Source organism: Rattus rattus, chromosome 13 (genome assembly GCF_011064425.1).
Source record: "Rattus rattus isolate New Zealand chromosome 13, Rrattus_CSIRO_v1, whole genome shotgun sequence".
Classification (NCBI taxonomy): domain Eukaryota; kingdom Metazoa; phylum Chordata; class Mammalia; order Rodentia; family Muridae; genus Rattus; species Rattus rattus.
The window spans coordinates 51,257,134-51,329,222 of record NC_046166.1 but is presented as its reverse complement, the minus strand read 5'-3'; the positions used below and the strand labels follow the sequence as shown (position 1 = coordinate 51,329,222).

The 72,089-nt window shown below is 43.4% G+C and overlaps 1 protein-coding gene and 1 pseudogene across 1 annotated transcript; one reads left to right on the top strand and one right to left on the bottom strand.

Annotated features, from left to right (window-relative positions):
- Window positions 1-22,411: 22,411 nt before the first annotated feature.
- Window positions 22,412-71,313, top strand: LOC116914610 (low-density lipoprotein receptor-related protein 1-like). The gene is made up of 33 exons (XM_032918973.1): window positions 22,412-22,546; window positions 25,616-25,729; window positions 28,127-28,246; window positions 28,841-29,080; window positions 29,925-30,038; window positions 31,867-31,986; window positions 34,152-34,277; window positions 34,832-35,035; window positions 36,118-36,286; window positions 36,582-36,750; window positions 37,622-37,847; window positions 39,003-39,128; window positions 41,288-41,512; window positions 46,350-46,661; window positions 48,000-48,210; window positions 49,973-50,157; window positions 50,632-50,847; window positions 53,303-53,541; window positions 56,544-56,673; window positions 56,855-57,042; window positions 57,816-58,002; window positions 58,878-59,096; window positions 59,507-59,690; window positions 61,048-61,249; window positions 61,337-61,501; window positions 61,814-62,014; window positions 63,189-63,738; window positions 64,080-64,205; window positions 66,129-66,239; window positions 68,321-68,557; window positions 68,896-69,373; window positions 70,732-70,831; window positions 71,219-71,313. Exons 1-33 carry the CDS (start codon window positions 22,468-22,470, stop codon window positions 71,246-71,248), a joined length of 6,303 nt encoding a protein of 2,100 aa, XP_032774864.1. The 5' UTR covers window positions 22,412-22,467; the 3' UTR covers window positions 71,249-71,313.
- LOC116914915 lies at window positions 54,747-56,435 on the bottom strand (annotated as a pseudogene).
- Window positions 71,314-72,089: the final 776 nt, after the last annotated feature.

Sequence of the window (72,089 nt, the reverse complement as noted above, 5' to 3'; positions counted from 1 at the left end):
ACAGAGACAGTTGAATATATGTAAATCAGTAAATGTTATAAATTATATAAATGGCTCAAGGACATGTCATACTGTGATCTCAAAAGATACAGAAAAGGCTTTTGACAGATTCTAGTATCCTTTCAAGATAATGGTCATAAAGAAACATTAAATAAATCAAAGGTGTTTTAGTTAGTTTTTTTTTTTTCTGTGAAAAACACCATGACCAAAGCAACTTGGGGAGGAAAAGGTTTAATTCACCTTACAGCTCATAGTCCATAATAAGGAGAAGTCAGGGCAGGAGCTCAAGGCAGGAGACTGGAGACAGGAATTGATGCAGAGGTCAGGGAAGAATGCTGCGACCCTCATGGCTTCTACAATCTAGCACCAGCTGCCCAGAGATGGCACTGCCACAGTGGGCTGGGCCCTCCCACACCAATCATCATTCAAGAAAATGTCCCATGGATTTGCTGATGAAGACAGTTCCTCAACTGAGGATTCCTCTTCTCAGATGACCTTAGCTTGTGTCAAGTTGACAAAAAGAAACCAGTACAGAAGGAATATCTCTCAATATAATAAAGACTCATATCTTAAAACTCATATGGAAGAACAAAAGACCCCAGGTAAACTAATGGCATCTTGTGCAAATGGAATCCACCATTATTTGACTTCCATGTATCCTACAAAACTGTAATAATAAAAACAGTATGGCATTGGCATGAAAACAGATGTGTAGAGCAGTGGACTAGAATAAGGTACACAGATAAAATCTCATGAAACAATAGCCACCTAATTCTTTAAAAAGATGCCCAAACCATACATTGCAGGGGAAAAACAGTATCTTTAACAAATGGTGCTGGGAAAACAGGATAATCAATATGTAGAAGAATGATAAACCAAGATATTTATCTCTCATCTCGGACATAAAACAAGTGCAAATTGACCAGTGACTTCAACATAAGGCCTGAAGGCCTGAATCTATATTGTAGCACACAGAGCTGGGTAAGACCACTGACCATTTCCCATCAGCTAGTGTAGTACCTCTTAGCACTAAGGATGCTGACCAGCATGAAGGAAGCATCCAGCTCAATTCTTGCTTGATTTCTCTAGGTGTGCAAACAATGATGTGGTGTCTTCAAGAAGAGTTTTATCATCTAGATTTAGTTGATAATCATAAGCAACAGATATTGTTTGGGAGTCTCTGAGGCCTTCCTGACCAATAATTATGGGGAGATTCCCCACACCTGTCACTAGGATTTTAATTGAATAACCTATAGCTCCTGGGAATGTACAGTAAGGCAAACACTTCGAGAGACAGGCATAGGCAAGGGCTTTTCTGGTTGCACAGAAAATGGTCAGTGTTTGAGAAACAGGAAGTACTAACCAAAGCTAAGGCTGCATGGGAAAGCCATGTGGACACCCACGTTTTTAAAAACTAATTTACAAAGAAGATTTTAAAATAGAGTTCAAATGGAGAACCAGAAGGTGCTATGCAGGCTGCTGGGGTATGCCCTCAATGATCTTATATCCATTAGAAAAACAGTTTCATGATCATTTTGGAGCAAAGGGGTTCAGAGAGAATAGAAAAGAGATGTGCACAGGTAATGGGCGGAATACGCTCAAATGCACTCATATCTGTGAATGAAATTGTCAGTTGATAAAAAACAAAACTACTGGAAAGCCGACCAGCCTTCACCACCTGACTTCATACAAGCCCTGAAAGGCTGCACATTGAGGCCACACAGCCAATAAGTGACAGAGCAAGACATAGAAATCAGGCCTCTAATTTGGTGCCATTCTGTGGGAAAGGATTAATAAAATAAGACAGTTATATTTGGTTGTTTATTTTTATATGTCTCAGAGTGTTGTTATTGTGCTGCTGCTGCTCTTGTGATAAAACGCTGACCAAAAATAACTTGGAGAAGAAAGGGTTTATTTCATCTTAAAGTTTCCAGTCCATTAGCAAGGGTGAGAAGCCAGAGGCAGGAACTGAAGCAGAGACCAAGTAGGGATGCTGTTCACTTGCTGGGCTGGGCCTCCCCATGTCAATGATTAGTCAGGAAAATGCCCCCAAATCTGGCCATAGGCCAGTCTGATGGAGGTAACTCAACTGGGGTTCCCTCTATCCATGTGATTCTAGTTCGTGTCAAGTTGACACTAACCAGCACAGACCATGATAGTACTGGATAGAGAAAGTGATTAGGGAACCAGATTCTCTCTTTGATGACATGGAAGGGACATGCCGGTACATGGAATGATGAAGAGGAATGAATTCTTCAACAACACTGGCACTGAGTTCAGTTCTGGGCCCTGTGAGAGGCCCTGAGGGTGGAGCTTGGGTTGGGTAAGTGACCATAAAGAAAATGTAAGAAAGAGATATGAGAACTGATGGAATTATTGTCCCACAGGGCTCTAGACCCAACCATCAATGCAGGGAGAGCACAGTGCAGAGACTGCTTGCTGGATGCTGGGATGGCTTGTTGGAACCCTACAGTGTGAACAGCTGCTGTTGCCAATGTCCCCAAACACGTGGCTGAGAGCTTTCCACATCTGTACCACTTGGGGCTCCCTTTTCCCAACAACTCCCTGCTGCAATAATTGTCCCCATATTCGTGCTTCCCAGGACTCATATGTGGACAACTAGTCACCAACATCAGCCATGAGCACGGAGCCATCGTCCATGGTGATGGTGACCATTGGCATCCAGTGTTTCAGTTTTTAACCCCACCCCCAGTGGTTTGCATCTTCTACTGCAAAAAGACATAACCTGGACTTGCCATCTGCAAACCAGGATGGATCTTCTAGATACCGAATCTTCTAGAGCTTCGATGGTGAACTTTCCAGGTTCCAGAACTGTGAACTGCTGCTCTGTGTAAGCTTCTCAGTTTATGGTCCCATCACTGCATCCCAGACCAATGGGTAGGATAGAATTTACCACCTCTGTTTGTAAACGAACCACCAGTAACTATTTTTTCCACTGTACAACTTCAAGATCTTTTCTCTGAAGTGCATGTTGTGTCTTCATTACACTCTCTATGGAAAAGCACAGGAAAAGGAGTTCATGAAGACAAACCTAAGAGTATGAGTAGTTAGCCCATTGGATTGGGTGACGCCATTTTGATGGCATGTTATAAGTGGAATGAGTAGCATTTTAAGTTGAAATATCCATGAGTGACATAGTTTGGATGAGGAATGTAAAAAACAAAGTGGTCATTGGTGTAGAAGTGGCTTGTAACTAAAATGGGCACAAACACAATGTAAGAGTACCCGGGTGTAAACACTGCATTATGCCAGCCACCTGTTAGCCATACAAATGCAATGGGGGCTACGAGATAATTCTCAAAATGTTGTATTGAAGCCAAGAGTGTTCCTGCAAAGTGACAGTTGGCCACATCATCCAACTAAGACTGAGAAAATTTACCCAGATTTGCCTCCTAAACAAGCCCCCATGTTGACTCTTTTCTTTATCAAATTTCTTCTTAAATTTCCTCTCTTTCTTTAAGTCTTTAAGACTTAAAGACTCATAGCTGTCAGTATCTCCTCCCCTTCGTTGTTTTTTTGTCACATTTGGAGACACCCACACAGTTCTCTCAAGAATCAACTCACTGATGGAGGTTCTCTCTGCTTAGTGAACAGAAATCAGCAAAGTTTACAGCTGAAAAATAACAATGAAAGTCAACTCAGTCGCTGTGGGAGCGACCACTTCTTTTTTTTTTTTTTCCGGAGCTGGGGACCGAACCCAGGGCCTTGCGCTTCCTAGGCAAGCGCTCTACCACTGAGCTAAATCCCCAACCCCGGGGAGCGACCACTTCTGTAAAGCGGTAGAGTTATCTGCCCCGGCATTTTTGTCATTAATCACCCAGAAATTGAAATTTCTGGCAGTAATTTCGAAACATCAAACTACATTCATAATGGTCATATTCATCAGATTTCAGTGACTTAAGCAAGTAATATGCAGAACACATGTCCCTCTTCTTGTGAGTCATTTTTTTTTAGCGCATAGTCCATTGATCTGTGTTTTTTCCTTTAAGTTTATGTTTATGTTTGAGTGAGATGTATTATTCCCCCATCAGGGATGCAATGTTGGCTTGTCATTTTAAAGTGGACCAATGTAGTATACCATATTAACTATTAGGACTAAATTCCACGATTAGCTTAGTAGATGCAGAAAAGGCATTACACAAAATTCAACGCCCTTTTATTATTAAAAAATAAAGACTAGGTAGAAATAGAAAGAACCTTCCTAACATGTATGGAGAAACCCACTATTGATACCTATATAATGTAGGAAGATGGACTACTTCCTCCCTAGATGGACTAGCTCTGTTCTTGGCTCAACATTTGAAGCCTTAGGGGAGACTAAACTGGCCAAGCTTCCATACATGATTGAATACTTCAATTGTGGGGAGCCAACAGGGTCTAGCTACTGGCATTACTGGAAGGCAGGTGCCAGGCACAGTAGCGAAATTCAGATGGTTTTGGGAAGAACACAGATTCTAAATGGTCAAAAGGCAGATTCCTAATGATCAAAAGGTCGGCTAAGTATAGACTTACAGTAAGACCTTCTTCCTCTAATGATCATTTTTCCACTGCTATACTTTTCAAAATGTAACTTTAATTATGCAAATACTTTTGTGTGTGTACACATGGTAGGGTATACATTTATGTGCATATGTGCACATGTGGGTATGGAGTCCAGAGATCAAATTCAGGTGTCTTCCTCAATCACTTCTCTACCTTACCTATGAGGCAAAGTTTCTGTGCAGAGAGCTCACCAAGTGTCCAGCCTGGCTGTCAGCAGGCCCCAGCAATCTTCTCGTCCCCACCTTCCCCGCACTGAGATTAGAGGTGTGCAGCCCAATGCCCAGCACTTTTACCCATGTGCAAGAAATCTGAACTTGGGTGCACATGTTTGCCCAGCAGGCACTTTCCCTCCTGTGCCATTTCCTCCGGTCTCAGATAATGTTAAAGCTCTTAATTATGAACATTAATGTTATTAAAGATCTGTGATTAATGTGGTTTGAAATAGAGGTGGTTGCCTAGAGTAACTCCCAGATTCTTGCTTTCCTGGTGGATCATGTGCATGGTGACTCTGCCCTGCTGATGACAGTAGGAGGGAAGCCAGCAGGGAGCGTCAGGGTTCCTATTTTTGGTCGGTAAATACCGCCTCATCTGGTTAGAACTTACAGAATTACTGTTACTTACCTTTCTTGTCGACCTGGGTTTGTTTTGACTCAGCGTTTGAGGGTAGGGTCTATTATTTATGGTGGAGAAGGCATAGCGGTAGGAATGCGAGGTGAAGGTTCTATCATGCCTGTTCAGAAAGCAAAGAGAAATGTGTGCTGGTCCTCAACTGCTTTCTCCTTTCCCCTCTAAGTCAGCCTGGAATCTCAGGCCATAGGATAGTACCGCCCACATTCAGGCAGAATCTTCTCTTTTCCCTTCAGCATCTCTGGAAAGACACCCGTCCCCCGCCCCACCCCCACACAACCGTGTCTCCTAGGTGATTTAAAATCCAGCAAGGATGAAGAAGACTGTACTGTACTGCAGCCCTCCTCCCCGAGCTGGGCAGCTTCTGTACTTCCTGATGCTCATCCCTGGTTTGAACCTTTGTGCGCCTGCGTGGCCTAGAGCGCGATGCCTGGTCGTCGTCAGCGAAGCTGCTGCTGAGGTACTCTTTCCTTCTTAGCCGCTTCCCTGATTTCAGTCAGCTTCTCTTTCCCGGGTCGCCATGGTAAGGCTATGAATTCATTTTAGCAATATTTCCATATCATAATACTTTTTATTCTTACAAGTTTCTGAAGAGCAAATTATTTGAGATAAGAAATTCCATCCTTTTGTCGTTGTACTTTGAATCTTGACAGTGTTATTGAAAGTGTGCATTCAGACTGGGAGTGTGCCCCTTTATCTTCAGCCCTTGGGAGTCAGAAGCAGGCAGATCTTTGTGAGTTCAAGGCCAGCTTTGTCTACATAGTGACTTCCATTCCTGTCAGTGAGATCCTGTCTAAATTTAAAAAGAAGGAAAGAAAGAAGAAAGGTAGAGAAATGTCCATTCAATAAGGCCCCCTCTTTGTTAATGGTTTTTAACACGTTTTCCAGGAATTACCTTAATTCTCCAGGTAGTTCTCGCCCTGGGCCTCCTGTCTATACAGCTTCATATTTTACTCACACCCTGTAATAATCTTTCACTCAAGTGATTCTGCATAAACAGCCATTTTTAGATCCTTCATCTGTGCCTTCACATTTTCTATTCTTATCGACTGTAATGTTCTGTATATGGATCGCTTATCTATCCAATATTAACTCAGTATAATGTACTCTTTGAAGCTTTCCCAGAGCATGCCTCTCCCACTCCAATCCTTGTCTCCTCATGATTGCATCTTTGACACACCCTGCAGCTGCATTCCTGGACCACACTTATCACAGAGCTCATCTGCAAGCCTTGCTTGGCATGTCTGTTCCCTTTGCATGTCTTTGAAAATGATATTAGTCAGAGTTCTCCAAGTGGAATGATTTGTCAGATATGTAGATAGGAGTATAGACACATAGATAAACAGATAGACAGGTGGATGGATGGATGGATGAATGGATAGATAGATAGATAGATAATAGAAAGACAGACAGAGAGACGGTGTGTGTGATTGACTCTCATGATGGAGGCTGAGACACCTCACCATGAGCCATCTGCAGGCTGGAAGGCCGAGGAAAATGGCCTCTAGTTCAGATCTGAAACCCTGAAAACCAGGTACATCAATAATAGAAGTTCTGAGCTCGGAACAAAGGCCCAGGAAGCAGAGGGCTGATGACGTGAGGCCCTTCACTGAAGGCAAGGCTGTGGGAACCAAGACCACCACTCCGAGGGCAGGAAAAAATGGCTGAGCAGAGGGCTGCACGGCTCTGCTTCTGCCATCCTCAGGCCTTCTATAATTTGATGTAGCCATCTGCACTGATGAGGTTATTTTCTTCTCTTGGTCTCAGTACTTAAATACTAACCTCTCCTAGAACTGTCTTGACAGAAAAAAGTCCAGTTAACATCTGTGCAGCCCGGTGCCCAGTCACGTTGACACACAATTAACCATCGCAGACATGCATTTTAAACCCTTTTGGATCTCCAATGCTTGGTGTTATGTAAAATTACAAAAATTCCTCTGGCCCAGGGATTGGAACCAATTATCTTAATATATTTTAGTTTAAATTGACTAGATCTGAGTGTGCTTGTAGTTTTATTAATCTTGGTGGTAACGATGTCTTTGATATTGGAGTCAAATCAAAGGGACCATTTATACTGGATAACAATTCTTCCTAGAGGTAATTAAAAGGCCAACAAATTAAAATTTAAAAATCAGAACTAAGGTGGAAAACAACCTTGAAAGATATAATTTATTTTTAGTTGTGTGTGTGTGTATGGCTATGTGGCCAAGAAGGCCAGGGGAAGGTGTCTGAATCTATGGAACTACAGTTCTCAGAGGTGGTGAACCTTCCAACATGGATGCTGGGAAGTGAACCCGGGTCCTCTGGAAGAGCAGCAAGTGCTCTGAGCCATCTCTGTAGGCCCCAAAGTAGAATGTTTAATAGCAGTTCGGCTTGATATTTCTTACACATCTCTAAGCAAGATTCTAATAACTAAGATGTTGGTTCACTTTCAACCAAATATTGAATTTTGTGGAAGTACAAACTTTATTATGAAAATATTTTAATTTTCTGCATAAATAGATCTTAACTCTAAGTCTATAATCATAAATGCCAAATCTTCTACTAGAATATGTACAAAAAAAATGGAAAACTATGAGATAAAAAATTTCCAGGAGGGCTGGAGAGCTGGCTCAGCGGTTAAGAGCACTGACTGCTCTTCCAGAGGTCCTGAGTTCAATTCCCAGCAACCACATGGTGGCTCACAACCATCTGTAATGAGATCTGATGCCCTCTTCTGGTGTGTCTGAAGACAGCTACAGTGTACTTATATAAATAAAAATTAATAAATTTAAAAAAAAAATTTCCAGGAAGAATCTTAATCGTACACAAATATTACCTAATTTGAATTCTAGATGTCCAGGGTTGGAAATCTAGATTTTATTTTACATGTAGTTCAGACCCAGTAGGAATCCATTCATTTCATGACACTATTTCAGGCAGCTGCATGAAAAATTGTCAATGGTCAAACTACCCTGAACATACATGACCTCACACAGTCTCGGAAGCAAAGCGGAGTTAGGCCTGGTTAGTTTTGAATGGCAGAAAAAGACACCTCAAGATATGCCATGCTGAGACACAGCAAATGTCAATGAAACATTTACACAGCCAGGAGCTTCTGTACCCATTACAGAAGGAAACTGGCCTTAGCCAGCTGTAGAATGGTCTACTCATGCGACCATTTTGATTTTTTCTTTTATATTATAAAAATGTGCAGAGATGGCTGTGCCACTGAAGTGCTTTGCCACAAAAGCATGAAGATATGAGTTAAGACCTCCAGTTAAAAACAAGGTACGTGTATTGTCAAAGCGACAGAGAAGCAGAGACCGGAGGCTCTCTGGGGCTTGCTGGCTGGCCAGTCTAACCGAGCGGTGAACCCCAGGTTCAGTTGTAGACTCTGCGTCAAAACGTAAGATGGAGAGAGATGGAGGAAGGACTCTTGACATCCATCTCTGGCCTCCACACACATGCACACCCCCACACAAGTGCACCTACATGATCATACACATGAAGTTTGTTAGATATTGGGGCTCAAAAGTGGTTAGGACAAGGTCATTGTCTTACAGAACCAAAACTCTGGGAGACGTTCAGTTGATGAGTGCCTGCCGTGCAAGCATGGAGACCTGAGCTCAGAATCCAGGACCCACATGGAAACAGAAGCTCGATATCCTGGCCTAGGTCTGTAACCACAGCACTGGGGCAAGCTGATGCTTGAAGCTCTTTGGCTCGCGAACCTCGCCAAACCAATGAGCTCCAGGGTGAGTGAGACCCTTGCTAAACAATACGTAGACAGTGATAGAGGAAGACACTCATTTTGACCTCTGCCCTCCATACACATGCACACACAGGTGCATATCTACTCATGTCCACAGACATGTTCATACACCATCCATATGCCTATAGACACAACTTTAAAAAGTACCTTCCAAGGACACTAGAGATGCAGAGACAGAGTTCAGAGCTGTGCCGTACTACACTATGGTGACTGGCATTGTGTCTTTTCTAAATACTGTTAATTGCGGTAGGAAAACCATCCTAAGTATGGGATCTGGGCCGAACAGAAGAGAGAGAGAGTCAGATGGACATTTGCTGTCCTTGGCTTCCCAACTGTGAATGCAAATGACCAGCACCTTGCCACCAGGACCCACTCACTGGGATAGACTGTGCCCTTGAGCTGGGAGCTAAAGAAGGCTCTTAGCTGCTCAAGGCACTTGGTCAGGGTACTGTACCATGGCAACAGTAAGTAAAGTAACTGGTGGTCAGCAACTTGTCAGCAAAGTCAACGATTTTTAGTATATTGCTCTTCAGATAATTAGAAAATGTTTATTTTATGCTTTAAATGATTTTTAAGGATTAAGGCTTTTATGTCTGGAATAAAGTATATATTCCTCATTTTACTGTTATTTATTTATTACTTGGAGAACTGGGTAATGATCCCCAGGCTGTCCTTGAACTCACTGTGTAGGTGAGGATGACTTTGTGCTTCTGATCTCTCTGTTGCCACTTCTCACGAGCACACAGTTTTTAATTCTGCTCAGGTTTTATAATTTTACTTTATGTATTTTGATATGCTTAATTTTAATGTTTAAATGGTGTTTTAATTACTACTCACACATGTATAATACACACACACACTTACACACACACACACACATATATATATATATATATATATATATATATGGTCAACATCTTTCCAGATTTTATTCATAGACTGAAATCAAAATATCATTTCCTAACAGACTGAGTTAGAAAGCTCATATGAGAATTCAGCTGTCCTCTGTGAAGGGCAGAGAAAAGATTTTTGACAAATGTTTTCATTTGTCAAGTGAGCTGTGTAGCGGTGCTCATTGGTTTAATCTAGAAAAAAATTTCACAAATATGTTATTTTCATTAATATGTGACAGGCCTATCATGTCATCAACTACATCTTTAATTTAGGATGTGGAAAATGTTGCTAGATACAGGTAAAACTGCTTAAAGTTTCCTAAGGAGGAGAGATCTTTATAGTTTTCAAGCCTTTGCTTTAGGAATAGCAACCTGGGTATTCAGTAACCTCTCTGAAACGCAAATGTGTCTAAACCCTGTTGTATTAGCCACTTTCTCCTACCTGGGGACACAACATCCAACAGAAACAACTTAATGGGAAAGATTTACTGCAGCTCATGCTTTCTGATGGGTCAGCCCATGCTGGCAGGAAGGACATGGTGAACGTCATGACAACATTCAGACCAGGAAGCCAGAAGAAGGGAATGCCAACACTTTTGGATTTCTCCTTCTCCCCCTTAATTCTGTCCAGGTCTGCCATCCATAGGCTGGTGCCACACACCCTCACGGTGGGTCTTTCCCCATTCAGTTAATTTCTTCTGGAAATATTCTTGCTAACATACCCAGTCCTCACAGACACAGCCAGAAGTGTGCCTTAAACTCTAAGAGGATCCTGAATCCAATGGACTTGGAGATGAAGACTAACAATTATCAACTCCAGGGACCGTCTGGTTCATGGCTTTGTAGTAGTTATATTTTGTCTGGCTCTGTAGACTCCCACCCTAGAAATGGGTAGTTTAGGACTAAGGGAAGGACTCCAGTGAACCCCAATGTCGATTTTGCCAACCATTTTTTCTGGGTAGCTCCCTGCTTGCTAGCTGTCTACTCTTCACGATCTGGCTGCCCCAGGCTGTCTCTTCAGATCTGTGTCCCCATCTGCTTCCAGCATTGGTAAGTGACTGGATAGAAAGTCTAGAGACTGCAGGGTTGCTTTGCACTTCCTTCACAGGGATTATGCTCTTGTGTTGTCTTTGCCAGGTTCCTGGAAACATTTGCCTCATACAGCTTCCTCAGATTTTTAGTTACATAAATTGGAAAGGCACTCAGTACCTGTGTTGGACAAGGTTTTATCAACTGAACACGAGCTACTTTCCCTTGGAAGAAGAACCTCCACTGAGAAAACGCCCTCATCGGCTTGTCCTGTGGGCATGCTCCTGACTAATGATTGATGTAGTCAGACTCAGAACACTGTGGGAAGTGCCACCCCTGGGCTGCTGATTCTGAGTAGTTTAAAAAAGAAGGATGAGCAAGGCAGGAGATGGAAGGAAGCCAGTGAACTGCCCTCCTCCATGACCTCTGCTTCAGTTCTTGCCTCCAGGTTCCTGTGTTGATTTACTTCCATGAAGGACTGGGGTATAAAAATAAGCCAACTAAACCCTTTCCTCTCCAGATTGCTTTTGATCATGGTGTCTATCACAGCAGCCAAAACTTCAACCAAGCTCCATATTGGCTGCTCCCTCAAGTTGTATATGAAGACATGGCTTAAGTCATATTTCCAAAACTTGAAATTTAATTTAATTGTGCTCAGACTATACATTTAATTACAAACAAACACACTCACCAACATCAAAATCACTTTACACAGAGCTTTCATTGCATTGAATATATTAGTCCAATGCACCTTAGATCAAGTTTTCAAGAACCACCTCTGTGTAGTGAATAAACTTCCCCCTAAGAAAGTACCTCATGGGGGTTGGGGATTTAGCTCAGTGGTAGAGCACTTGCCTAGCAAGTGCAAGGCCCTGAGTTCGGTCCTCAGCTCTGAAAAAAGAAAAAACAAAGTACCTCATGATGCATAAGAATGTATGAGAGTGGATGGTTTCTTACTCGTAGTCTCCTTGAAGGAGACTCTGAGGTGAAGATTTTAACGGAAGTGGCTTATTTTGGAACATGATTGCCAGAAAGATGTAGGTGGGAGCGAGTGAGAAAATGTGACAGAGAAGAAAATGGAGCCTAAATGTCACCTCGCTGCTACTGTGGCCAGCTGCAGGATGAGCAGATAGCCTGCTCGCCAGTCATTCTACTCACCGTGGGCATCAGGGTATTCAGCTAACAGGTTCTGCCAGGCATGGGTTGACGGAAGTTGTGATGAGTGTGAATTCCAGGATCTCACCCGAGAAGGGGCAGAAGGATGTGGAGACCAGAAAATGCACTTAGAGAATGGGAGTTGGCGGCTGGAAGTGTGTGCAGATGTGGTAATGGACAAGGTGGCTGGACAGGGCAACAGAGGCTTCTGCTACAGACAGAGGTTCAGCTGTGGAATGGTCTTACACCTCCACTAAGAACCAACCAACAGTGCTGACAAGAAAGCTAAGTGGACTCAATCGGTTACATATACATGCGCACACACGCATACACAGACATGTACACATGAATATGTGTATACATATAACAATAATTAAATCAAAGATTTTGAGTTTGGAAGGGAGTGTAGTAGGAGTTGGGGGAGCGGGGAGGAGTGACAGAGGTTGGGCATTCATATATGAAGTTTCCCCCGAAAAATTGTTAGAAAAAAAGAATTAAATTTTCATCTCCCTGAGAGCATATGAACTTGAAGTTCATCAATAGTGTAAACATAAAACATGTTACAGGCATTAAAACAGACACACAGATAAGTAAAGAGAAGACAAGGGCAGAAGCAGAGGAAGCAGGAGGAAGAGGAAGAGGAAGAGGAAGAGGAAGAGGAAGAGGAGGAGGAGGAAGAGAAGAGGGAAAGCAGTGTGTCAGGCACTGCCACCTGAATTCTTGAGTTGAAAAGGCCTGTGTCAGCCACTTGGACATCACATAACTTTTACAGTTAGTTTATTTCTTCTTTATTTCTAGCTTGTATACTAAAGATGTGTCATTGTTCTCTCATCCTTGACTCCTTTAGTCAACACTAAAGCCAAGATCATCATCACAGCACTCTGTTCATTTCCAGAACCTTCCAGTGAAGTTCATCAGAACTTTCTGCGGGGATGGAAATATCCTCTCCGTGCCTTCTCTGTGCAACCGTCAGCTGCCCACTGTGTGAACATTGAGCACACATAGTTAGGGCTGACATTCTGGGTGGCACATCCCAGTGTCCTCCCAGAGCACTGGCCTGTAAAAGCAGTCTTTACAGTGTCTGACACCACCTGTGCTGGCTAGGATTGTCCCAATTTGACACAAGTCAGGCTCATTTGGGAAGAAGGAACTTCATGTCCTCTAGTCAGCCTGGTCTGTAGGCAACTCTGTAGGGCATTTTCTTGATTAGTAGCTGATGTAGGAGAGCCTGGACCAACATGGTTGGCGACACCCCTGGCAGGTGGTCCTGAGTGGTAAGAGAAAGCAAGATGGACAAGACACAGAGAGCATGCTAGCAAGCAGCATCCTTCCCTGGCCTGTTTCAGTTCCTGCCTACAGGTTCCTGCCTTGCCTTCCCTGAATGATGGACTATAAATTGTTAGTTGAAATAAACTCTTTCTTCCCCTCCTGAGCTGCTTTTGGTCATGGTCTTTATCACACCAATAGACAGCTGATACACATCCCCTTCCAGGACAAGCTCCCTGTCTACACCTCTGGCCTCACTTCCTCCCCTAACCACTCACTCTGTATCTTCATGGTCTTCTTTGCTTGGCATTGTAGCTCCCACATGCTTCTTGTATTCTGTGCATTCAGTGTTCTTTCCTTAAATATCTCCGTGGCTTGGTTCCTCCCTTGCTTTAATTGTAGAGTGTAGAACATTTACATTTTGTGTGCTTATTGATTGAAATCTATGCATTGCCACCTCCCATGTACTGTTTGTTTTATATGTAGACCATCTGTCCCTTTCTTCTTTTTGGGCACCCTATTTTCTCCTGCCTTTTTGGATCCTGCTTACTAGCATGCTCTCCCCTTTGATAACCTTCTCTCCGATGGCTCGTTGACCTCTGTGTTTTCCCTTCTCAGTGATGTTTAGGGTCGATAATAGTCATCCTAAACTGATAGCATTCCAGTTTCAGCTCACACAGTCACCTCCTCACTGTCATGGCGCTGCATGTAGATGCTTCTTCCTGCCCCATGAGTCACTGTTGTCACCTATTTCTTTCCTGTATATGTCATATATGCCAAGAGTTGCAATCATTATTCTTGCTTTAAATAGTTAGCTACATTTCAGAGAAAATAAAAAAAATGAGATGTTTAACATTCTGTTGGTTTTTTCCTTCTGTAAATTAAAGCTTTTGTTTTTTAGTTGTTACAGATTTTTTTTTTAAAATCTGGTGTCATTTATCCTCCACTGGAACAAATTTCTTAATCATTTCTCTCTGTCTAAAATTACTTTATTTACTTTTATTTTGTGTGTATGGATGGTTTGACTGCATGTATGTGTGTCCACCATGTATGACTGGTGCTCAGGAGGCTGGGAGAAGGCATCAGATCCCCCACACCCCAGAACCGGAATTACAGACAAGTGTGAGCTTCCATGTGGGTGCTGGGAACCAAACCCCGGTTCTCTGGAAAAGCAGCTGTGCTCTTAACCACGGAGCCATCTGCCCAAGGACCTCCTTTGATACTTTTTAATAATTCAGGCTTACAGTTGAAAATATCATTCAGCTTTCATTCATCTGATAACTTTATTTTACACTTCCCTTCACTCTGTCTTTCCTGTTCAGGCTTTTTGCTTGTTCGTTTGTTTTGTTTTTCACATATATAATTTAAGTTGACATTTGTTCCTTGCTTTTTAGCTGTTAGCACTTTAAAGATGTTGCGCTGTGGTTTCCTGGTTTCCTGGGTATCTCCGGTTGTTCCTGTCTTTGTTTCATTGCACACAAAACCTTTTACTCTGTGACCTTTTAATATTTTATCTTCATCACTAGCTTTTCAATTTTTATTTTTCAAAGGAGATTTATCATGTGTGTGTGTGTTTGTGTGTTTGTGTGTTTGTGTGTATGAACCCATGCATATGTAAGACATATACATGTGTCCATGTGGGTACCCAAAAAGTCTGGAGGGTGTCAGATTCCTTGGAGCTGGAGTTTCGGGTGATTGTGAACCACTCGATGTATGGGCTGAGAACCAAACTTGAGTCCCCTGCAAGAGCAGAGAGTACCCTCAATTGCTATGTCATCTTAGCTAGCCCTATCATTGGCTTTTATTATTTGTTTATGAAGCATCTTCATATAGACACTTTGTATGTACTCTGCTTGAGTTGTTGAGATGCCTGGATGTGTGGGTTAAGATATCTAACTAGTAACAGGCTCTTTAAAGCTTTTTCTACTTAAAAGTCCCATTTGATCAAAGAAATTTTAAGGTGGCCGTGGATAAATAAGTATACAGAATAGATACACCACAGCAAATATTTACTGAAAATAAATTGTAATGAAATTTATCTTAAAACAACTCTTTGATATACATATAATTTTACTATATGTTAAAGTAAAAAAGAAAACAAGTTCAGATATTGAGAGAAATGTGTTTATTTTTCTATATTAGATCTTAGCTGAATATTTGATGCCATTAGGTATGGAATGTTTTCAATCTCCTTTTAGAATTGACTGATACTTTGAGTAAGTCATCATTACTGACATCATTGTGTCACATAAAGGTGAGGTATAGGGCCATTCCAGAAGCTGTCAGAAATTCTGTCCTAGTCCCAAGCCAAACTTCATTGAACAAATTTGTAAACACCCCAAATCAACTAAAACATCAAATTTTAAAACTAAACATTCTAGCATAATGCAGTCAAAGCTATAGCAATTTGATATTTACACCCTGAGTTATAAATGTGGTAAAATATGAAATATTTTAGTAATTAAACCATCAAAGTTCTATAGAATAGAAAACTTTACGTGACATTAAAAATGTAGCTCATAATATACAATTTGTCTCCACTCCCAGCTGAGGTATTTGGGGCAGCATTTGTCGGTCCTGTGTCCTGATGTCCTGTGTGTATGTCATAAGTTCAGAAGCAAGGACGAAGTGAAGCTGAACGGTCTACAGTGGACAAGCCCTGCCAGAAATATCTTGGGCACGCCACATATCTGAGTTTAAATTAAGCTTTGATCATTGAATATTAAGAATCCGTTTACAATTGCCAGCATTTTCCTGGCCCCCAGAGTTATATGACTCCATTGGAGGTCATGACCCACAGCTTAGGGACTGAGACCTAGAACATTTTTCAGCTATCATTTCTTCAAGTGTTTGTCTGTGTCATTTTTTTATGACTCTCACTGCTCGAATGCTGCAGTTTTATATTATCCAACATGTCCCCAAGGACTCTCATTTGCTTTTCTTCTCCTTGTGGTTCATTTTAGCTGTATTCTGTTGTTATGCCTTCAAGTTGACACATCTTTTCTCATTGGTTATGATTCACATCTATTACTTTTCCATATCACAAATCCCGCTTGGTCCTTTACTCCGTGCTTTGGTATCTTTTACGTCTTGGACGTACAGAACGTACTTACATTTTAGAATTCTTATCGCCCAGTTTTGTTATCTCTGTCATTCCTATCGAATGCTTTTGCTTTTTATTATGAATCTTCCTCCTGCTTCTTTTGCAGCCAATGATCGTATCAGACATTAGATACTCCGTGATTCACAGAGTTGGGTCTCTCCTTGCAGTATATTCCTATACAGAGAACTTGACTTTATGGTGGGCCCAGTCACTTGGGAGTTACCTTCATCCTGTTGAATTGGTTTAAGCTCCTTTAGGGAAGGTCATACATTTTCCCAACGACATTTCCCTATGACATTGTAACATGATGTTGTCACCTACAAAATTCATACCAAAGAGCTAGATAAGAGGGTATTAAACATTTTGTAATCCTTTAAGTAAATTTACAATTTTGTGTTGAGCCACATTTGCAGTTATCCTTGTCCATAGGTTGGACACAGGCAATAGAGTATCATATATTCTGAGAAACTATTTTTTCTTTTCTTTTCTTTTCCTTCCTTCTCTCCTTCCTTCCTCTCTCTCTCTCTCTCTCTCTCTCTCTCTCTTTCTTTCCTTCTTTCTTTCTTTCTTTTTTTTTTGAGACAGCATCTTACTGTGTAGTCTTGGCTGTCCAGGAGCTCACTGTGTAGACCAGGCTGGCCTCCCTTAAACTTACAGAAATCCTCCTACATTTGCTTCTCCGGAGTTGGGATTAAAGTCACATGCTACCGTGCCCAGTCAGGTTATTTATTATCTTACTTTTACATCCTGGGTCTCTGAAGTCTCTACCATTTCTTTCATGCTTGCTGAAGAATTTTCAGTCTTGCTGGAGAAGACTCAACTCCCTGTCGGAAAATTTTGGAATTGCTTACAGTAAGATGTCCTTTCGTTCATTCATTTTACACACTTATGTGTATGTGCGTGAGCCTGCGTGGGTATAAGTGTACCATGTTCAGACAGGGGACCATGGTGTTCAAAAGAAGGCACAAGATCCCCTGGAGAGAACTCAGGTCCTTACGAGAGCAGTAAGTGCTCTTAACCACCAAGCCATCTCTTCAGCCCCTGCAGTAAATTTTCTTTCTCCTCTTGTTCTTGTCCTTGCCCACTTTCACGGAGTCTTACACTATGTATATGCAAACTGGTTCAGCATCCTCACAAAGGGTACCACGCGAAGACTTCTAAAACTTTCTTCGTATAGATTCCTTCTTCCGTGGAAACTTAAGGGCTCTTTGGAAAGTTGGTTGGATGGTGTTTTGCTGGGGCAAACACGTAAAGGGATGTTTGGTAAAAGTGGACACAGCTGTGAAAGGCTGAGGCCGACTCGTGAAGGGATGTATTGTTGAAGCAGACACAGGAGAGGGGATGTTTTGCTAAAGCAAGCACATGAAGGGACACATGATGAAGGATTCTTTACTAAGTATATATGCATGTATTGGTCTGCTGTACATTGTGTAGTTGAGCTGCATTTGTTGATTCTCCATAGAGAAACACACCAAAATCTCATGGTGGTATGCTGAAGTTTCTTGCTGCTTCCAAGGACTCAGGCTGATTGGATGCATCTGCTGAGGCAAGACCTGTGCTGAGGCAAGGCACATGGAGGACATGTGATGTTTGGAGGGTATAGAGTGACAGAGAGAGAGCTTAGCTTGCTGATACAGCTAGCTATGCAATGCTTGTGGGTCCTGCGCTGTCACTGATCTTCGCTTCCCTGAGAGAGGCACAGCTGAGAACTTCTCCTGGTGTTCCTGCTGGTCCCTTCTGCTGACTCGAACCGAGGCTGAGGTCTGTCAGTCTCTGCTACGTAATGCCACCGCTGCTGTTGCTAATTCGACTTTATGGAACTGGACTGCTGGTGTATCCGTGAAGTATTTACAAGTGGATGGAGCCGCCACTGCTAACCTGGGAACTGAACTGCCAAATTCTAGACAACACGGATGGGAGCTGCTCCAAAGAACCTTTCTAAAGGTCCACTTCCCCATATCCTTTCTTTCCCAGTACCTCTGGTGGGTGGTGGGCTACAAGGGAGGTTAAACTGTTGAAAAAGAATCATTAAAACTAGGATTTGAAAAAGAATTAAATTTACATCCTTGCCTTTGAACTCTGTCCTGAAATTCTAGCCTTCTCAGTATTCCTGAACTCTCACCCTCTATGGTCCTAACATAACGAGGTCCCCAGATCTGTGTGCTCTTTTTCTGGGATCCAATCCAAAGCTCCCTCCAGGGGGAATGGTAGGCCAATTGTTGCCTCTTGGTGGTCAGCACTGGGAACTGTGTGCTGCTTCCTATTATTCCATCCAGTTTTCTTGGGGTGTGATGGGTGTTTCTCAGCCCTGTGTTCTCCCAAGGAGAAGTTTCCCATTGTCTTCCTTAGTCTTCGGCCACATGACACCTTCTCTGTAAATGTCTCACAGTAACATTCTTGAGGATTGGAACACTTCCCTCTCCTTCGCTAGCCTTCTCTAGTTCTCTTCCTTACTTTATTTTCTCCATAAGAGCGATTACCTCATAATAAACTATGACATAACACTAATTGATTTTGTTTATTGTTTATCTTTTCCTCCACCAACTCTCGCCAGCCATATTTACTACAATCAAATCTCAACAGGTAAATTGTTGTCTGTGTGCTCATCAGTGGGTCCCCAGGGTCTAGAACGGTGCTCAGAATATTAATCAATACTCTGATCAACGATAGTCTGTGATGTTAGTTTTAAAGGAAGCGTTCCCCAAATGCACATGTTTTGAACATGTGTTTCCAGTTAGTGATAGTGCTTTGCGAGTCTGTGAAACCTCTGAGGGCTGTGGCCCAGTTAGAGGTGTGGATCACTCAGGATGGGCTTTTCAAGGTGATGTCCAGGCCCAGCGCTGGCTGCTTTCTCTCTGCTTTCTGGTCAGGAGCCAGTCTAGCCTGTGTTTCACATGTTCTACCTTGCTATCATCACCTGGTGGCCTGGAAGCCTCTAAGCCCTGAGCCAAAATCAATCTTCCTTCCATTAAGTTGTTTCTGTCGGGGGGTCATGGTGAAACAGAATGCAAATCAATATAAGGCTGGTTGCCATTCTTGAGATTGGCACCAGGAACTGGGAATTAAACATCACGAAAAGAGAACATAAAAAACAAAACAATCAGACAACAAAAAACCAAAATCAAAAACTAAGAAATACACAGTTCAACATGGATTCTGAAGTCAAAAGGTCAGTTAAGGACCAGTGAGCTGGCTCAGCAGGCAAAGGTACCTGATGCCGAGAGTGAATATATGAGTTTAGTTCCAGTACCTATGTGGTGGAAGGAGAGAACCATCCCCTCCAAGTTGTCTCTTGACCTTCACATGGCCCATTCCTCTGTGCAAGAATAAATAAAATAAATGTAACCACATTTTAGATTAAGGTAAGAGGTCATATTAGATGAAAAGATTCTGAAGACAAATGGATTAGGTGCAGGGGTGCTGTGCAGGCATTCATTACCTGCTGAGAAGGTCTCCCTGGAGGAGGCGAGCTTGGAGGAGGCGAGCTTGGAGAGGCGCATGTTTTGAAAGGGCAGTGAGGTTTTGGAGCCAGGAAAGACATTCTGCAACACTTCCTTTCCATGGTCCCTAAGCACCTACACATCCTGATCTCTTGAGTCCATGACCGTCCCTTGGGTAATATCTTTTGGTTGGAGAACACATAGAACACATACAGACATACGGAACAGCCAGTGATGACTGCAGCGGAGGAAGAGTAACATTAAAGACAAGAATGAGCTCTCTGGGGACCCGCTGTAGTTTGTCAGCGCTGTGACAGACTCCTGTGAATGTTAGCAGTAAAGAACATTCGTGTGATGACACAGAACCAGTTCAGGGTAATCTCTCATTTTAGGCTCCGTAACATAAGCACATGTGGAAAGTGCTTTAGCCGTGTAAGCCATCATAGGCTCTGGGATCTAAGGTAGAGGCTATTTTTACGGGGTGGGAAACATTCTGGCTACCACAGACTCACAATAAGAGATGAAGTGTCATGCGTGGGGAGCAGGGAGAAAAAAGAGGACAACACATATGGCTGAAGAGAATGAGGTCCAAGAATAAGATGACTTAAAAACAAATGTAAATGTTACTTAAGTTATTTATGTATACACCATGTCCGTGGTTTCTCAGCTGCTAAGAGCTCTTAGGAGTCAGCGCTATCTATAATAAAAATAATAAAACTGCCATTCAGATGGTTACATCATGGGCTGAATGTTTGTGTCACCCGCAGTTCACATGGCAAAACTCTTGAGCAGGGGACTTGGTGAGGTAACTAGGTAATGAGGGTGGAGCTCCCATCGTGGGATTAGTGCCCTTATGAGGAGCATAAGAAAGAACTACCTTTGTTTCTCTCCACGTGAGGATTCAACAAGAATCCCGTCATCAGCAAAGTAGGAAGTGTCCCCTCAGCAAACTGAATTTGCCAACACCTTCATCTGGGACTTCCAACCTTTAGATGTATAAGAAAATGAATGTCTGTTGGTTAGGACCCTGTATCTATGGTAGCTTTTTGTCACAGGCCAAACTGGCCAAGACCACATATAATCCCATGTAATTATGGAAAGATCCTAGGTGTATGGGTTTCTGATACTTATCCTGTCAGCCTTGTGTGAAAACAAGTCTATATTCTCATAACTCTGCTGGCTTTTTTGCCACTGGACTTATTAAAGCATCAAAAACAGTCAGATTTCAGAACCTAGATATCTCAGAAGAAACCAATATAATATCTTAAGAAAATTTTTGTTGAAACCAGGCATTTAAAAAAAAAAGTTGGCTTATGCAATCAGAGCATACAACACATTCAAGGAAAACTTGAGAGCATATGGCATTGTGGTGTCTTCAGTTCTGTGTGATGGGCCCACCGTGAACATGAAGAGGAGGTACACGTTAACGCGAAGCTGTCAGACTGTGGACTACGGACTGTTGATGGGCGGGCGCTGCAAACGCAGTCTCAGGAGGCACTTCGCGACTTGTTTTTCTGTTTCTATTTTTTTCTAGTGCTTTATTGCTGTCTCTCATTTCCAGAGATTACAAATGCTCCTTGCCTGTTTAGCATAATACATTTTAACTCCATTATGTTCCTTCTAAGAAGCTGGTGTTCACCTCTGCTCGCCAGCTTGGGAGGAAGAATGTTGACCACACTAAGGCAGGAGGTGGGAGGTGCAAGGTGGGAGGAAGCTGTGAAAATCTGTCAGTCTTACCTTGACCTACTGCTTCATCTCCTTTCTGAACAGCAATGTGGGGTGTGTGAGGGGGCGGGGGGTGTTAGATGACCACCAGCTAAGTCCTTCCAACTGTCTTGGGTTTATGCTTGAATCTGCTCAAATTCGACTTGCACAGTTAGCCACAGGATTGAACCAGGAGTGTCCTTCTAGACTTCAGCTGTGAAAAAATGGTGTCTCCAGAACCTTCATCACCATCACTGAACCTGGGATGTTGAAAGGACTAATTTTGCCTATGTAGTCAGGGAAGAGGTCTGGGAGAGGAAGGAATAGAGGCAGGGCAGGATTCACCACAAACATGTGGGGATTGGGGTGGTGAGGACTACCGAGGTGAGGGAGGGAGGGAAGGAAGGAGGGAGAGAGGGAGGGAGGGAGGGAGGGAGGGAGGGAGGGACAGAGAGACAGTGAGACACAGCGTGAATTCTCTGCTTTGCAAAATAAGGTCAGAGCAGTAGGGACACTGCACCACCTGAATGACAGAAAAGTCCCAGGTCTGTAAAGGCAGAATGTCTGCATATTCTAGGTGACTCCTGTGCAGCTTATGTGTGACTGACTAACCTTTCCTGTGTCCCTAAGGGCCAGCTCCCGGGTAGGCAGCGTTCTGCTTCTAGCCCCATTAGGGATCAGTGGCACAACGTCCCCAGACACAATGCGAGGAGATCTTCCTGGACAGAGGCGGATCTTGCCCGGGATAGCGGGCGCCCAAGATTTGCACCAGCGAACTCCAGGCTCCAATTCAGCAGTCTGCAAAGAGGCGTGGGAACTGGCGCCCGCCCGCGTTCCGCGTCCCGCGCCCCTTGCCTCTCGCTCCTCCCTTCTGGGTTGTCCTCACTCAGGCGCCCAGCGGGAGCAAGATCCCACCGTCTGTTCCTCCCAGGCATGCGGTGCCGGATGCTCTTGCTCCTTTTCTCCTTGGTGCTGGTATTTTGGGGTGGCAGCGTCGGACGCTCAGGGGCAGGTGAGTGGGGCCTGTGATCAGGGGCACCCTCAGAAGGGTCGCAGCTCCGGTTTGCAGGGAGCAGGATGCGGGGTGCGGGGTAGCAGTCTTGTTAACTAGCAGCGCGCTGCAGGGACAGAAGGCGAACTTCGTTTGCCTTCCTGAGTGTGCCATCCTCAGCTGAGCCGTGGCAAGTAGGATGTAGAAGGGTGGGGCTGAGCATCCCGCAGGGACAGCCCTGGATGATCCAGGACTACCAGGCTCTTCGCAAACCTGTGGATAGGAGAGGTAAGATCAAGGACAAAGGTTTTCTCTCATGGAGTCACCCAGCAAGTGCCAAGGGAGCTCTCTCCATGGATGCTTCCTTCCTGGGAAATCCAGTCCTGGTGGGACTCAACTTCTAGCTCTGGTTTTCCACCAGTCACGGTCGAGAGCTGTAGTTCTAGACACCTAGTATAGCTAAGAGGTGCCATTCTCTAAAAACTGTCTCTGGGAAAGAGCGAGCAGTGGGAGCACTTCCTGCCACACCTGTTGATGCCACTTTCATAGACAGATCCAAAGGTGTCATGATCTGGGAGAGGAAGTACGTACGACGTAACCCAGGGTAGCGGAGACATGTACAGTTGTCAGTGGGTCAAGTTGCTGGCTGCTGACGTCGACAGAGGTTGTAGGCACCCAGCATTTGAGAAACACTTGCCTGGGGGTTAGCAATCCTATCACGCAGGTGGTCCTACCCCAACCAGGAAAGGAAGGCAAGTGTGACATCATTTTAATCTTTGCATCTTTGTTCATGGTTAAGCCGGTTTCAGTCACTTTGGAAGAGACATTCCAAGGCTCTGACCCTCAGGGTTAGTACCCAACCTAACCAGTATCTAGCCCATGGCTGGTCTTCCCACACTACGTCTGGAAAAGGATTTAAAGTTACTTGTTTGTTTTGGATTTTTTGTTTTTAACTAAGTAGCTATTTCACACCTTTCAGTATAAAGGTGTCTTTACATGTGTTTTAGGACATTTATCAGGGTACCTGACACCATGACTATAAGACAGTCACTGTGAATTTAATATCAATAAATGATAGTCAATGACATACATGTGCCTTTATAGTAAGCACCTGCCTATATTTAAAAATGATTGGAAACCGGTCCTCGGGTAGTGTCTACACTGCACATGCGTTTCTGGTTCGCAGGGAATCTCTGAGACAAAATAGCTTTCAGTTGTGACTCACCTAATGATCTGAGGTTTAGAGAGTTGACTGCAACCCAGAGAGACCCTTCTAGAAGGATCTGCTGCAGGGGTAGCAAAGGAGTTGCTGGTTGATGAGCATCGATTTAGCAGCTTCTGTGTCAAGCAGCTGCGTGCCCACTTCAGGCTTCAATCTCCTTTCAGGATCACTTACTGCCTAGACTGGTTGTGTATACAAGGAAACCAGCTCACATTATCAGAGGCAAGAGGGAGCATTGAAGGAACTGCTGACGCGATCCTCCACGAGTTGGTTAAGATTTCTGTTGTAGATAAGAGAGGGGGAGAGGATAAGGGGGAGGGAGAGAGAGGGGGAGAGAGAGGAGAGAGAGAGTCACCTGAAAGGGTCAGAGGAGAGAGAAAAAAATAGTACCCTGAACATAGCCAGTAGACTGGGCTTTGCTAGGGCTAGGAAATCAGCAGAGTGGGAGAAAATAGTGTTAGCAAGATATGAAGAGATAGGGAATAGGGCACAGTGGAAAAGGGTAAGAGGATATGTGGGTAGATGATGAAGTCGTGGAGAATGGTCAGTTATGAAAGGGGTGAGCAGCTGCGAGGAGAAAAGGGCTGGAAAACTGGTGTAGGGGCTTTGGAATGTATAACAGATATCTGTGGATGGGGACTAAGGGAGCCTAGAGGCCACTATAAGCTTTAATATGCAGCCACAGGCACATGTCAATGGAGCTGTGTAAGTCCCTTCTGCCACAGGTAAGGAAAGTGACCCCCTTTGGCAGACAGGAATCTGTGCTAGCTTCTATCTAACCACCAGGAATCCTCCAATGGTCCAGGTTGAGCTCATGTCTGGGTAGGTGGACAGCTTGAGACCCCCTAGTCAGCCAGTAAGTAGTCCAATGAAAACGCTCCAACCCAGGTGATCTGCTGACTGAGCCCGTTCCCATAGTAGCAGTTTCCAGACACGGAATGGTCTCCGCAGCTTTATTCACGTTGCACATTACAGCCTAAATGGAGTTCGAGGAGATGCTAAAGGTGGCGGCTAATCCAGGAATGAACAGTACTCTGCGGGAGGGGCGGTATTTTTAGCGCTTTTTGTGAGCCGGATTTGTTTTAAAGTCAGCTAAACTGATAACACCGTCTTAGAAGAATGCAAGTAGGATTGGGCTACAGTCCCCTGAGAAGAGCAGTCTGGTCATCAGTTTTCACGTCCACTCCCATCGCTTAGACACCCATAGCTGCTGCCGGGAGTAGACCTTGTTGGGTCTTCTACCCAGTGCGTACAGACCATATAGCTTATGTTTTCCAGGAACCAGCAGCTGGCCTTTCCTCTCTAAGAGTTAGCTCAGTGTTGTGAAGTAATAGTCGGGTCTTCCTGCAGCTTCCCTCTGCGGACAATCCCCTTCAAGTGTTTGATTAACCACCGAACCCAGAGCTTAATAAATAGATGTTCACGACTGGAATGGAACCAAACAGATTCAGTGTTTTGCAAGTGGCTGGAAGCTTCCAAATATTTATAGCATAGCTGTGAAAGAAACATTAAAAGGATGTTTTAAACTCGACTCTCATTAAACACGGGTCTGAATGCATGTCTAAGATTAAATGAGAGTACTCACAGCCTAGACCTGTAAGTGTTCACCTTCCATGGCCGTGTGGCCAAGTTAGAGCCGGAAGTACCACACGCATGCCCATTGGTGCACAACTGAGTCTCCCTCAATTAACAGGAGAACGGGCACATAGTCCAAGGAATTTCCTGGTGAGACCAAGGGAGTTGGGGGGAACTGAGTCTTCCTAAAGGAATGACATGGCACTCCATGGCCTCTTATCATGGCAAAGAATTGTAGTGTGATGGGGAAGCCGGAAATCTTCCTGACACTGCTTCTTGGTTGTCGACTGCAGGTGAACTAGAGTGTAACAGGACAAGGCAAGTGGCTTGTGGTGAGAAGTGCATCCCTATAGCCTGGCTCTGCAACGGGGAGCAAGAGTGCCCAGATGGGACCGATGAGCAGTGTGGTAAGCGCTTAGCGAGATGCTCTTAGGCGTCGGCCCTGGTTTCCACATGCAGGTTGAACATTCTTGATCTGAAAGTCTGAGATGCTCTGAAATCCAAAATGTTTTAGTACAAACATGATACCACAGTGGGACATTCCATACCTGACTTTATGTGATGGGTCTCAGCCAAAAGACAGGCTCTCTGAAAATATTACATAAAATTGTCATCAGGTTGTGTGTATGGAGTATATTTGAAACACAAACTACTTGGGAGGCTGAGACAGGAGGATCCCAAATCCAAGGACAGCCTAGGCTCTAGCCTGTGTTAAAAACCAGGACTTTGTCTCAGAAATGAAAAAAGGGGAGGGGTTAGCATATAGCATGTACAAGACCCTAGGCTGATCTCCAATATAGCAAAAAACTTAGAATTACTTAGAGTAGGGTCCCATCCTCATGCTACCTTAATGCAGTGGTTCTTAACCTTCCTAATTCTGTTATCCTTTAATACAGTTCTTCATGTTGTGGTGACCCAGAACCATAAAATTATCTTCATTGCTATTTTGTAACTTCACTTTTTCCGCTGTTATGAACCATAATGTAAATTGCATATGTTTTCTAATGGTCTTAGACAACCACTGTGAACGAGAACCGGGATCCCCAAAGGGGTTGCAACCCACAGGTTAAGAACTGCTGCCTTAGTGTGTGTGTGTGTGTGTGTGTGTGTGTGTGTGTGTGTGTGTGTGTGTGTACATATATGCAAAACTAAAATGAAAATCCTTGAGTTGCAATACTGTGTATTTGGTTGACAGTTTCCATTTTTTGCCCCCTTGAGGAGATATTCAAACATGGAGAGTGACCACAGACTATTAAAGATTAACCCACGAATCTTCAAGTATTAGTGGCACCACTGTAAAAGCAAAGTTTGCACCTTCGATTGTCGCTTAAACATTGGTAACTGCATTAGTTTAACTAGACCAATCCAGAGGCTCTTAGGGAAGCCTTACAGACTACAATAATTGAAAAGCTCTTTTGTGTGCAAGTTGACCAAAAAAAGTATAAAACTGTTAGAAGCCAAGTTAACTATTTAGGAAATATTTTGTTGCTATGAAGCCCCAGTTCTCAGTGCTTAGAATATTTGTAGCCACATGTGGGTCACCTGGATGCTAACACAGGCAGAAAGCTTCTTAGGTGAAGAGTCCTACCCTTGTGTCATGAGTATAAGACAGAGAATAAAGTCCTCGTGAACGGAGGAAAGTCCCAATGTAGTGGTGATTATGCCCTTTCTTTCTCTATTCCACGTGCTTCTTCCTGGACGATCACTTGCTGTCTCTCACCTCACATGAAATACCAAACACACTCGGGACTGAAGGTGCAGCTCCAGGGTAGAGGGTTTGCTTAACATGTGCAAGGCCCAGGTTAAATCAAATAATGAGCAAAAAGCAAAGAAGCAAATGAACACACAGAGGCTCGTGAATGCTCACAGGGTGGAACACACTTTCCCGCTTGCTTTGTTGCATGGCCTTCAGACATGTTGTGCAAGCTCTCCAAGTCTCCTTAATTTGAAGCAAAGTCTACTGGTTCTCAGGTTGTCTTATATCTGCATTTAGTCTCAAATAGCTAAGGAATCCAAAGAGGCGGACTGCCCTGCCTCCAGCCACCAATAGGGGTCAAAATGTCTCTCTGAATGGTTAAATGTAAATAAATGTCAAGTCTGTCATGCAAAACCCACCTTTCGTGTGTTCATCAGTCAGGTATGACCCGCTGCTGTTTTAGACAGAACATGTGCAAAGTACTTTTGTAGGATAACTGTTCTAAAAGATGGTAGGAAGAGTAAGCTTTGAGGGCTATTGGGTCCTTGCTCCCTGTTAAGGTAGATGTTGACTCTCAGCTAGACAGGATCTAGAATCATCTAACAGGCATATTTCTGAGTATCGTCTGCAATGGCATTTTCATAGTTTAACTGAGGAGCAAAGACTCGCCTTGAATGCGGGTGTTGTAGGTGGCGCTTTCCCAAATGCTAAGGCCCCAGACTGGATAAATAAAGTGGAAGAAGGAGAAAATGATCCGAGTGTGAACATTCCTCTCCCTCTGATTCTTTACTGAGGGTGCAATGACATCGCCCCGGCCACCATGCCTTCTCTGCCACGACAGACTGTATCTCTTATTAGACCACGAACCCAAATAATGCCTTCTTCCGTCAAATATTTTGTCACAGTGATGGGAGAAGGAAGTCATGTCATAGGTTATCCCTGGGCATATGGAAGGGACCAGAAGGTTCAAGGTTGTGATCAATGTCAAACTGAGAAGTAATTATTGCTTTGCTATCTAAAATGCATGGCCTGATATCCAGCCAACTGTTGAGCTCTGACAAACTCATCTTCCTACATGCCTGTTCTTGAATCCCGCTCTGGCCTGCAGAGCAAACATGTCTTGGACATGCGCAAGCCTGGCAGTGTGACAATGGGAAGTGTATTCCTGCTAGCTGGCTTTGCGACGGTGCCAGTGACTGTGTCGATGGCTCTGATGAGCTTAACTGTGGTAGGTACCTCTTACTTATAAAATTACATCTATTGACTTATGGGTGGGTGCATGTGCATGTGTGTGGCCCATGCACCATCACATGTGTGGAGAGGTTAGAGGACAACATGGGGTAGTCAGCTCTCTCCTACAATATGATTCCCAGTGATTGAACTCATGTCAATTGGCTTAGTGGCAAGGGCCATTACTGACTGGGCTGTCTCATCAGCCTGTAAAACTTGTTTCCAACAGTCTGTCATCTGTCTGCTTGATCACAGCATCAATATCATCAGTGCTAACTGGAAGTAAGCCATGAAACAGCCTTAGGCTGTGTGCGCTGAGCCAGATGCTGCATTGTCTCCGGTGTTATAGGAGACTCTTGGACCTACTTCTTTGTGTTTTCAAAATTTATTAATCTCATTGACTCTTTTAAAAACTTCTTTAGAGAGAAATTTCAGCACAGAAAGCCACACCCACATGACTAATGATGTCTAACCAGCATCTCTTAGTGTTTCTGTAGACAGACTCCAGACAGCCATAGCACTCACTTAGATAGTCATGTCCATCCTAGCCCATCAGTTCTCCTCCCCCAGCCATGTAATCCCTGCCTTTCAGAGAGCTTGACAGAATGTCCAGACTACAAAATCTACTGTCCAGGAAAGGCCCTGTGTCTGGATGCTGGGGAACATTGCGATGCCCATCAGAACTGTGAAGACGGGTCCCTAAAAGCACACTGTCCCCACGCCCGTTGCTTGCCTGGGCAATGGCAGTGCCGAAACAGGGCATGTGTCATGGACAGCTGGAGGTGTGATGGCATCGATCACTGTGGTGATGCCTCGGATGAGCAGGGCTGTGGTAAGTCTGGCTTCCCTACTGACGTTCCACGAGCAAGGTATAGTACACGGGCTGATTTACATAATCTGCATTTAATCCCCATGGTGGAGGCTCTCATCCCTTCTCTAAGAAGAGGATGCTTCCTAGCAATAGCCAATGTACCGTTATCCATGGAATCCCAGAGCTGCCTTGATAAAAACTCTTGTTGACATGCTGAATGAGCCCCGCCCAGAATGTTCCCAGCGATGAAGAGCAATTCATAGACAGCCTGGGCATCAATCTGTGAAGGAAGCAAAGCAGACAGCCCTGCTCTCACACACAGTGATGGGGAAAAGCTCCCCACTCAAAAGGACAAAACCAACCCCAAAGCATGGTGCTCACTTTAAGCCACTCCCCCCTCCCCCTCTCCTCCCCCTCCCCCACCCTCCACTGCCGCTGCCCAGGATAGGGGTGCCTCTCGTTTGTTGGTGAACCAGAATCCTGCTCAGTATTTCCTGGAGTTAAGGCCCTACACTAGCACACTCGGCTTCTAACATTTGTAAATTAGGTATTTCTTAAAGGAATACTCATTTCGGGTCAAGCTTCTGACTCTAGTACCATTTTAATTCCAACTATTTAAAGCCGGATCAGTCAAGTTTAGCACAGTCTCAATTGAGTGCCCAGATGTCTTGCTATTTTTGTGGTTGAGTCTAAAGCCCCGAATCCCTGAAGAAGAAAAAAGTTCAGAATGATAATCTCTACTTTCCTAACTCGAATTGCTACCGGCTAAGGAAATACTGCCACGTAACTTGCTGAGAGAGTTGTCTCTTTCTACACTCCTCCCCTACAAGTAGTAATGAAAGCGATTGATCAACTTTCCCTATAGCGTCCTGCCCAGAAGGTACGGTGAGCTGCGACGGTGGGAAATGCATCCCAGAGTCTCTGATGTGTGACGGGAGATCTGACTGTATGGATGGCGCTGATGAGCCCGAGACCTGTGGTAAGAAACTCCTTCCTCAGCTTAAAGCAGGAGGCCAGGGAAACGAGGTGACATAGCCTAATGCTTTAGTCACAGCATTAATTACTTTTCGCTTGGCTGTGACAAAGTATCTGGCAGAAGTAATTAAGGGAGCAGGGAATTATTTTGGTAGGCAGTCACAGGCCATGGCTGAGGCGTGCTGTCCAAGGCAGAAGGGGTGTGTGGTTGCTGCTTTGCTCCTCTCTGCAGAGTGGGGTGCAGAGGATTTCAGGCTGGAAATGGGGCTGAGGCTGAAACTCTAAGAGAATTACCCCCAATGACCTCCTTTTGCTAGCTACTTCCCATGTCCCAAAGGTCCCACGCTTCTTAATATAGCACCATTATCTGGGGAGCACATGTTCAAACACGAGAATCTGTAGGTGACATTTCGGATTTCAAACCTAACGGTTATCATCCGGGCCAACACCTTGAGAGAATGCTTGAAATGAAACACACACACACACACACACACACACACACACACACACACACACACACACAGAGTTATCTTGGTCTCTTATATTTAAGTACATTGCATTTTTGTTCACTACATTAAAGTTCTGGGCTTTGGTCTCATGACTTTAAGCAAAATCCCCTAACTTGCAAAGCTTCAAGGGTGATTCTGAGTTTGTAGCTTTAAGGAGATTAGTTAACTAAACACCTTTATACTGCACTGCTTCCGAATTCTGAATTAAAGCCAGGAACGCATCGTCCACGTTGGTAGCATCCACATCACAGGTCTCAACGAGGGCCAGACTCTTAGCCCAGGCTCAACCATCTGTAGCAACGCGTGGAGACTTTACCAGTGCAGAGTCCTCTCTACCAAGAGCCTGGCTGGCCTGGTGCACGCAGCTGCTTTTGTTCAGCTTTCAGCCTGGAGGTTTTCTATGACCCAACGTGACTTTGCAGATGCAGTACAAGAAAACTACAAAATCAATTAAAGCAATAGAAACCATTTGGCAAATGTCTGGGGGAGGAATGAATCAATTTGTTTAAGAAAAAATAGAATTCTCCGTGGATTTAATTGAGAAAGACCACAGAAAGCATGTTTTCTGGTGAGCAGGAGGGGTTGCTGAAAAGTAACTTTTTTTTTTAAAGACAGGGTTTCTCTGTGTAGCGCTGGCTGTAGACCAGGCTGGCCTCAAACTCAAGAGATCTGCCTGGCTCTGCCACCCACGTGCTGGGAATAAAGGCGTGTGCCACCACCTGGTTTAACTCCGGCTTTTTAACCTTCTGGTTTTCACAAGAAGAGTTACTGTTGGGTCTGCTAGAGAAGGGACAGTGGGCATCATCACCTCAAATGACCCCAAGTCATTTGGTCATCTGTTTCCTATCCTCCTTGCATAGGACTCCCCGAAAGGCTTTGAGGAAACTGTACTACAGGGGTGCAAGTGAGGGTTGTTAAATGCATTAATGACAAGGCCAAGTGTAGGGCTTGCGCCTGAAAGGTAACTCCCTGTATTCACAGATACAAAATACAGGACGAAGTGTCCTCATTATCATACACCCCGAAGGAAACACACAAGAGGGTCTTGGCCTCTTTGTAGAAGGAAAATAAATACACCGTCCATTGAAATTGCTCACATATTAACTTGGGAAGAAAAGCCTCTGCCCAGCTTCCCAGCTCCATATCTTGCCAGTGCCACAGTCTTTCCCTAGTCTCACACTCTCAGGCAAGAGACCAGGGTCAAAGGGTCTCTCAGTGGCCATCCGTCCTAGTCCAGTACAGGAGGTCCACGATACAACATGGCTTGTAAGGCATTAATCTCCACTGAGTTCAGTGGCTTTGACAGCTGTCCTGTCCCTACAGGCAAAAACTGCTCCCTGCTGAATGGGGGCTGTGAGGGCCCATGCAGTGATACCCACTGGGGTGTCCGATGTTCCTGCACCCCGGGATGGCGGTTACAACCCGATGGACGGAGGTGTGAAGGTCAGAACTCTTACTGTGGTGTAATGGTCACAGCATGAATCTTTAGCACCTTAGCCACTTTAAGTTCACTGTCGATTGGTGCTTAGATTTAGCACTACCTCACATTTATAGTTGTTTTCATCATTCCAAACAGGAATTCTCTTATCTAGGTAAAAATAGCCCCTTAGGCCCCTCATCCTTAGCCTCCAGTAACCTCTCCTGGCTTTCTGTCTTTGTGAATTTGTATATTCTATGTAGCACGTGAGTGGAGTCACACATGGTTTGTCCTCGTGTGCGCTCAACCCATTAGGGTTCAAGTGTCAGTCTTCCTCTCCTACTAAGGGCTGACCTCATCTTACCTGTTCAGCTATTGAGGGCGTGTCTGGGTTGTTTTTGTGATTGTAAACACCACCAGCAGAGCTGTGGTCTGCGTGCGCCATTGTATTCATTCCAGAGGTGGAATGGCTGGAGCTTGTGCATTTCCACCAAGAACGCAATTCTCATTTCCTTGCTAACTCTAGTTATTATTCTACCTTGTGAGACTTGCGAGTCAATTACTGACCAAAGACAAAGTACTAAACTGAGCATCTTACAGAGCTTTTGGGTTCTGTCCTTGAACAAATGCCCTTGTCACTTCACAGCCTCTGCCTAGGACTCTGCACCCAGTCTGGACAGATTCTGAACTTAAAGCCCATGTGTTTGCCCTTGCTTGATCCTTCTAGCTGGCCTCCAGGCTAGTTAGCCCTCAAGTCTCATAAAATGGGATTATAGAAATATTAGGGCTAAAATAAAATATACATATCATCATTATAATTAATAAAGTGAAAAACATATGGCTGGTAACTTACAACACTTATCTATAACAATTCAGGATGGCGGTTTGGTTAAAATGTAATACAAGAATAATGTGTTCATCCAAAGGACAGGTTGAACATCATCTGTGTGCTTAGTACTATCTTCATGATGGACCTGACGGCCTTCTTACCTGGGAAGGCTGTGCAGGAACTTTAAAATTATGCTGTACAATGGTTTTTATGTTAAGACTTCATCAAGAGATGTTATGAACCTACTTTGAAATTCATTACATATAATTAGGTTTTAATACATTTCAGTAATTAAATTTAAGTCGTCTTATTGTTTAAATTAAAGCAATACTTTACATTATTAAATTTATTATCTCTTCAGTCGAAGCTGATCATGGCCCTCAGAGTGGTCCGGGTGGAAATGGAGCCCAGATTTTGGTCTCACCCTTGGTAGGGCTTAGCTGGCCAATTGCTTGTCAAGTAGCCATGCACCAAGTAGTTTCCTGGGACAGAAGAGTATTGCTATACTCCAGGACTGTGTGGCTCAGGAAGAATAATGTTTTCTAAGAAATGCCCCCAAGGAACCATTTTCCTTCATATTACAAATGAATAAATCTCTCATAGCTTTGGCATTGATCTGATGGAGAGTCCTATTTGGTTTCTGTCATTGTTTGTCTGTGATATGGTCTCCTGTAGTGCAGGGTATCAGTGCTCTTGCTATGTAGCTGGGGATGAACTAGAACTCCTCACTTTCTTGTTGTCCATCTCCCCAGTAGTGGGTTAATGAGTGTGTGTCACCAGGCTTCGTTTGTGACCACAGGCTTTGTAAAGCAATTGTGCCTGTGTTATTCATGTGAACAGGACCTTTTCCATCAGTTTAGGTGATGTGTTCTGTGGCACAAATACCAACTCATATTGCCCTTTGGTGTGCCACATGCCTCTAGGGTTCATGTGTTACTAAAGGCTGAATAGAATTCTATTATATGTTTGTACCACATTTCACCTGTCTAGCAATTAATGATGCATTTGCATTTGGGTTGTTTCTGCTTTGTGTGTGTGTGTGTGTGTGTGTGTGTGTGTGTGTGTGTGTGTGTGTGATTATAAACAACACTTAGCATGATTGTAGTTTGAATCATTGTTTTCTAGGCCCAAACACTTGTCATTCTGAAATAGTCTTAGGTGTGACTAGCAAATGGTATAGCCCGAGAATATTGCTAGATTAACACAGATTGTAATTTATGCCACCCAAACAGCAGGGCTCCCTATACTAAAGTTCCTTCCCATTCACAAGAATGGGAACACCACGGTGACTCAGTAACTTTTACCAAAATGCTGGAGCTACAATTCCTGAGTCATCTCTGACTTACGACTCTCTGTCATCAGATGTAGATGAGTGCTCTCTGGCGTATGGTCCTTGTGGCCAGCTATGTCATAACACACCAGGCTCTTACTCCTGTGACTGTATTCAAGGTCACCAGCTCTACAATGGCACAGACTGTCGAGTTACAGGTGAGTTTTATAGGTAAGCAAGCCCAGCTTCTGCTCTATTCCTAACAGTAATTATAGAGAAAAGTGACATAGGCTATTTATTTTAAGGGCTAGTACTAGATACAATGATGCTTTTCTTTCCAAAGAAGATGCTATTGTGACAGGCATTGCCTAACCGCAGTGCCAGTTGCATTGAGTGTCTTTAAAATGACACAGTTACTCTGTATGCTATAGAAATAGGTGCTTGAGAGACTCAACCAATAGAGTTTTAACTTGGCCTGCACCTTTTTTGCCTCAGGGTCACTTACGTGTGGCTGCTATGTGACAAGTACAGATTAGAGTTCTGTCTAGATGAGAGAGAGCTGCTGAGTCTGAAATAAAATAAGGCAGTGATGTCCCAAAGATGAGCTTTAATGTGCTGGAACCTGGCGGGGTGGGGGGAGCTAAGATGGCTCAGTAGATCTCCTCAGGATAAGCAGACTTGGATATAGAAGAAGAAATAGCATCTTCAGTTAAAGGGAAAGGCACAAAAGAAAGCGTCAGAGTAATATGTTACTATTTTCCTCCTCCAACAGATGATGATGTTAAGATTCTTATAGCAACAGATAAAGAGCTTGGTATCCTGGACCGAAGAACAGGCATCCATGAGAAGCTGACCCCTGTAAAGTCAAGGCCCAGTTCTGTTGCTTATGACCTGAACAGAAACATGTACTTCTGGGTGGATAAAGTCTTGAATGTGTTTGTCTTTGGGAAACCAAACTCTGTTCCCCTCTACCCAGGTTTGTTTGGGAGCATTAAAATTTATTTTTTAAAAGGCTTCTTATGTCACTGATATAAAATTCCTGAGATTACCAATGTTAAACAAGGGGAAAGTATTGGGGGTTCAAAATTTAAGGGTTGTCAATTAGCAGCATATTATGGTGGAAGTGGGGTGGGGGTGAAGCTGCTTACTCCGTGACAAAGGGAGAGAAGACAAGATTGCCATCCTATAATTCCCTTCAAGGGAATACCCTTAAAGACCGTAAAACATTCCACTAGACCCCTCACTTAAAGGTTTTTACTACCCACTAATAATAATGCCACAGGGTGGAGACCAAGCTTTTAACCTATTGGCCTTTTGTGATATACCCAACATTCAATCTATAAGATTGCTTAAGCATACTGTAAGAAGTGTCTGTATTTATGTCTAATCTGTATCTACATATCTATATTTGTATCTATGTATGTCTCTCTATATATGGGCAAGCTTTGATAACTTTCTGTTTTGAAGAATTGGAGTATATAGAATTCCCATATGAGGCATGCATGTGGTAGGCTGGTTCAGTAAGACCATCACAGAACATTGTTTGCATAGAAGAAGGTACTTTTTAAGAAGAATAGAAATCTTAGGGTGTAGCTTTAAGCTACAGAGCTCGCTCTCCATCACTAGGTATATGAACTTGTGTCCTCAGTCCTTTGACCTACCACTCTAAGATGAGGGCTCTAGCCAAAATTTGTCTCACTACTTGAGGTCAGGGATTAATCAGACAGCATAGTAAAAAGGGACATGGCACAGTAGGCGTAGTGACAAACAGAGCTCACCACAACTCCCAGAGACATCTGTGGTGACCAGTGTCTGAGCTGAGGCCACACATCCTCATATTCTTTGGTTGTGTTTCTCCCTGGGTTGTGATTCACCTCATTCCCACATACCCATACATGTTGGAAACTCTATGCACTAACTCTGGCCATTATTCCTTGGGTCCTCTATGCCTCATGGTATAGATCCGAATCAGTTGTTGAAGTCTTGTCAAGTATTGTCTCCAACGTAAACATAGACATTAAAGACTACCTACAGTCAAACTTTCTCCTGTGTCAGCAGAACTTCCTCCTGTGAGCAGTATTTCTCTGGACTGGGTCACAGGACAGTTGTACTGGGCTAGCAGCTCTGCAAGAGTTATCTGTGCTGGCTTAAGTGACGGCAGAGGCTATGTCAAAATCTTGGAGAAGGATCTTGTGCCTGAGGAGATAGTGGTGTTTCCTGCAAAGAGGTAAGTAAGTAGTGTTTCTCTTGGGATGTATGCAAAAAAAAAAAACTTGGCATTTTAGATACTTAAGAGAGAGCATATCAGCTTTTAGATTTCCTTTGCTCCACAAATTCCATATTTGGAAATCCTAGATTGAATTCCATGTAGCCAAACCTTTCCATGTTTGATAAATACCGGAGCTGAGCTCTCCAGCTTTGGGTAGCAGTACAGAGACAATGCTCACAGGAGTTGTTGAGAATAATGTGTGCGCACAAGTGAAGCCATTTTTTTAAAAAATGTGTACTCCTGATGGTTGCAGGTATCTATATTGGGTAGATCGAGGTGAGAATGGGGTAAAAACTATTGAAGCTGCAGGAATGGATGGCTCTGACAGGAAGATGCTAGCCGTTGTGACCACAGAGGAGCCCCTAGGACTGACACTTGATCATGTGACTGGCAGACTCTACTGGATCAGTGGCTATAAAGAGGTACTGTAGATAAGCCCAGAGGGATGGGAACTCTCTTTCGCCAGGTACTTGGAATGGGTCAACCGGTGTGTACACTCTTCTCTTATGTCTAGCATTAACTGTGAAGTAACTTGTGGAGCAAAACAAGAAAAGCCAGGTTTAATTGCACAGCATCTTTGAGTAGAGCAGACTGTACCAACAGCTTGGGAGACTTGTTGTGCTGTTGTTGTTGTTGTTGCTTTAACAGACTCTACCGTCCAACCATGCTACATTTTTGCAAGAATAAAGGCCATGGTTTATGTTGTACCCACGACACAAGATGTTTTAAAGATTTCTGGGAACTTCCATGATACTTTAGAGTTCTGCACTCAGATTCCCAAGGCTTAATGATGCAGTATATAGAGTCATGGAGGGCCTAAAGATGCCATTTATAATATCCCAATATGGGAAACGACAAACTAAAAGGTCGTTATGACATAGTGACTAAAAGCAGAAGCTCATAGCTGGATGAGTCACAATCTCAAGTCTCCCATTCCCTAAGCTGTGATATCGGCTGATTAGGATGCTCTGGTGAGAGAATTATTCTGAGATTAGAGCTCCCTGCTCTCTCTGAGAATACGTAGAATGCCTATCTTCTAAGGCCATCATAGAATACAGTGAACAGCATTAGTACCATGTCTGGATGTAGAGCAGATGCTATGGTAACCAAAATCTGAATAAGGACCACTCAGTACGATGACTTTACCAGAGGCCTCTATAATCTTAGATGAATTCCTCCCTGTGGACTTGATGTCACAGTGATATTTAACCAGCATCCAGAAGTCTCTGGTGACTGTAACATCAGTCACACTTGCTGAGGCTACTTCTATCCCATGAGTCTCTAATCCTTCAGTCCATAGAGACAGTGAACGTGGATGGCCGTGGCAGACACACCTTTCCTCGGGTATTTTTCCAAGACGAAGACCCTGTTGGCTTGGCTGTATTTGAAAATGCTTTCTTCTGGGCAAATCAAACTCAACTGATTCGTACCTCACCCAGAAGCCCAAAGGAGAGAGAGGTGCTGCTCCAAGCATCCATATCCGCTTTCTTAGTCCTCCACAAGACCCAGCAACCCAAAAGTAAGTGAGTCACTTGCTTCTGAACTGCTGAGATGGAAACCATCCAAGATGTGACCTCAGCCTGTGGTCGAAACTTGCTGTTTTGAAGCAGGGGCGTGTTGTAGTCACTGCTCTTTCCAGTCTCCCATAGGACTTCTGAGTAAGCTGAGCAGGTCAAAAGCATCACAGAGGAGCTCATTCTGAGTCCTGTGCCTTGTGCCCTGTGCCTGGCTAAAACGTCAGCTGGAGTTTTAGGGTCTGGAGTATCCAGGCTGGAGGGTTGGCTTAGCAGCTAAGAGCAGTAACTGCTCTTCCAGAGAAACCAAGTTCAATCCTTATCACCTGGTTTGTGGCTCACAACTGTCTGTAACTCAAATCCCAGGCGGTTCAATGCCCTCTTCTGGCTTTCTGGGGCACCAGGAAGGTACATGCTGCACATGCATACATGCAGAGGAAATACTTAGACACAAAAAGTAATAAAATAAGAAAACCTTAAACATTAATTAAGAGAAAGAAAGCAAGCTGTCCACAGAAAGTTCAGATCATGTTCACTGATGTATGGGCTATGATCTGAAAATGGAACAGAGTTTGGTACCCACTTCTAGATGGAAATCAGAAGGGAGGAATTAAGAGTATTTATTAATACCAACTGTACATCAGATTCAACTCAGATGCTTCTGTTAAATGTGTTCTTTTGTATGTATTTACGTATGTATTATTTATGTATTTATTTTGGTTTTTGAGATAGGGTCTCTCTATGTAGTCATGGAACTTGCTCTATAGACCAGGCTGTCTACAAACTTACAGAGATCCTCCCACCTCTGTGTCCCAAGTGCAGGAATCAGAGTCATGGGTCACCACTAGTGTATCTTAAAAACTAACCATGGTGGAGAATGCAGACCCCTCTTAAAGGACGTCTCCTAGCAAACCAATGAAATACCCATATTGTCTTAACTCCAAGGGAGAAGATGCAATTGGTTGAAGTTTGTTGGCCCTAGCATAAGACAGACAGACACTTGTCTGACAGCCAGTCCGCCTAATTCAAAGGTCAGCACACCCACTAGAAGATGACAAGTATATTTGGATTCCTCTGAATGTAGACCATCTTGTTTCTTCTTCAGTTCTGAGTTTTGGACAGGGAACCTAAAACTATGTCTACTGTTTCTGTTTAAACAGGCAGACACTCAGCATGTGTTCCAGGTTCTTGCAGCCACCTATGCCTCCTGTCCCCCATCCATCCCAAGGGGTACAAGTGTGTCTGTCCAGAGGGACTGTTTCTTTTGCCTTCTGGTACCTGCAGTGGTAAGTTCTCTGGTGAAATGGGTACAGTCCTAGAAGGCTTACCTCAGGTTAGTCTGGAAATAAGGCAGATTCTTCAGAATCAATCACTTCTGTTCCAACAAACTCCTTTGATGACCAGTTTGTTGTCAACACAACTTGATACCATTTTCGTTTGATTTTTTTGAGATTTGGCTCTTACTGGGTTGCTCTGGAAGGCAAGGGACTCGTTATATAGACTAGACTGGCCTTGAAATCACAAAGTTCTTCCTGCCTCTGCCTCATGAGTGTTGGAGTCAACTCCCAGTCTCCTTGATTTAGTTTTATAATAGTGCTAAAGTGACCTAACAAAAACTTACGACTTAGCCATTTTTAATTGTATGGTGACATGAGAAGCATTCATGTTTTTGGGCAATCATCACCAAGAGCTATCTCCAGAACTTCTTCATCTTCCCAAATGATGCTCTTCACCTCTTAGCCATCAGTACTACTGCCTTTGCCTGTAGTTCCTGGCAACCATCATTCTACTTTCTGTTTGTGCCTATTCTAGCTACCATATTTGGTGAAATTGTGGGTTCTGTGGCTCTGTTGTATTTCACTTAGAATAATATCTTTAATGTTATATCTCTATGTCATAGAATATGATAGAAACAAACACACACACACACAAACACACACACACACACACACACACACACACACACACACACTTTTGACTATTTGAAACAGGTCTTGACACACAGTCTGGGCTGGATTTGAATTTGCTATGTGACCCATGCTGGCCCCAAACTCACAATCTTTGTGTCTTGGTTTCCTAGGTTCTGTGATCACCAGTGCGTGCCACATCTCCTGACTTCCTTCTTTTTTATTTTTCAATTTCAATTGCTATAGTTGTGGGCAGGAGCACGTGTGTGCACTGTGCACTGATGTTCGTCAGAGGTTCTCGCCCAGCTACCTTTTCTTCCTCCAGAGATAGAACTCGGTCTCAGTCTTACATGCCAGGCACTTTTACCTGCTAAGTAACTTTACTAAGCCTGTTTTGAAGGCTAAGTGATATTCTACAGGTTTGCATGAAAAACCTTACACATAATACACTAATAGAAGAGATGTCTTCTATGATCCCTATCACGTATCCTGACTGTGTTTTTAAGGAAAGTTTCTCTGGAACTTGCGTCCAATACAAACACCAATTCCCTGTGTTGCTGTTTTATCTCTAAAATATTAAAGTTTACTCGATCACTTGAATATTTCTACCCAACCTATATGGCCTTTCAGTTTTAAGAAGAATAAATAATGTAAATACGTTTATTCTCCAACTTATTTTTAAAAACAGGTCATGGGGACAGCTTTGAATGGTGTCATGATAGAGTATGTGCTTCTTCCCAAGTAATCAGCTCAGACTTAATTTTGAGCTTTATATATAGCATGCAATTAGACTAACACACTCAAGTTTTCTTTAAATAAGAGAAATTAGTAAAACTTCTCTAGTAGCTGGTCGGTGGTACCACATACCTTTAATCCCAGCACTCGGAAGGTAGAGGCAGAAAGATCCCTGAGTTCAAGGCCAGCCAGGTCTACAGAGCAAGTTCCAGGACAGCCAGGGCTATGCAGAGAAACTCTGTCTTGAAAAAAGAACAAAAAATAAAACCAACCAACCAAATAAACAAATACTCTAGTAGCAAGACATTATCTTTTAATTGGATGTTTTTAATTTACATTTTAAATGTTATCCCTTTTCCCGGTTTCCCATCCATAAACCCCCTATCTCACCCCCTTCTTCTATGAGTTGTTCCCCCACCCACCTCTTCCCACCTCCCTGCCCTAGCATTCTCTTACACTAGGGGATCGAGCTTTGGTAGGACCAAGGGCTTCTACTCCCATTGGTTCCCAAAAGGGCCGTCCTCTGCTACATATGCAGATGTTCTCAAGGAGAACAGCATCCCATTGGCTCAGCCTTCTGCTTCCATCAAAAATCAGAAAGACCCAGTGCCTTGGGAAAGCAACACTGGCATTTGCCCAATAACCTGTGTCTTTAGAGGCTCTGGTGTTCATGTATGTGTACTGCCGAGGGATGTCAGACATTTGTGTGGGTACCTGAGCCTAAGATATGGCTACTCTCAGAAGGGAACCTGGGACTCATCTCATAGACTGTCAAATAGCAAATCTTGCCTCTCTCTTTGTAGAGTTAAAAGTTGTATTTTCTTCTGGCAAACGTCTGTACTTGCTGAAAGTCAGCTCTATGGGACGTGCTATAGAGAGAACTCTAGTTGAAGAGCATGCTGGGAACCTCTATTTACTAGACATTGATTGGAAGAGGAACTTCATCTATTGGTCAAATGCCCAGGGACATCTTGTTTACTCATCTGGATATTCAGGAGAAAAGCAAGAGATTTGGACCCAGCAAACAGGTGAGCTGTGGTAGGCATCTTCTTTTCTTCTTTTCTCTTCTGGTTCTAAAATGTATAGGGCCAAAAGAGCGAATCTATCCCTAATCTGAATGTACCTTCACACCAAAGACTAGATGTGACTAATTGAATGTGTTATCTTTTACTGACCCATTGTTCTCAGGCATGACCACTGCCATGAGGCTCAATAGAGGTATAAGAGTTTTTAAATTTTGCTTTCCTGGCCTTAAGTCAGGGAAGAATAGGGAAAAAAAATAAAAAAGGACCTTTTATTCTTCGGTTTTGCATTGCAGATTTTTCAAACTCTAATTTAAAAGTCATTTGCAATGCAGATTTTGGAGAGGAAAAGCAAGATATTTTCTTAATATGGCAATATATACTTTCCCTTCCCACATTCCTAAATGCCACACCTCGCCCTCAAGTTCCCTGTACTTTGTCTAAACGCAGCAAACATCTCCGCTACAAACGACAGAGACTTGAGCTGCAGAGTGGGAAACTAGATTTCCAAACACCTGTACCTGTGCGCTCTGCCGAGCGCTAAGGCTGTGCCTTTGACCCCTTTCTCAGGGATGTACGGGGTGCCCAGAGGGCTGCAAGGTATGTACAATGGCAGTTGAACAGCAACTTCTAATGCCCCAGTCAGAAAACATTCAGAACAAACTAACCACGACAGCGTCTAACAGCTGTCTGGGGGATGCCTAACGGCAGACACCTTCCCACTTAATGGAGGCGATGCCTCCTCCCCACTGGCTGGACAAACTAATTCTGTGTTGCAGGTATTAGATCAAGAGCTGCTGGTTTCTTCTGAGTTGGCTCTATTGTGGAGTGGTGATAACTTTCCATAACTGTAATAAATGCCTAGGGTGATTACTCTTGTAAAAAGCAAGTCCTAACTGAGCAAATTATATATATATATATATGAATGAATGTGAAAGGGAAAGGTCAAGTTTTGGTTCTTAGTCCATTTGGGTTGAGTCGCCAGTTTTAGACTTGTGTACTGGATGCTAATGGTGGGAAGGGAATTGTGGACTCAAAGTGCTCACTTCATGGTAAGGGGGAGGGGAGGCAGGGAGGAGGAGGAAAGGAGGAAGGAAGGGACTAGATACCCACAGATCGCTTGAGGACTCATATTCCCAATTACCGGATTACCTCCCTCCTACTGATCCTCATCTGTTAAAAGTTCCATCTTCCCCCAGTAGCACCGCAGGCTTGCCATCAAGGTCCTAACACATAAACTTTATGGAGACATTCAAGAGCCAAAAAAATTGTAACAGTGCTTAACCATGACAAAAGCAACAGCATCATTCCTGCTAGCTAGACCTGCTTTATGTGGCCTCCTTCTTATGTCAGTGTCCTGATGTCACTGTTTTCTTTTGGGCACCGTATTCTTATGCTAAAGTTAAAAACTAAGACTGAAAAATACAGTTAATTTTTTTTTTTAGTTAAAAAATGAGAGGACGTCATTGTAACAACAACTCTTTAAGAACCAATGTGACATTGTTCAAAGAACATTCTTTGAACCTGGTAAGTAGACTTTCCAGCTTGAACCTGCCAAGGGCCAAGGTTAAAACCATAGTTCATTATAAGAATGAGAATTCTCTGAAAATTGCAGGGCTTGGCAAAGGAGAGAGAGCATTGAGCTTAGGCAAGAACAACTTCATGGAAATGGGGAGAATTCAGAAGTATTATTTTTCAGGAGATCCTCCCACAAGAGGCTATGATGTAGTTTTAAAAAATGCTGCCACCTTAAAGGAAGAAGAATAAGTATCCTGTTAAGCCCTGTGTGTACCGGCTTCCCTTTGACGCTCCGCCCCCTCACCATGAGTAACTATTCATGTGTTTGTCTTCTCCTTCAGTAGTTAACATCAATTTCTCACTGTCATGCCCAGTGACTGTGCTTCAAATTGTGCTTGACAATTGGCTCTTGGCACGTTACAGTTTGGATAGGACATGAACCCCACCCTTGACCCAGTCATATGCAGAATGAAACTTGGTTTCCAGGTAGCATCACTGAGATCTAATCATGAAGATGCTAACTTCAGCAATAGATTTAAACCAGTGAGGAATTCAGAAATGGATGGGCTATGAGAAGGCAGAGCCTGGCTCGGGGAAGCAGGCTGCTGGGGCCATGCCTGTGAAAGTACAGCTTGTCTTCTCCTCACCAACCTCTTGGACAGCGTGATCACTTTGTTCCACTATATGCACACTGCCACGTTGTCCTGCCTAACCACATATGGGCTCCGAAGCCTTGGAGACAAATGTCTGTAGACCGGAAGTCAGGGACCAGAATAAATTGTTTGATCCCATCTCAGATATCAAAGGTTAAAAAAAACAAAAGCAAAAACAAAGACTGACTAACATAATAGGAAAAATATGTGTGTGTATTACCTGACATGCTTACAATAGAGCTTACTGATACGAAGATGAAGAGCACACAGTCATGATTACTTTCTAAAAGCTAAGGTTGACCGTATCTGGTAAAGTTATTGCGGAAGTGCAGTTTTAACTTGAACATCATATCATACCTTTGTTTTCATGGAAAAGTGAAACAAAGGTGAAGTGGAGAAGACACAGGGGATTAGGTCATCAGGTGTCATAAAACATGGCTTTGATGACCTCAACCATGCACTATAAGTACTAGAAAATGATTCTTGGATTCTCAGATTTGTTGGGTATTAGAGTTTAGTTAATTTCACATGTAAGTGGAATCAGTACCCTTAACAATTCAACTTTCCTTGAATTTACTTTATTTTATGGGTGTGCATGCACGTGTGTGTGTGTGTGTGTGTGTGTGTGTGTGTGTGTGTGCTCATGTGCACATGTGCCACATGTGTGTAAGTAGGTCAGAGGACAACTTTTGGGAATCAATTATCTGCTTCTACCATGTGGGTTCCTGGGATTGAACTCAGGTTATAGGACTTGGTGGCAAGCATCCTTACCCACTAAGCCATCTCACTTCTCTTAAGTAATGACTAAGGGGTCACAAACTTTGTATGAAAGGCCAAAGGCTGTGCTCAGTGGCTATTTGCTATTGTAACATGAATGTATGAAGTATTAACTGTATTTCTTAAAAGATTATCCATATAAAAAGGCAGTGGACTATATTTGACCCAAAGGCAATTTACTTACCAATCTAGATCTAAGGAACAAAACATACAAACAAGTAACCCTCAAATAAGTCCTCTCCCATGAGCTGTGCTGACAACTTTCAGGGTGTAAATGCCCCTGCAAGGCTAGCTTCCAAGATACCATGTTACATGGTTAGAATGGATTTGGAAAGCGTGTGTGGCACCATGTCCAGCACCCGGGAATGATTGACTTAAAGTAAACAAGAGTGCAATACAGTTTATGCAGTGCTAATTTGAAACTACAAAGTCCAAAATACCAAAATCTCAATGGTTTCAGTGGGAAATTCCATATCTGTTCTCCTCTAGTCAGATGCAGGTAGCGTTTTCTAAAACTACTTTGAGGCCATTGGTATAAGGTATACGGGAAACAAAGACGAATATTGGGTTTAGACTGGAGTCCCCTTCTCAAGGCCCTGTGCAAAAACATCCAGAAAGAATTCCAAATTCAGAACCACAGTCAGTTCCACAATAAGGAATCCTAAGCCAGTAATAGTAAATAGTAATAAAACAATTAAGATTCTATTAGTTGAGTATCATTTTTAGTAAATCAGTAGCTGAGTTCCTGATGGTTGGCTATTGTGAGCTTTGTGATCAGGTTCAGTAACTTGTAAAACAGCAGAGACTATTTTAAGATTTTTGCCTATTTTAATTAAGCTTGTGACAAGCTCATGAGAGAAACCCTCTCATAATGCACTTGAGGACACTGAAGCATAGACACAGGACTTTGAGGAAGGCATTCTGACCTTCTAGCTTGATATTGCTCTGAATTGAATGGCAGACCACATCCCACAGTACCTGAATCCCAGCTTCGTTCCAGCTGTACACTACTGAGCCTGAGTAGGAGTGGAGAGCTTGGAGTTAGCACCTAACACAATTGTTTACATCTGAGAAAGGATGCCCGTCTTAGTCAGGGTTTCTACCGCTATGAGGAGATACCATGACCATGGCAACTCTTATAAACGAAGAAATTTAACTGGTGCTGGCTTAGAGTCCAGAGGCTTCGTCTATTATCATCCTGGCAGGGCATGGTGGCCCACAGGCAGACATGGTGCTGCAGAAGGAGCTGAGGGTTCTATATCCTGATCTATAGGAATAAATATAACAGGAATAAAGAATAACTGTGAGCCTGGCTTGAACATCTGAAATGTCAAAGCAACCCCCAGTGACACGTCTACTCCAACAAGGCCACACCTCTTAACAGTGACACTTCCTATGAGCCTGGGGGGCGGTGGCATTTTTATTCAAACCATCAAAATACCCATGATTTTTATGAACCTGGACCTTATCATACCTGCACCTTCTCATCCTAGATTTTCTCACTCCCAGTGAGCTCTTGGTGACTTTCCATCCTATCTGAAGTGATGTCATTTGTCCTAGTTTTCCTAAAGCAATTTCAGCTCTAGCCCCTTGAAGTATAATTGATAGATTTGTAAATTGACCCATGAGAAGAGGAACATGACTTTGACATTACAGGCCTGCATGCAAATGGAGGCCACTTGGCCACCTCCTTAAGACGTAGTAGATATTTCCAGGTGGCTGTGAGGACCAGTGGAGCTCAAGTGACAAGCTGCTGGATAGACTAGGCATTATGAGGCTCGTGATACAAAGAAGTGTCTGCTCGAGGGGGTCGATCTCCTACGCTTGACCCATTAGAGCCAGTACATGAATATACCTAGAAGCCTTTTCCAATGTGGCCTCTGTTCCTCCTACAGTCTGTTCAGCTAATGTGGACATAGCCACCGGGAACCTGTTCTGGGTACCCTGTGACCGAGGTACCATTCACAAGACCAGTATGCCTGGCGCTGAGTCATACATTCTCTATAGCACTCGAAATATTATACTGCAACTGCTTCTTGATTGGCCCAGGAGGGTGCTGTACTGGGTGGAGAGTGGGAAGCCTCTACAAAGCATGACCCTCGATGGCAAAAACAGACAGGAAGTTTGGAGAGGCACCTGGGCAGCAGACACTCGGATGGCTTTGGACCTTGGGTCTGCTAGCATCCTCTGGACCACCAAAGGGCTTGGTAAGTACTGTGTAACATACAGTACCATGGGGGAGGAGGGAACCTGAGGACACATGCCAAATCTTCATTTTTTAGCATAATACTTCTTCTAGTCATTCCCTTTAACTTTAAATTTATTTTTTGGGCTATGGTGAAAATTTTTTGTTTTAAACTTTTAACGGACACAAAATAGTTGCACATCCATGTGGGTTAAATAATGATATTTTGACACCCACATATAATGTGTAATGGTCAAATTATAGTAATTAGTGTATCTGTCACTTCATGCATGTACTGTTACTTTGTATAGAGAATATTCAAAACCTTTTTTCTAGCCATCCTACTTATTCTGAGCACTGCTTAAACAAAGACTTTGACTTGAAATTTGACAGTAAATGCAAGGCACTTCAAACCCATCTCTTATCTGACACTCTGGTTGAGGAATTTAAAAACTTAGAACACTTTCAGAAGTAATAGACTTAGAGAGCTTCAAAAAATGCACATGGTTGTTTTTCCAAAATTTCCGTTTTACATATGTTTTTCCTTTCACAGCTAGAAATAACAGAGGCAAAGGAGGAGGTGCCAGGGCTGTGGTTAGACGTTGGTATCAGTGTGAGCTGTAACTGTGTGGTGATTCTGATCTTTCCTTAACTGTGATCTTCTTACCTCACAACCTGGTGCCAACACACTGATAGCTATGATTTTTCAGCACATGACGCTTTTCTATTGTTGTGATAAAACACCATGACCAAAAGCAATTTGGGGAAGAAAAGGTTTACCTAACCCTTCAACTTGTAGTCCATCATGAAGGAAGAGAAGTCAGGGCAGACACTTAGGGCAGAAACATGGAGGCAGGGAGCTACATCTGTCAGAAGCCATGAAAGAGTGTGGTTTACTGGCCCGCTGCTCCTGGCTTTCTAAGCTGGTTTTCCTATATAACCTAGAACCACCTGCCCAGGGATGGTACCACCCACAATGGTCTGGTAGTTGTTAATCAAGAAAATACCCCACAGGCTGGCCTATGAGCCAATCTAATGGAGGGAGTTTTCAATTAAAGTTCCCCTTTCCCCGGATGATTCTGGCTCGTGGCAGGTTAATTAAAAAAAACAAAAAACAAAAAACAAAAAAACAAAAAAAAACAAAAAAACCTAACCAAACACAACACACATTGAAACAGTGAAGCCACAGCTGCTGTCCCTACATGTCAAAACTAATATTCCCCACTGTCCTAAAGGCTGTGACACTTGCAAGGAGGGGAATGCTCTCCTTTGGAGTTTTGGGACTTCGGACCTCCATCACATCGGGGCCCATGCATCCCACCTTGCTCTAGGTCACAGAGCCATCTTGGTTCTTCCCTAGGGTTGCACAGTCTCAGTCTATTAAAGAACCAAACACGCTCGTGGAATACATCCTGGAGCGATGTGCTTATGGTGGCCCATGCGCCTTACCTGGTGACTGCAGACAAGGCAACTCTTGTGCTGTGGAACAGGAAGACACTGGAGCCCTTCTCCACAATGAAGGAGACACACATAAAGAAAATGATCATCTTGGCGGAGAACCAGGAGGTTTCAGATTCTCCAGTGCCAGGCAAGTCTTTCCTTGTGGGTCCATCCTCCATGTGTTTTAGGGTAAGAATCCTGGGTACCCGACTTTTACATTACCACCATCTTCTCAGCCTAGCCATCCCCTTCCCTAACTTGTTCATACTGTTCCTATTATGGGAGTTTAAGAATGAACACATATTTCAAAGTTGCTAAGAGAATTAGCCAGTCAAAATGACCATAAGTCTTAGCAGTTCTCAGAGAGGTGTGCCTGCCCTAGCCCCTTGGGGAAAGAAAGCTCATTCCTGTTCGTGTATTCAAGGCTCAGTCTGTGCATGAACATAACTGGTTCTAAACTGTTCCCAAACTGATTTACCAAACAATGTATTCTTTCCTGAGACACATAGCAGGGACGTTGTGTAGGGGACCTTCTGTGGGACACCTCCAAGGTTGAATAGCCTTTATCCAAAATATTTAGGACCAAGAGTGTTTCAAGTTTTTGGACCTCTATTTTAGGTTTCGGAGTCTTTTTAAGATGCATAGTGAAATCTCTGATGGATGAAACCCAAGGTAAGTGTGAGATTCGTGATAATTTGTACATACTCTATGCACACGAGGTGAAGGTCATTTCCTACAACAGTCTCAGTACGCCTGCCTTTGAAGTGGGAAGTAGGGTCTCCAACTTTCCTTTATGACATGATGTCAGACTAGGAAAGTTTTATATTTTGGAGCTTTCTGGATTTTAAGCTTTCGTGCTCGCCACATTCCAGGGAAAGTTGTGTTCTTCCATTTGCTGGAGTTGGGTCAAGATGAACAGGTTTATATGTTGTCTTTTCATAGAATCCTTCAGCAGGACCAAGCACACCCAGTCTTAGGTCGTGAGGAAGAGAAAAAGGAGTTTCTGCATCAGGTTTCAGAACCTTCCTTGGTAGTAACAGCTGGGCATCTCAAAGCACAATGGACACCAGAGGGATGGAACCATTTTTTTTTTTTGTATCCAGTCCCATCTCCTCTTCTGTGACACACAAGGACTTTTGACTCACTGGTTGCTTTATATTGATCTTAGGAATTAAAAAGCATCAGGTTTGAGGATTTGTTCTTGAGGTTATACAGATAAAGTTAAGCTTCCTGCCTTAAATCCTGTTCTGATTTCTAACACACAGTTGCTGGCAAATATAACTTGTGGTGGTGTAATTTATGCAACTCAACAAAGGAGTGCCTGGCTTATGCTGGCTCTCATCCCATACTGGGGAGCCAGGAGGACTGTAGTGCATTGAGTCCTGTTAGGGACGCATTCTGAGAAACGTTAGACTGTGTGGTATCGTTGCTGCGTTGCTGTTCCAGAATGTACTCATGCAAACCCAGATGCAGACTGATAGTACAGCTACTCCAAGTAAGAGCAGTTGCTCTGTTCACACCGGTCGGTTGTAGCAACTGCGTGGCAAGACGTTCTCAGCTCAGTGATGTTCTTATGCAGCACCTACGTGCAGTCTGTGATTGACAGTCGGCGATGCTGCCCACGGTTGTGCTTGCTTTCGATTCTCTGATGCAAACAGAGCATCAGATAGCTCAGGAAGGAGAAAGAACTTGCTCAGATTCAAAGCCAGTGGGTGAGGGTCTCTGTAACTCATCTAATCATCCCTAAGACCTGGTGCTTTCACTGGCTCTTGTAAGGTAGAGCCATGTGGATACTCAGCCCTGATATGGCTTTCTGAGGGAGGGGGACAGTGGGAATGTGCCCTACTGTTGGGCCCTCCTGGATTGATTTGCTGAAGTGATATTGTTTGCTCTAGATCCTGGGCATAAGGAACCAGTGCCCACTGCCCCTTCCCTTCCTCCTGTTCTCTGTGCCCGGTCCTCTGTCCCCTGCCAGGATGGGAAGGGATGCTTTCCCAGGGAGTCCCTCTGCAATGGTGAGGATGACTGTCAGGATGGCTCAGATGAAAAAAACTGCTTCCGGGTCTGCCATCAACCAGGTTGGTAATCCTGACGGCGGGCCTTTTGCTAGGGTAATCTTAAGGTCGATGACCTCCCAACTTCCTCTGGGCAAGTTTGCATGTCATTATCTGTTGGAACGTGGACTCCCTAAGGACACAACCACACTTCATCCATTTGTCTGTGTTTGTTGCCTGTTTGCATCCTTAAATTTGCTAAGTGTTTCAATATTTGCCTTCTTATAGGCTGGTCCACAGAGTGACCTAAATGGCCCACTGGAAGAGTTGGTAATCATTTAGCAAGCTGTCAAAGCAATGATTTAAATGGCTTGGTTCAGGTTAATAATGTAATTGACCTGAGCATGTTATTAAGCTGCCTTGTGTGTCTTCTAGACATTAGAACTCAGATATGTGGGATGCACTCTCTTTAGCCCTCAGACTCTGGAACGCAGAAAGTTCATCTCATTTAAAATCTTCCTCCTGACCAATTTCAGTCTTGGCCCTTCTCCACTTTAGGCGTCTTCCAGTGTCTGGATGGAAGCGGGTGCATAGAGGAGCGATATCACTGTGATGGGGCTGAGCATTGCTCCGATGGGTCTGATGAGTTGGGCTGCTGGAGGCCTGCTGATGACTGCTCACTGCGCTGTGACAACAAGACCCGCTGTATCCCTAAGAGTTGGAGATGTGATGGGAAGGCAGACTGTTTGGACAGAAGAGATGAACAAGGATGCTGTAAGTTCCACGAGCCTTTCAAGACGAAGATGTATGCATGTATGTGTGCAAGTACGTGTGTGTGTGTGTGTGTGTGTGTGTGTGTGTGATTATCAAAAGCAGTATTCTGAGTTTCACTGTATAGTCCTGCCTGACCTAGACTCCACAGAGGTCCTCTTGGACAAAAGAGACATGCTATTCTATGTGCTGACCCAGGACGTCTGGCCCTAGGAATACTTCCAAGTGATTTATAGTTGATTTATCTTCTTTTTAGAAATTATGTTCTACAACAGTGCTCTGAATGATAACCTAAACATCACCATTGAGCAGATACTGAACCATTGTTCTTGAGGACTAAATACACATATATATACATACATACACACACACATACATACATACATACACACATACATACTTTAAAGCTCTGATCAGGGCACCTTTACCATCCCACAAATAAATAACATCACTGAACTGTTTTTGTAGCATTATTAAAGATGCCTCTGTACTGTTGACTTATTAACAATCCTATATAATATAATAATTTGCTTAATAAGACCTACCACAGACTTTGTGCAGGGGTGGTGGTGGTGGTGGTGGTGGTTTTTGTGTTTAAGACAGATTTTTACTATGTAGCCCTGGGTACACATCTAGTATAACCATTTGCTTCATAAGATTTACCACAACCTTTGCAGGGTGGTGGTAGTGGTTACTTTTTGGTTTTGAGACAGAGTTCACTCTGTAGCCCTGGCTGTCTGGAACATGCTACAAACACCAGATGGCCTTGCACTCACATAGATCCCCAGATCTCTGCCTTCGAAATGCCTACATTAAAGGTGTATGCCACCATGCCTCTGCCACAGCACGGTCTTGTTCTGGGAACGTATGACAGCACTGTTATTGTGCTGAGGTTACTGGAATAGTAAATTCACCAAGAGTATAAGAGTGTGAAAATTAAAGTTCTAAGTAGACCACAACAAAAATGTCTGATAACAGAGTGAGGGTTGACACAAAGGGCTTAGTGTCACCTGTTTATCCCAGTTGGGAACATGTGTGCACGCATGTGCACCCCCCCACACACACACACATGCACAAATGCACTTACACACACTATATACATACACACACTACACAAACACACACTACACACATATAAGACACAGACTATACAAACACACACTACACTCATACATACTCTACACGCTATACATACATATACACACACACTGCACATACACCAATACACACACAAACAACATATGCACAAACACACACTACACAAACACATATTATACATACTATATACAAACACTACCACATATACATATTCTACACACTATACACATATGCACACATACTACACACATATATATTCTACATACTTCATACCTATACTGTATACACTACACACATACATATTCTATACATTATACACATATACTGCACACACACTACACTCATGCACACAACACACACTACACACATATAACACATACTACATACACATATACTACACACACACACACACACACACACACACACACAGTGCTGTATTTACTATGGAAGTTTGATGGTAAAGGGTCAGAGCTAGAGGCATCTTGAGTGTCCTACCATATCCTCCTCTTCCCATCACAGGAATATTTCCATTAGGGGAAAGACTAGTCTAGTTTCCAAAATTACTTTTTTGTTATTACTTTAATGATCTACTTTCCTGAATGTTTTACATTTGGTCCCAGCCCTTTTTCACCTGCCGGGCCATCTTCTCACTTACGGGGGTCCTGTTACTTTCCCCTTTAATGTTATGGGCTACGGAGTCTTGATTTCTCTTTCTAATGACATGGTTCAAAGACATATGTCACCTTGAGAGACTGCTGTCAAGGAGAAACTTGTAGGGATTAAAGTGGGAAGAGCAGGGTGGGGCTTAGGCATGTTTGGCTATGGAACAGACCGAGTAGGCAGGGCTGTGACAGCAGCCGGACAATGCGGAGGAACGAGATTCTCAAAGGAACCTGAACTCTAGATGGAACGTACCTTTGAGACCTTTCACATCCTTTTCTGGGGCTAACCTTCTGTCTGTAGGCATTGAACCCAGCAGCATGGAAATTGTACTGGTGATTACACACCAAGGTGCATGCAAAATGTTACAGAACATTTTGGATGTTGGGAGAGAATTTCTCTTATTGCTGATGCACCAAGCTTTGTGAGGAGGGTCTTCACTCTGCCCACGCCCGATCTGTATGTAGGTTCTCCCGTTCCTGTCCCTCAGCCCGAATTTTCTAAGACCAAGGCAGGACTGGGGCAGGTGATTAATACTAAGTCCGTTTTAGAGTAACTTTTAACTGAGTTTTCTTTCCTGCCTGATGAGGCCGGTTCCCGCAGTGACAGCAGAATTCAAGAGAGTCCCCGGAGCATTTTTCTTCTCACCAAGTTGCCTCAGAGTTGCCCGAGCCCTTACCCAAAGTGTTACCTTTCTCAGTTCATGAACAGTGCAGCTCCACTGAGTTCCAGTGTGAGAGCGGCCAGTGCGTGTCTTCTTCTCTGCATTGTGATGGGAACCGAGACTGCCTGGACCATTCAGATGAAGAAGGCTGCCCCGTTTCCTGGTCCCTACCGTGCCCAGAAGGGGAGATGAAGTGCCCGAAGAGTGGAGAGTGTGTGTTGGCAGAGTGGATATGTGACCATGATGTGGACTGCGGAGATGGAGCCGACGAGAAGGTAGCATACTTCTCCTTCAGAAATACGCAGAGGGACCATTGCCTCTGAGTAGCCAAGGGGAGTCAGTTGTTAGATCTTTCCAGGGAGCCAGAATCTATGGATGCTCAAGTCTTCCCTAGGGCAAGGCCTAGTCTTTGTAATGGACCACTATTCTCTCACACATCAAATCTTCTCTAGGTTACTTATATCAACTAATGCAGTGTTCACATTGAGGAAATAGTTGCCACATGGTATTGTTTAGGGAGCAGTGACAGAGAGCAGTAACAATCTGTGCATGCGTGGTTTTAAAGATTCGATCTTCAAAAATAGTTTTGAATCTACTGATAAGCAAGATTGCTAACTGTAGTTCTCAGTCACCACAGTGACCCATGCTTTCTGTTGGGAAATTCGGGAAAATATAAAGGCAGAGAAGTCACCCATGGCTGCTGCATCAGGGTGTTACCAAGAGACTATAGAAAGCCCAGCTTTTAAGAGGCATTTGTGTTGTAGGAGGGCTCTAAAGATTAGAACACGACCACCATGGCCGAGTAGCCAATCAAAAGCTGAGCTCTGGAAATGGACATATTTGTCCTCAGCTCCTTTTGATTGTTACCAGGAAGCTTCCTGGAGCTCAGAACTGTTCACGATGCGTCCCAGATGCTCAAGCTGTTGTCTGTAGTGTTCAACAGCTAGGAATATGCCTAAAGAAGCAGTTGTCAGCCTTCCTAATGCTGTGACCCTTTAATATGTTTCCTCATGTTGTAGTGACCCCCAAACATAAAATTGTTTCTGTTGCTACTTCATAATTGTAATTTTGCTGCTGTTATTAATCATAACGTAAATCATCCATGTTTTCTGGTCTGTGACAGGGTCATTTAATCCCCCAAAGGGTCATGACCACTGGTTTAAAGGGCTTTAGGGATGAGCAGGTGCATAGATGGCCCCTCCTCTGTAAATACTCAAGTCAGAGTAGATGCAAAAGATACTGTCAACTTTAATTTGCTGGAGCATGTATCCATTGTGGAAGAAAGAGTTCTAAGTTTATTTCTAGATTAGATTCCTTTGTTTCTGTTATCCAGATGAAATGACAACTTCCCAATTGGTCATTCTCTTGTACTTTTTATTTTTTGTTTATTCACAAGAGTTTATTTGCATATCTCACCTGGCAGGCCACTTCTTACAAGCAGAGATAGCCTAAGTTATACTCAGTGTTGATGCAGCTTGACTCAGGAGTTCAGACTCAGATCCATTTGAGGTTGGCATGCCTCAGTCATGGCAGGTGTGTAAGTGACAAAGTCAGCGCTAATGGTCTTGTTGCCATCCTTCAAGGTGAAATGCTGACTTTCTCTAAAATCATGGTCTGCCAGAAGATGAGGCTAAGCCTCACGTAGGTCCTCTCTAGGCAGGACAAGTTCCTTCCCTGGAGGTAAAATCACAGAGAAGGCCATGTCCCAAGACAGAGAGAACATGCCAGGCATTAAACAAGGCACAAAGAGCTTGTGGAAGCCATCATTCTCCTTGATGAGGAATAAACCTGAGCTTCAACCTTCTGTTAAGGCTGAATGAAGCCTGGGTTGACCATGACCATGCCTCAGATTCTCATGATTCAGACCAAAGCACCCAGGATATCTCCCTGCCTCAGCTTCTCTAGGATCTTGTAGAATGTTTCAATGTTCATCACCACAGGGCAAATGTTCTTCTTATATCCCAGAAACTCACATATATCTTTCTTCTTCAACATTTCACACTCTATTGTACCTGTCACCACTGTCCCATGGCTAAAATAGAGTAACTTCATCTACTGGTGTCAGAAATGGGTTTTGCAGGTGTGGTGTGGGTACTGGAATATCAGTGTTCACAGCATCCATCAGTCCTGCACCTACTTCACGCCTAGTTTAGAATCATGATGCTCAGGGGCATAGAGAACAGAGCCCATGATGACTGGAATCTTCTTTCCTTAATAGTCAAACTCAGCAAGCAGCCCCTGGATCTTCAATGCTGCTAGTTTAACCATCTCCCAATCCTGGGAAGTGTCTATCTTGTCCACACATACCCACAACATGCTCTACTCCAGTCTTTAGCTCACAGCAATAAGTGTTCTCCAATCTGGGGCATGAGGCTGTCATTAGCTGCCACCACCATGATGCCACCATGTAGGGGGAAAGGGTCTGTGACCTTACTCTTAACATAACTGCATGACCAGGACAGTCAATCTGTGTGGACAGTGGGCTATATAACTCCTCAGAAGGTTTGCTGATGGCAATACCCTGAGCTAGCTCCTCTGGGGCATTATCTATCTTCTTATATTTTTTGAACTAGTCTACCTCCCTCTGCTAGAATATTCATGGTGTCAAGATAACCTCATGGTGGTCCACATCGAGTGGTACCCACATTCACATGGAGTTTGCCATGCACATGGGTTTTCCTGACCTCCAGTGACAGTGGGTAGCACAAGAAGGGTGATTCTGGGACCTTTAGCCAGTCAAGAGAGTCAAGCTGGTGCCAAGAGTACTGAAACCAGGTGTCACTTGCAGTAGGGTGGCAATTGTGGTTGTGGTAGTACTCAGGGACCCAGACAAAGTACTAGGAAGCCAGTGTTCCTCCCTTGTGCTTTTGTTCGTGACAATGAAATAAGGTCTTCTAAACACAACAGGGAGGAAGCACATATGAATTCACAGAGACCGAGGCAGCATGCACAGGCCCTGCACATGTTTGCCCAAGTTGGTGTCCTAGAGCTGAAAGGAGAAGGAGGCATATTCCCCAATCTCCAACCCAGAAGCTAATTCCAATTGATAACCACTTACAAGTGAAATTTTAGTTTTCTTCAAGGTAGTCTTACTACGGAAACACACTACTCTTAAGGGTAGACCACATATCCATCTACTAAAAGAGACATAATTTGTCCCCTTTGGCATCCCTACAGAAGGCACTTAAAAGTAGTCTCCTAACCCAGGGTCTTGTCTAACTTTGCAAACTCCTTCCTTAGATGGGCCAGAGGCCACTGATTGTCACTGTTTCCTCAGGATTGTGGCCTCAAGGTGATCTCATGCGGCCCAAGGCAGTGGGCTTGTGGCAGTGGAGACCAGTGTGTGCCTGACTTCTGGCACTGTGACGGACAGAGTGACTGCAGAGATGGCAGTGATGAGGCTGGATGTAAGTGCAGGGCATCCTCACTGAGGCAGAAGCAAGGGCTTCCATGCAAATACCACAGAACCAGGAGCCCACCTTCTTCTCTCATTGGATGGGTCTTGGTTGTATATGAAAGAGCCTTGCAGAGGAGGGATGCTGGGATGGATTGTAAACCTCTGGTAGAAAGCCATCCCCTCTCCAACAGGTGCTCCACAGAGGTGCCAGGATTCCGAGTTCCAGTGTACTACTACTGGTGCCTGCCTCAGCTTCAGCATGGTGTGTGACGGGCGAGAGGACTGTGCAGATGGTTCGGATGAGGGTGGGGAGTGTTCCTCATCAATGTGCAGCCCAGAACTATGTTACCACTCTTGCTACCAGTCCCCAACTGGGTCGGTGAGTTGCTGAAGCTACTGTTTGTTCTCTCTCAGCCACCTACATTCTCTGAGAAAAATCAGTAGTGAGCACACTCATTCAGGTTGTCCCAGACGGCACCTTGATCTCAAAGATATAAACATAGTAGAACTGTCTTGAGTGCCTCTCCAGTACCTGAGCCTTCCTAGCTCCTAAGGCCTGTCTAACTTCTCCCATATATTGTATCTCCTGGTACAGTCATGAAAATGACTGCTGTGCCTCTGCTGTGAGCTGTGGGAGGAATGCTGCATGGTGGTAAGGTCCAAATTTCTGGGCAGGTCAGGAAAATGGCAGTGGGAAGTTTTCTTCCATGAAGATATTTGGAACCTGCCCTGCTCTTAGTTTGAAGACTGGCTATATTAAGGCATCATTACTCAGCACTCAGCAGCATGCCAGGAACTCTCTTCTTCTCAAAGTCGAGTGAAATAAAGTGTTCTGATATTTGGTCACACCAGATCTCCACTGGCAGATGGCCAATTCAGATAGCTTCGTGTGCTTTTCCTCTTACGGATGCAGCAGAGGCTCTGATGTCCTGAACTGAACCTAGCCATTGTTACTCTTGTCCAGTGATGGATAGAAGGGTGTAAGGGACACAGAAAGATTGATGAGGCAAAGAGAAGGGACTATTCAGAGGAAAGCTGTTTTAGCTGTCAAAATGGAATGTATCACCATGCAAATCTCATATGAAGATCAAAGCCCTTTTGTCAATGCTGTTCTGTCTTCAGAATATGCTGATGGCTTTTCTTCTCTTTCAGGTATGTGTTTGTGCCCCAGGCTTTGAGCTGGAGAGCAATGGGCAAATCTGTCGGGATGTAAATGAGTGCCAGCAGCCATCTGGTCAACCTTGCAGTCAGACCTGTATCAATACTGAGGGCTCATACATCTGTGCCTGTCACCCTGGCTACTTGCTGGGCTCTGATGGCCACACTTGTAAGGCAACAGGTAACCTGGAGCTGGGACTCTCTTCTAAATCATGGATCATGAGCTTTGAATCCCTAACTCTGTTGCTATGGGTCAACCCTACTTATCAAACATTTCTTTCCTGCCCATCCGCCCCAATATTTCACTCCCAACCACCCTAATGTCTATCAACAAATGTGTAGATAAAGAAAAATGTCATGTATATACACAATGGAATTTACCTAGCCATAAAGAAAAAGTGAAACTATGTCACACACAGGAAAATGAGTGAAGCTGGAGATTGTGTTAAGTGAAATAAGCCAGACCCAAGGAGACAAATGTTTGTCTTCTAGGTGGAATCTAGATTTAAATATGAATAGATGCATGGCATGAAAGTTAAAGGGGGACTATGGGTGGGACAGAGGATGAAAGGGAGGGGAAATAAGAGAGGGTAATAAAAGGAAGAAAGATAAAATGTCGTATTTTCTCTTATCTGTGGAATGTGTGCACGTACCCATGGGACATGAAAACAGAACTGGGACTACTTGAAGAAAGGAAGTGGATCAACATTGTGGGAAATGGTAGTAGAGGGAGGGAGTGGTTGCGAGCAAGGTACACGGATGTGTCCAATACAATGTCACAGTGAAACTCACTATTTGGTCCACTAAATAAGAAACTAAAAAAAGATGCTACTTTTTATTTAAGCTAATAATTGTTGCATACTATATACCTTTATGATGTAGTTATTGTAATCATTGTTATAAAACACTTCTTCCATGTGAGCTAATTGGCAGCCCAGCCTGTGGGACAACAAGCCCAAGGCCCCATACTGTGTCATATTCTTTCATTTAGCCTGTGCTGATCTTCACTATACAAACTCCTTCATGGTCACATTGAAAGCCATTTCTCTTGGGCAGGTGCTGAGCCAATCCTGCTTGTTTCGATTGAGTTTAACCTATTTCTTTCTGGACTGAGAAGCTTAAAAGAAGATATCCTGGCAACTGTAGACAAGAACCGGGTTATTTACTCTGTGGACTATGACTTAGTGGATCAGAAAATCTTCTGGGCCGATCCCAATGCAGAAAGTATAAGGTGGACAAGTATGGCCACGAAGAAAGATGGGATGGTGGTGCAAGGTATACACCTCTGAGAAGCTCTTACTAAATCCATGTAACATAATACAGAACACAAACAACATGATGGGGGCAACTAATGTAAACCCGGGTTGGGTTCTATCTCTTCAATAGAAAGAGTTCAAGGCTTGCTGGTTAGTAAGAAATAGAAGGACACACCCATTGTCATCTCAGTGGACATGGGTTCTCTCAAGCTCTGAGTGATCGACCACTGCTTTAATGATGACCTTCCTCTACAATAATATTTTGGGACATATTAATAGTTTCCTGTGTTGAATTTGCCTATAGCAGTTGGAAAATGAATGAATATGGCATCCAAGTTTAGACCTTTTGGCTTAAGCCTACTGAAGTAACAGTTTAGCATAAGCATATCTATTGAATATGGTAACCCACATTTGATATCCTTTCTTTAGGGATAAAGCCAGACTGTATAGGGGTTGACTGGATTGGAAGAAATCTCTACTGGACTGATGGGAGAGCTGGCCAGATTTTGGCAATTCAGTTAACTGCTGTTGGGAAAGGAAAACCTGAGTACACAGTTGTCTTGGATGATGACCTGATTCAGCCCCAGTCTTTGGCTTTGGATCCCTTAAATGGGTGAGTTGGGCATCAGAACTCTTGGTCAAGAACCTCAAGCTTATTATTCCTCCCGAATTCTACATAAGTGCTTGTGTTAGCCCAGTCCAGAACGAGTGACTTAAAACCATGTCTGCTTTTAGATCTAATGCTGTTTGGTATCAACCCAAACTTTGAGAAAAGTTCAAAGTGCAAATCACATTGTGGTCAAGTAGTGGTTTCTAAGGCAAAAAAGTGGACTCCTAGAACACACTTATGATTTTTAAATAGCAGATAAGGAGAGAAGTTAAGGGGAGTTCATTTATGACCATCCAGATTCGAGTTAAGCTTGAATGATTCCACTTACAGTCTTTTCTTTCTAAAAAGGGAAAATTATAAAAAATTTTTAAAAATTTAAAAATTAGCACAGATGTGTGCATGCATGCTTGTGCACACATGTTCCAGCATCATGGCACATGTATGGAAATCACAGAATAGCTTGTGGGAGCTGGTTTTCCCTTCTCAGCATTTGGTTTCCAAGAACTGAACTCACATTGTCAGGCAAGAAATTTTCCCACTAACAACCCTCCAGCCCAAAGCACACAAATCAAGTTAATGCCCCATCCTGTCACTGGGATGGCTATGTGAGTAACAAATACAAGGAAAAGACACGGGAAATCGGTCCCAATGGTGACCCGCACTTGACAGCCTTTCTTTTTCTTACATGGCTCTAGGAAACTAACAGCAGCGTCTGCTGCATTTGTCAGCCATAGGCAGTAATGGGGTTTCACCTACACAACCACCCATGACAATTTTAAAAGCTATTTTAGCCAATTTTTAAATTTCTCCCTTTTTCTCTCTCCTTTCCTCTTTCTCTCCTTCTTTCTTTTCTTTCTTCTCTTTTTTCTTCCTTCTTTTCTTTCCTTCTTTCTTTTCTTTCTTATTTCTCTTCCTTCCTTCTTTTCTTTCTCTCCTTTCTTTTCTTTATTCTTTCTCTCTTTTCCTCCTTCCTTTCTTTATTTCTCTCTTTCTCCCTGCCCTCTAGTTAAAGAAAGACTGGTAAGTTCCATGAATACTTTCAGGCTGTGAACTATTGTACTCCTAAGATTCTTGAGGTTATTCATGACAATAAACAATCACCAAAAAGTTTCAAGAAAATTTTCTTTTAATATTTCCACAATTATACTTAAGAAACTAATTAAAAGTTGAGGGGAAATTAATCGAGCCATAACTTAGTAGTTTTCCCTTATTGCTGGGATGGCATTGAATTCTAAGCTACTTTTTTTTAGACACATTTGGAATCTTTTTAATCTTTGTAAGTCAATATTTTGAGAAGTTAATTGATAGACAGGTTCTCCAAGGTGGTGTACTACCATAAAGCTGGCTTTTATCCACACAGATTGATGTACTGGTCTGAAATTGGAGAGGAGCCTCGAATAGAACAAGCTGGCATGGACGGTAACAGCCGAAAGATACTTGTCAATCAAGGCCTTGGCCGACCAACTAGCATAGCTCTTGACCAGTTAAGTTGGAAGATATTCTGGTCCGATGAGAAATTTCACTGCATTGGCTCTGTCAACCTAGATGGTAGTGGCATTCGTGTAAGTGTCCTTTTGACATTAGGATCAGCTGAAGTATCATGGGTCTTGTGTAAAACTCACCCCAGAGAGCTCACCTCTCCATTGTAGATGATGCAGCTAACACAAATCCAGAGCCCCTTTTCAGTCGCTGTTTTTGAAGATAAAGTCTTCTGGTCTGACCTTCAGACAAGAACAATACAGTCTGTGGAGAAGATGACAGGCAAGGACAGGGCTGTCCTCATCAAGCGTTCGGGACAGCCCTTTGGACTCAAAGTAAGTGGAGTACTCTTTAAAATGTCTCCCTGGTCCTCTTAGAAAAGGCTATGTCTACGAGCTCTCCCACATCACCAAGTTTAGTGGCACCGTCTACAGAGATTAAGAGCATGCTTGGGGCTGACACTGTAGCTCTGAGGTAGAGTGGTGCATATTAAGCAGGCATGAGGCCCGGTGTTCAGTCTTCAGCACACAGAAAATGAGAGAAGGGAAGAGAGGCGGAAGGTGGGAGGGAGGAGAGAAAGAAGGAAGAAAGGGGAGAAGGATGTGAAAGGATTTAGCACTTAGCCACGTCCAGCTCTTTTCTTTCAGATAATGCATGAAGTCCTCCAGCCCAGGTCTTCTAGTCCTTGTCTGGACATAGGATGTTCTCACTTGTGCCTTCTGAGCCCACAAGCCAAGGGAAGCTGCCGCTGTCCCGTTGGCCTTCTGCTGGCAGATGATGGAATCACTTGTGTGTCTCTCCAGGAGTCTGGGTTTGTGTTCCTGGTATTGCCCACCGTTCTCACCCAGGTATTGTTCTAGAACTTTCCTGACATGCCTAAGCTCGGTCTGTGTTCTGTTTCTGACTGAGTGTTAGACTTCTCCACATCTAGCTGTAAATGGTGGAGGCCCTTTCCTTTGAAAAATTCTTAAAACACAACTTATGTTTTCGTATTCATTATACATTGGGTGTTCTTGTGATGCAAAACATCTTGATTTGAAAAGGGCTATGCTAACCAACATAAGATTTCTTAAAATGCTTAAATGAAAGTGATATGTACTTAAATTCCTTTAAGACATCCTTAGCACACGGGATGTGGTGAAGTTAGGAAGTAGAGACCATGTTTGCCTCTGTTTACCCAACAGAATTATGGGGATTACCCATAGGAATTATGAGGATTCAGATTAGTTGTGATCCAAGCAGCTACCTGCATTCTACCCTGGGAGGAATCTCATTTGGGGAGGGATCATGTTTTAAATTAACAGGGGCTAAATGTACAATCACGCAAGTCCCCACCCAGATGAATTGTCAATTCTTGGCATTGTAAAACAATGGTACAAATTTGGGGATTGAAGAATACCTTCAGTTGCCAGTGTGATATTAATTAATGAGTATTGTTTAAAGAGAAAGGCCTTATATTGTCAAAATATATGGTGCAATAGCCAGCTTTAAGCGGACATAAGCTAGCTATCTGAAAAGTAGGGGCCTCAATTGACAAAAATGCCTTGCAAGTTCCAGCTGTAGGGCATTTTCTTAATTGATTGATGGGGATGGGCCCAGCCTGTTGTGGGTGGTACCATCTTGGGCTGGTGGTCTTGGGTTTTATTAGAAAACAGACTGAGCCGACCAGTAAGTAGTACTCATCCATGGTCTGTGCATCAGCTTCCTGCCCTGTTTGAGTTCCTGTCTTGACTGCTTTTGATGATAAAGTGTGATTTAAGAGCATAATCCAAATAAACTCTTTTCTCCCCAACTTGCTTTTGGTCATGGTGTTTCATCCCAGCAATATTAACCCTGACTAAGACACATGGATTTCAGGAATTCTCAGTGCTAGAGGCTCCAGGAAAAGGAACAAATCAACCGCTTTCTGCTTTCAGAATATAAAATGCCTGAAATTATTAATTTAAGACTCCTAGCACCAATATCATATTAGAAGATCCTAGTAGACTTGATCACTGTCATCTACCTAATTTCTCCCCATAGATCTATCTGAGAAATCTTAAGACTACTCCATCACAAACAACTGTGCCAGAACACAGAACACTTCCTTTTACCAGTGTCAAGCAGCTGGCATCAGTGGATTATCTTGTCCAGGAAAAGGCCCTCTACCTGTCAGAGCTGAACACCAGTGACATCAGGCTACTGAGGCTGAAAGAACGAGGGATACTCTCATGGCAGAGAGTCATCTCTGTGAGGGGGACAGTGATTGACTTTGCCTTGGACTGGATGAGTGGGAATATATACTGGATCGACACTGAGAATCCCTACATCAACGTTGCTTTCTCGAACGGCCAGTATCCCATTGTTTTGCTCAGTGAAAACCTTTACCGCCCATCGTCTATTGTCCTCCACCCACCTACCGCAGTCATGTGCTTGGCAGACTTGGGTTTGCAGGATGCCGGGAGACATGGCTCCAGCATCGAATGTGCCTCTATGGATGGCAGCCAGAGAAAAGTGCTATGGCTGAAATCCCCAGTCCCTGTGGGTCTGACTTTCTCGGATTCAGGGACCCGAGTATACTGGGCAGATACTGGTAAGCAATCAATATTACATACGATTACATATGAATCTCACAGAGTCTACACACAAGCATGCCTGCACTCACATGTAAACACATGATTACACACCTGCTCATCGTGTACACACACACACATGTATCACATCATATATGCTACATATGTATGTATGTGTGTACATATGTATTATAAACAAATCATTGTGAATCGCTGTTATGGAGAGGTAAATGACAGAGAATCAATTTCAGGTCCCAAACAGTAAACAGTATCATCCTGAAACTGGGATAAGACATAACACACTTCAGGATATAGTATAGCTATTAAGACTAAGTGAAATTAACTGACCATCTCTTCCCAGGGCAGGGACTTATACAAAGTATTCAACTCGATGGCTCAAGATACAGAGTAGACCATCAAGGACTTAAGGGTCTTCACCTCTTTGCATGTGGTCAAGACATGATGTTGTGGACAACCGTTGATGATGGTAGGTCTCCATTGCGTAGACTGAACTGTGGTCTGAACTTACTCTTGTGATCCAAACTGTATCTGCTTCTGCTCAGCACCATGCCTAGCAGTGTCTTTCTCTTAGAAGAATGACTGAGTTCCCTAGACTACAGAGGATGTGGAACGATGCATCTGTGACCTGGAGGGCCTTTTACTTACTCGGTTATTCTCTGTATTAGTGGCCCTGAACCTCCGTAATGTTGTGACACTTTAATATAGTTCCTCACGTTATAGTGACCCTTAACCATAAATTATTTTTGTTGCTACTTCACAACTGTATTTTTGCCACTGTGATGAATCATAATGTAATATCGGATATGCACAATATCTAATATGTGACTTCTAAAAAGTCACTATCCACAGGTTGAGAACCACTGCTTTATATGAAAAAACTTAGGTCCTGAAATTTCTGTGTTTCATAGGATGCTCCTTCCTGCCATGTTATTAATTTGTCACTGTGACAAAACACCTGTGGCAACCAACTTACCAATTTGTGAGGAGGAAAGTCTTGTTTGGACTCAGGTCCTTGGGTTTCAGACCACTTGTTCCAATTGCACTTGAATCTCTGGTGAAGAAGTAGATCTTGGTGGATCATGTGGTAGAAAATCCAGTTCCCCCATGGAGACAAAAAGCAAAGACAGGGAAAGAGGAAGGCCAGGGGCCTAAAAGTCTAACCTCCTTTGCCTTTTTCCCAAGCTGGACACCAAGTCTTTAAACATGGACCTTAGGGCAACCCTACTGCAGAGGGAGCAGGGCCAGGAGTTAGGACTAAGTGGCCACTCTTAGTTACTAGCCATTCCAGCTCATCAAGAAATGACAATACATGTCTTTAGTTGACAAGGAACCATGAGGTACTAAGTGGATTATACAACACTCTTTCTACTTTCATTTTAAAGTACCTTTTCTAATTTGCACGCTCTTTTGTATGTACTTCTACTTTGCGTGCTCACGTACAAAGAAATGGGTTTCACTATGACATTTTTGTACGTGTTTATTGTGACAGTTTCTTCTTAGTCAAACCCTTTCAGCCTCTCCCAAAGCCCCAGTCCCAATCTACCGATCCCCGCCGTCCCCAACACACTCCTGCTTCTGCTTTCCTGACGCACAAAGAGTTTTATTCCAGACTCTAGGGTAGCATTTCTAGGATATGCATTGTCCAAAGTCACTGTGTTCTAGTACATTAGTTCATCTATGCTAGATTCCTATGAATAAACTCCTAGTAAGAATCTAGATTTAAGGAAACACGAACAAGTTAAACCTGCCTCCTTAAATTTCCAAATAGCCATCAGCAACAGCAAAGCAAGTTGTCAGGCACTACGCCAGAGGATCTGTGGTATGTGTCCCTTTCCACTCACTTTAGGATTCCTTACGACTCTCACAAATGAGCCATTTCCAGAGATATGCTCTAATAAATTTTGAGATAGTCTTCATTAACCACATGGACTGCATTTAAGTGCCACATGTTTTAATTGTCTAGTTCAACATCTATTATTGCTCTAGCTACAATTTTTTGACATGTAAAATTGACTTTATTTTTGTGTGTTCGTTTGTTGATTTTTTTTTTTTGAGGCAATATCTAACTCTGTAGTCCAGGCTAGCCCCCAATTCACAATCTTCCTGTCTTAGACTCCCTAGTGCTGGATTATGACTGTGTGTCACCACACACAGATAATATGTGACTTTGTTATAGTTGGGAGTTTGTCAGTTTAGAAAGTTCTTTCAGAACTTCTTTCCCGCAATAAAACTCAGAAAAATATGCAGCTCTTCTGAAAAAAATCCTTTTGCTTCATTTGATCACATGAATGAGTTAAAATGTTCCTACTGAATGCAAGCCTTTGCCTGGGAAATGTTTCTGCCGTGGATTTTATTTCTGCTAACAGTTACTCACTGGCTTTTGTTTCAGCTCAGATCACCAGAGTTTGGTACAACAAAGCACAAGTCTCAGAAAACCAGTGGTTCCAAGTGGACCAGAAGATTGTAGACTTAAAAGTGTATAGTGTCCTCAGTCAACGGGGTAAGTACAAGTCCAATGACTTGAGATGACATTGCAATCTACTGAGTGCATGAAGGGGACACTCCACTCTACCCTCTCCTTGGACTGTCTTTGTGTTTCCTGCTATGTTAAAATATCCCTGTCTAAAATTCATACTGGGCTGCACAATGCCCTTGTCTATATGCAGTTCCTCACAGTCTGGGTCAGGCTCACCATTGACACCATTGCCTTTATTAGTGTACCAAATGTGGCTGTGGTGAATCCACTGGGCTGGGAGTTGGCAGACATGATGCTAGCTGTTCATGCTCTTACTATAACACATACCAGAGACAGCTGGCTTCTGCCGAGGGAAGGATCTTTCTGACTCATTGTTTTTGCAGGTTTCAGTCTATGACTGTGCCTCCTTGTTTTGGGGTCTATGGAAAAGGCAACACATTATTACAGGAGCATATGGCAGAGAAAATCTGTTCTCCCCCTGTCTGCAGAGCAAAAGAGGAAGAGACTGGAGTCTGTAGTCCTCTTCAGGAATTGCCTCCCATGTCTAGATACTTCCCACCAAGCCATATTTCTTCTATTTCCAGCACCATTCAATACTGGGGTTAGACTCGACCACAGAGACCTTTGAGGGGCCCTAAAGATCTCCACTATAGAATCTGAGTTCTACTTTCGGTTTTGTCCTTTTAAATTTTATTTAATTTTTTTTCTTTATGCACCTTCTAGACTGGCTTCCAGCAGTTGCTGTTGTGTTTTCTCTCCTTTTTGGGCATTGTTGTTCTGTGCATGATTGTGTCTGTGATCTAATCCAGCTCCTGTGAGCACAGCGCCTGAACGTTACCACTGGGCAAGCCTCTTCCTTGCCTCTCTCATTTTTATTATTGAGCATATATTTTTTCATACAGTATATTCTTATTGTTGTTCTTCCTCCCCCAACTCCTCCTAGATCCTCCCCACTTCCCTACCCACCCACATTCACGCCCATTCAAATACAAACAAGCATCTAAAAATAGTAATAAAAATAACATAAAAGCAAAAAGCAAAATAATAGGATAAAAATGAACAAACATAGAAAAAAAGGGCCAAAGAAAAAGCACAAGAAGCGCATACACAGACACCTTGCTCATGTTATAAGCAAAACACCCACTCGAGACTTGAGAGACACCTGGTGGTTGGAGCAGGCCTGTTACTTATTGAGATCATGTCTTTGAAGCAAAGGGGACAGGGAGGGACAGCTTTGAGATATAGCTCTTGTCTACTACACAAAGCACTTCAGGTAGAATCTTTAGCAACATGGGCACACTTGAACTCCGAAGTGGAGCTAGTGATTGTTCTATCCCTCCATCGTCTGTACTTTTGATGTTAATTGAGCCTCAAACTATCAACTTGGGGACAGTCGAATGTGACAAGTCTTAAGAGAATGCTACCCTTTGTTTTTTGGGACAGCCAAACCTTTATGAAAGTGTGCTAGTCATGTGGAGACCACCAGAGTCTTGGCTTGATGGGGACATAATTTTTAGACTTCTGCCAAGTGATAAATGGTTACACTGGTTTCACTAAGAACTTGCTTAGTTCCTAGAACTATGGCAGTCAGCTTTTCACCTTTTGTGTAAGTTTGTCTGCACCACATGTAACTCTGTGATACAGTGTCTGAAGTGTCTCACGAAGTAAGACCTCATTACAAGTTTACCATTAAACCTTGACGAATGATCCTAAATGAGAAATGGCTCTCTTAATCAGATTGTAAAAGGGATGACAAACCTCACAGTTTCCATGGTTTCAACTAACAGTAGTTTTATTTCCAAGGACGTTGTGGCTCTGTCATTCAATGTGACCACAATGTGGTCTTGAATGATTAGGAGATCCCCTCAATTTTTCTTAAGGTGGGCCCTTGTTAGGTGTTTAAAGTCACACTGAACTATGAAGATCTATCCATTACTCAGAGCATAATTAACTAAAAGGAATCAAATTGAAGAGCAATCTAATTTGTTGGAAGCACCTGTGTCATATGCTGTTAATGTATTTATTAAAAGCTTTAGAAAACTCCCCCAGATCTCTCCTAATCTCACTTAATATATTTTTGGCTTGGGAATGGGGGTGATGTGCAGGTAACAACAGCTGTTCAAAAGACAATGGAGGATGCAGTCATATCTGTTTACCAAATCCCGAGGGCAGGACTTGCCGGTGTCCCCGTGGGTACTGCTTGGTTGACGACCACACCTGTGTGGAAGCTGTCCAGTGCCCTCTGACGTCGCAATGCTGTAAGAATGGTCAAAGGTGCATTTCCAAGGAACAAATTTGCAATGGTCACATTGACTGTCTGGATGGCTCCGATGAAGTGGACTGTGAGTACCTCCTACCCATTGTGCCTCAGTGTGCATGGCTTTTGGAAGTACCCAATTCAATACTGCTCCTTAAGTATTTATCCTATATGTCACTGCCATGTTAGCACTGATTTTTGTTATGGGACAATGTAAAATCCCTATTTTTTGAGAATATAAATTGTTATGTATCCCTCTGGAAATGCCTTTGGTTTAGGACAGAGAGCAGGAGAGTGAATTGTAAGAAGCTGGACAGTTGTTTGAACAGGTCTTGATATCATTAGCTTAAATAGAATGACTAGTAACCACAGCACAGCGGAAGGAGGTTGGGCAAATGATTCCATCTGTCTTGGTCCTTGTAGGTTTAAATCCAGGTGAACTCCATTCCTCATCAGTACTTAAGAAGCCAGAAGCTTGGAAAAGGTTGATACCAGAAGCTTTCGAACTTTCCCAGGCTACTGAGTCTACCACGGATGTATATCTAGGACGAGAAGAAATGAGACATCCTGTCAGGACAACACTAACTACTCAAATGCCTGCATCAGAGAGCAAGGTTCCAGAAACCAAGGGAAGAGCGGAAACTGTTCAGTCCAAGGACTTACGGACAGCGACACACAGGCCCTGTAGCCAGGACTTTTGCAACGGGAATGGGATCTGCATAATGGAAGGAAAGCTGAGAAAATGCCGCTGCCTGGTCGAGTATGGTGGAGAGTTCTGCCAAGAAGCAGCCCGTGGCCCTGCCACTGGCTACATAGCCCTGGGCGGAGTCATTGCTGTATCAGCTACCCTGGCAGTTTTGGGGCTGTTCCTACATTCCAGAAGAGAACGTAAATTCAAGAGGTGAGTGACTATGCGTGTCTTCGCCTGAGAATTGCATTTCAGTCACTCATCTTAAGATGAGTAGGGTTGAAGCTTTAAGTCCATTCTAAGAATTCATTTTCTGAGGAATAATTTGGCTGAGGCACTTGTTAAACAGCCAGGAGTAATCGTAATTGGATTGATGTCCTTGAGACCCAAGGCACGTGATACAGTGTGTGTGGAGGTGGGGGCAGGGTCGAGACATTGCTAGGGTAAAATCTGCTTTAAGGAATGAAAGTGAGGAGATTCCCCATCTTTGACGTGGTAGGTCAGCACCTCAGTCTGCAGGCATGTTTGTTAGGAGGTTACTAATTTGCCAGGATGCCAGACTGGCTGTCACAAGCAGCACGAATGCATGCTCTTGAGAGGCCTTAGCAGATTGTTCTGATTCGATGTTCCTCTCCCTGACTGGTGGGCACCTTCCTTCCCCTTCACAATGTCTTCCTGCTCTTTTGTGTCCGCACGCCCTCTTCTTAGGGAGACAGTCCTGTTGTGGGGTTCTTGTTTTGGACTCACGTCATTGCCTCCTTGGAGACCCTACCACCACCGTCTATATTTCATTTATTTGGGGGCATCAATGGGGCACAGCTTAACCCACACTCAGAGGTGAAATTCAGGAAGAATGTAAAGAATCGACACTGAGTTTTATCCAAGGGCAAGAAGGTCATTAAAGGAACAAAGACAGTCAAATGGAACTCTTGCGATTACAGGAGAGAGAGTGCGGGGCGTGTCTGAAGGAGGTGATGGACGTGCTGAGAGGGAGCCTTAGGCGGCTGTCAGATGAGGAATTATAAAGGGTTCTGCTGCTTTCTGAGCTGCCTTGCTGTTCCGTCTTCCATACGCAGACTGAAGAAAGGGCAGGAGTATGAACCTGTCCAAGCAAAGGCTGGTTAATGCATAACGGGTTTACTCTTGGTCCTTCTGCCATGTTGTCCTGCTTTCTGACTTTACTTGTGTCCCACTGCCCCTTACCTGTCCTTGAAGTTGTTTCTCATTGACTGGTCCCTGAGTTTCCTTCAGTGGAGAAACAATACTATATTTTCCCAGTAACAAATATATATATAATGCATGAGTGTTTGCCTAGAATGTATACATTATACATGTCTGCTATGTATGTACAATGCCTTCAAAGGCCAGAAGAGGTCATTGGACCCCTGGAACTAGAGCTCCAGGCAGCTTTGAGCCTCCATGTGGGTACTGGAAACTGAATTCAGGTTCTCTGCAAGAGCAGGAAATGAATGTTCTTAAGAACCGAGGCATCCCCCCCACCCACTGTAATCATATTTTAATCTTGGTTCCTATGAAACCTAATCTTTTCACATTGTTTTCTTTGGTTATAGAACATCATCAAAAAATTTGGACTATGATAAAGAAAATAACCAAGAGGAAGAAAATCTAATGAAGAGTGAGACTTTTGTCAACGAAGTCTATGATGAGCAGGTAAGCCGCAGGAGCCGAGGAGGTTTATCTGAGGAAAAGGGGTGGCGGGATAGGCTTTTAAAAAGCGATTGTGAAACATCTAAGCTGGGTGAATGAGGCTGTAACTTATACTAAACTTTTGCTTACACAGTCTTTGGTCATTAGCTCTGATTTGGAGAACTAAAATAAAACATGCATGAAGTAGTGGCCTAGACATTTCAGTAGCATGCACACGGGGCTAATGATATTGGGAGTGGGGTGGGCTGCTGTTAGGATTAGAGTTACCCCCCAAAACTCAGGTACCCAACCCCCATGATCTCTACTAACGTCTTTAAGTTCCACCAACGGATTTTCTTGGTTTATACAAAGACAGTGTTATGTTCTCTAACTCCCAACTCTCTCCCACAGGAATCCTTAACCTCCTTACAAACTGAATGACCTCATTAAAAAAAAAAAAAAGAGCTGAAACATTTAAATAAATGCTGCTTGTCTACTCCCTTGTATGATGTCTTAACTTTCCTAACAGTTTGTGGTAAATACTGATTACTTCTTCAAGTGATTCCTTCTTAAATTAGAGACGGTCACCTGGTAACATAGTGGAGTTTAGGAAACTGTAGCTTCTTAGATACGGTGAGAATCCAGTTTGACCTCCATGTAGCTCAGGCTGTGACTCAGCTCCAAGTCAGCCCAAGTCATGTGACCCAGTGCCAGTCGGAAGTTCTAGATTTAAATCTTAGCTCTGACACTGACTTTGAGATAAGTAGTCCTCTGAACCAGGTTTCTGGTTCACCAAAGAGAGCGATCTTCTTGTCATTCTAGTTAAAAGCCAGGTTTCGGTGTAATAGGAAATGTTCAAGTATTTGGTCTTTAGCATCAATCACTACCCTGGATAAATGTCACTTCTGGGTTGGCAATTGTTTATAAAAACAAAACAAAACATTTATTTCCTTTATGACAATGTCAATCAATTTTGAAACTAATGGAAGAGATAAAAGTACTTTGCAGATAGAGAGTCTCAGACATGTGATACGTCTCGTGCTATTTAAAATAACATCAGTGGATACTGTTGTCATCGACACAGGATATGGGCTACACCAGGATTAACCTTAACCAGCGCTTGCCCCATGAAGACCAAACAAGTGCTTGGCCTGCTAACATGTCTGCTCATGTTGCTAAGTTATAGTGCTTGCTGGGGAATCGAAGGCATTGAGTTTGTGATCTACATAGGGTCACAATGGTAGTGTGGTCAAAAACTTGGTAGGAGCAACCTTGGACAAAT

Excerpts from the sequence above, each read along its gene's own strand:
- LOC116914610 (XM_032918973.1), top strand. The coding sequence starts at position 22,468 with ATGCGGTGCCGGATGCTCTTGCTCCTTTTCTCCTTGGTGCTGGTATTT. Across the intron at positions 36,287-36,581 it reads GTGGTGTTTCCTGCAAAGAG|GTATCTATATTGGGTAGATC; the intron begins GTAAGTAAGTAG and ends TGATGGTTGCAG. Across the intron at positions 61,502-61,813 it reads GACAGCCCTTTGGACTCAAA|ATAATGCATGAAGTCCTCCA; the intron begins GTAAGTGGAGTA and ends CTTTTCTTTCAG.